At 39.7% G+C, this 72,089-nt stretch overlaps 5 protein-coding genes across 5 annotated transcripts in view; 2 read left to right on the forward strand and 3 right to left on the reverse strand.

The window, feature by feature from the left end:
- Window positions 1–2,892: 2,892 nt before the first annotated feature.
- Window positions 2,893–16,844, reverse strand: LOC140236939 (5'-AMP-activated protein kinase catalytic subunit alpha-2-like). The gene is made up of 14 exons (XM_072316880.1): window positions 16,706–16,844; window positions 13,015–13,156; window positions 12,190–12,283; window positions 11,412–11,556; window positions 11,035–11,122; window positions 10,344–10,462; window positions 9,549–9,657; window positions 8,303–8,405; window positions 7,616–7,730; window positions 6,906–6,979; window positions 5,421–5,472; window positions 4,974–5,143; window positions 3,885–4,047; window positions 2,893–3,104 (listed from the first exon to the last, which is right to left on the reverse strand). The coding sequence occupies exons 1-14, from the start codon at window positions 16,782–16,784 to the stop codon at window positions 2,953–2,955; spliced, it is 1,605 nt and encodes a 534-aa protein (XP_072172981.1). The 5' UTR covers window positions 16,785–16,844; the 3' UTR covers window positions 2,893–2,952.
- Window positions 16,845–17,382: 538 nt separating this feature from the next.
- LOC140236762 (armadillo repeat-containing protein 7-like) lies at window positions 17,383–28,603 on the forward strand. The gene is made up of 7 exons (XM_072316691.1): window positions 17,383–17,561; window positions 19,971–20,069; window positions 20,449–20,517; window positions 24,128–24,194; window positions 24,653–24,723; window positions 25,616–25,707; window positions 26,550–28,603. The coding sequence occupies exons 1-7, from the start codon at window positions 17,453–17,455 to the stop codon at window positions 26,646–26,648; spliced, it is 606 nt and encodes a 201-aa protein (XP_072172792.1). The 5' UTR covers window positions 17,383–17,452; the 3' UTR covers window positions 26,649–28,603.
- A 2,369-nt stretch (window positions 28,604–30,972) lies between these two features.
- LOC140236720 (large ribosomal subunit protein eL37A-like) lies at window positions 30,973–35,834 on the reverse strand. The gene is made up of 4 exons (XM_072316644.1): window positions 35,734–35,834; window positions 32,971–33,106; window positions 31,740–31,824; window positions 30,973–31,190 (listed from the first exon to the last, which is right to left on the reverse strand). Exons 1-4 carry the CDS (start codon window positions 35,734–35,736, stop codon window positions 31,130–31,132), a joined length of 285 nt encoding a protein of 94 aa, XP_072172745.1. The 5' UTR covers window positions 35,737–35,834; the 3' UTR covers window positions 30,973–31,129.
- Window positions 35,835–49,362: 13,528 nt separating this feature from the next.
- LOC140236763 (uncharacterized) lies at window positions 49,363–51,583 on the forward strand. Its single transcript, XM_072316693.1, has one exon. It carries the CDS (start codon window positions 49,812–49,814, stop codon window positions 50,541–50,543), a length of 732 nt encoding a protein of 243 aa, XP_072172794.1. The 5' UTR covers window positions 49,363–49,811; the 3' UTR covers window positions 50,544–51,583.
- Window positions 51,584–70,615: 19,032 nt separating this feature from the next.
- LOC140237307 (ubiquitin-like-conjugating enzyme ATG10) overlaps window positions 70,616–72,089 on the reverse strand; it is a 14,516-nt gene continuing 13,042 nt past the window's right edge. The window contains 2 exon segments of the mRNA XM_072317245.1: window positions 70,616–70,709; window positions 71,698–71,801. Of these exon segments, the coding sequence (XP_072173346.1) occupies window positions 70,616–70,709; window positions 71,698–71,801 (198 nt within the window).

Below are 72,089 nucleotides of genomic sequence, written 5' to 3' on the forward strand. Positions count from 1 at the left end.
CGGACTGATGGCTCAGTCCTAATTGGGCACAACAATCACTTTTAACTTGGGAAGAATTTTGATGTTCAATATGAACACTTTCTTCCACTACTGGAACAAAACTTCCCTGTACACAGTGTTTTGCCTGGGTATTGGCTCAGTGCTTCATTTAGGAATAAGAAAGAAAAAGAAAAAGCTGAAAGATTACATGACAAGTGACGTATGATGAAATGCACACAGCTCAGCTTCATTTTCCATGTCTTAAAAATTTACATCACATAAAATCACTGCAAAAAGCACTGCCCTGACAAGTCCCCACTGAAAATCTGGTAGCCATGAGCGGCACATGACCTTGTTATGAACATTAAGATGCATTCTTATGAATATGCATATATGGATATGCATATCTATGAATCTGAAACAAGGTTGCTTTGCTACATACATGTACATGTATGCTGTACCACTAATTTTGGGGCAGAGGTGTAGTATGGAGTCTGATGTGTCAGTTTCATACCCCATGTCCCAACAGAAAGCATTCTGAAGCATCTCTTTTCAACAATCTTGATTTGAAATATTCTGAATCTAATACCCTAATACATGAAAAACTTGGATGATTTCATATGCATAACCATCAGAACATAAAGAGAAAACATAAAACCAAAGTAAAACAACTGCATTTTGGGAACACGCTAAATTGCACAAAATGAAACAACTACACATGTAAATCAGTAAAAGGTACATTTGACTTGCATTCTTTTTTTTTTCTTCTTTTTGCATCCTATCATGGAAATTTGTGAACATAGGACTGTGATCCTTTTGACAGAATCACTTGAGTTCTAAAAGTAAAAGAGGGAACCACAAATAATAGCTTTAAATGTCATACATTTGTATCTGTTTTACGGCCTACTATGCCTGTAACATGTAAGAGAGTAACGTGGGGGGGGGGGGGGATCATAGCAACACCCAAAATGAGACCAAACATGGTTGAGCCATTAACACAGTTCTGCTTGGACCGACAAGCTCAAGTAGTGGTCAAGATATATCAGTGTACATCTTCAATTTGCATGCAACTGACCAACAATCACATTTAGAGGTATAATGCACTTCACACAAAAATACTAGCTCTTTGTATTACCACAATATGGCTATGCACTGATGCCTAATGGGTAAAAACAAATATACAAACTGTCAACAATTCTGGATAATGAACACTTCTAAAACGTAAAAACAAACACTTACCGGTTGTAGTTCATGGGTGCTATTGGAACATTAACTTTCCTACAAAATGTTTATGAAAAGGACTTCTTACCAATCAGTCAAACTAATAAAATACTGCCTAGAGTTTTAATCACCTTTACTCTTATCAGTTGTAGTTTGCTGAGGCTGAGGGTATTTCCTAACTACATGTAATTTGCAATGGCATGTACTCTCAACCTATCCCTGTTCTCAAATTCTGAATTTCAAATGCAGTTCACAGCCGATTAAACTTCCCCATCAGAGGCTGATAATTAATGGCCGTTAGGTTGTTTGAACACTACAAATACTACTCTTTTTTTCTTTCTAGTTAGAGCGGGGTGACTGATATTCGCTCTTGCTGAATTGTATATCATTGCAAGCTACATCCGCTGCATTAACAGGATACTTTAAACAAATAAATGCTCATGTGGAATAAAGACAGGGTCTTCATGTTCATATTTTACAATGTCAAAATGTATATTCCTCAATTCAGTGGTGAAAAGTTACATGTCTGTAACATCCACAATGTCCACACAAACACAGAGCATGTGGCCATTTCAGATCGGATACATTGTAGTACTTAAGTCAGTAAATACAAATATACATAATCAGTTTCCGCTCATATATAACACGACATCATTAATTCTGCAAAGGTACTTTCTTTATACATCTACACCATCGACATCATCACACAAAAATTTATATCGGCATCCCTTTATCTTGAACTATACATTTTCGTGGCAATCTATATATAGATATTTACAGGTTGTGAAAGTATTTTATCCTAGCAACATTGAGTACATTAATAAAGCATCAAAAATAGATTATAGTTTTCATTTATTTATATGTTTACCTCTTTATATTTCAATATCTATATATGTTTTTTAAATCACTGTCTTATTCTATTCATCAAATGCTTTAATACTATAAGGAAGATCCAGGGATTACACAAGTACAAACAAATGTACAGGGCTTAGTGTGTCATGGTGTGTTAAAAACACCAGCAACAAAAGCTTTATGTATGTCCTACACTGTCTCATTCTTGTAAGTGCTGTTCTTACACATTTAAGGGCCACACCACTGCTACAGTGTACACATTACACTATTAAACACTAATAATAAATGTTGGGTATGCAATAACACTGCACACTGCAACATTATCAACTTCACTCTGTCAACACTACACCGTATGTGTGTCAATACATGCCACACAAGGTTAGCCGACACCACACTTGTAACACTACACACAACTTTGGGCGGACAACACTACACAAATACATTGCCCTTGTGTGTGTTTGGGGTGCTATCAGCAATACAAGGCATTGCCCCACGAATGGTATTTTCACATGATTCTGCTCTTGAAATGCAAAATCACCGTCTGATCACACGTCTCTCCATCACAATCTTCATTCAAGTAATAGAAGATGTGAAATACCATGTAAACACTCTTCGGTGGTCACACCCCCTTCTGTTTTAAGTGCATTCCCATCACTCTAAGAGATCCTTGCACAATTGCAACACACTAGGCAGTCAAAGAGTCACTTCACTACACAGCATCTTATAGTGAGACATCGCAGTCATGTTAGTCTATTGACCCCAAGAATGCTCCATCTTTCACTGTTATCTGTCTCATCTCTTTGTTGTTGTTGTTTTTTTCTCTGTGTCTCCATCTCTCTCTCTCACTCTCTCTCTCATCCTCTCGCTCTCTCTCTCTCTCCCCCTCCCTCTCACTCGGACTCAGCGGGCCAAGGTAGCGATGAGGCTGGCGCACATCTCAAAGAACTCCATGGTGCAGTGCTGCATGCAGCGTGGTGAGCCGGGTGACTGGGGAAAGGTGGGGGTGTTCGGTGATCGCGGGGAGAGTGGCTCCTCTCCGTCTGTTCTCTCCTCTACACATGTGAATAAGAGACAAGAGAAAAATGAATACAGAAGACTCCTGTTATACCAAAGACCAACCATTTTCTTTCCTTATACTGAAATGTTGTTACAGCTGAACAGGAAAAGCATATGAAGATATATAGATGATAATTTTGGGACTTGAATTTTTACTTTGGTATAACGAAAATGTGGTTATAATCATCTTCTTTATAATAGAAGTGCACTGTACAAATACTGACACGAATAAATTCTTGTATCCAAGTTGTTTTTATTAACTGAGTGACAACTTACATCAATAAAGGGCAATTTGTCAGTCAGTAGCAATAACAACAACTCGATGTAAGAATTCAGTACTGTATACGCCAAATATATCGCAAGGTTTTTATTTTCGCGAATTTCGCGAGTCAGGTGCTATTCGCGAAATTAAAGACAAGCGAAAATATTGACTCTGATCCCGATGTGGATGTAACATACGTGTGTTCATTTTTCCGTTCAGTTCAGGACACCACGTTTGCAAATTTAACCACTCGCGAAATCGTCGGGAATTCCCGATTGGCGAAAATTTAGACTCGCGAAATATATGACATATACAGTAATTCAAATTTAATATGGAGTACCTGCTGCTATGAAGGGTAAGAACTAGCACCAGCTGTCAGGTGAAAACTTGGTCATCCTGTGAATACGATGCTTCCCTACAGTACAGTATCTCCATGTGCATTCAAACCTCTGCACCTTGTTCCCTTGAACCTCAAAATAAATCAGAGAGAAACCAACACCCTCTTTGTTCTCACCTGCACTGATGCCGCTATCCCTTGGGTTGGTCAGACTCTTGAAGTCCAGCAGGTAGCTCTTGCTGTCCACCTGGTACAGCTGCAGCCCCATCTTGATCTGGGCACCGGTCACTGGGTTGATTTTCCTCACGCGGACGTAGAATGGATTCACCACCTTCCACTCCTGCACAGGACGCATCATAAAATGGGTTACTGTAAAATTTTCACGGCATGGAAATTTTCGTGCATTTCACATGATATGTAACTGGCGCAAAATAAAAGCATGCATATATCTTTGCTTATGATACAATTTTTATGTCATAATATATCATCTCTTTGATTCCGGGGAATTAAAAACATGCAATGTTCATGCTACCCGACTGAGCATGAAAAATTAGTAATGGGCATATTTTAACTTTTACAGTAGTGTATTCTTGCAACCTGCTTGGTAAATTGTCATGTAATTGTAATTACTTCTCATTAACTGCATGTACATTTTCCTTTCAGTCATGCCATTTTCAATAACCATGTATGCAGTAAAATTGCCAGAGGCATGATTTTTCCAGGCATGCATCTGGTGTGTACTGGATGCATGATTTTTCCATGCATCAGGTAAATTACAGTCACCACACAGTTCAGCCATAATGTCATGAATTTTTGATCTATTCTATAAATCACATGACTCACAGGTTTGTTCTGTGGATCAGTAGGTATTATGTAAACACAGTAACTCTGAATTATCAAAACCCATTTGGCTACACCTCAAGGGTTTAAACAAATCAGAGGTACTACTGACCCACTTAAACCTGCGAGTCATTTTTACAATAATTTATATATTCATGAACGATGATTTCTTAAAAAACTGTGTTGCATCATCAATCTGTACTCACATCAATCTTTTGGATTGCAGGGATCCTTTTAAGATCCTTAAGGAGGGTGATATAGACAGGTGAGGTTTGAAGAAACAAACAACACTGATCCCCAGGATGGGTGCATACAGGCTATTTGTGCTAACAGTTCAAAGACAACTTCACTCTAAAGCCACCTCTCTGGTATTACATGGTTCTGAATGACAGTGGGGATCAGAAGGACAAGGAAGAAGAAACTCACAAAGTTGAGTGCCTTCATGGCCCTGAAGACCTCGCCCATGATGTCGTGGGGTCGGCTCTGGGACCGGATGCCCAGGTGCCACTTGGAACGCTTGACGGGCGTGGCCAGCACTCGCCGCTGGCTCTCTGAGCTTTGGTTGTTGAAGTTCTCCAGTGAGTTCATTGTCAGGGCTATAACAGATGGACATGTACATAGGGGTGAGAATCGTAAGAGTAAAGATTGAATTTAAAACAAAAATGCTGACTTATCATTCAGTTTAAATGTATAATTTGAATTATGAAAATTAATTTTTCATCCATGCAATCACATTACAGCAGAAAAAAAAACAAACAGTTTTTAATCAGATTTTTTTCTTCTTTTTTTCCAACAACAACAACAACAACAAAACAGTCTGCAATATGATGCATGTTATTCACATAAAAATTTTCTGCCAGACAAATCACTCACTTGTTAACCGCTCTGGATGAGCCTTGGGTTGTGCAAATCCTCCTTCCTGTGACTTCAAATGATGACACAAAGAAACTTTTGATTTATAAACCATCTACACGTAAACACATAGACGTGCACGAAGTACATTTGTATACACCATACAATTACTTCTCTGACTTATTAAAGAATTGAAATGTTCTAATCATATGACACAAGGAAAACATTCAGATATCATAACATGCACCAAGTGTGATTGTACGTTTAATCTTCAGTGTTTGCATTAATCTTCCAGAAGGCTGTTCCATTTGTACAATGTATGTCACATCACAGGGAACAATTTTCCTGGCATTGAACTGCAATTTGCTGTGCATTTTTACACCACTGCTACACAAACTAACTCTTGTGTAGCAGTTTTCTTCCATAGAAGTGTACAGGACACCATTTAAAATAGTTTCTCAGCTGAAATTGCTAATCAAATTTGAGCTGGAAAATTATTCCCTGCATCAGCATTCCCTGCATCAGCATTGCAAGACACTCACGCTCACATGTACTGTGGGTCTAGAAAGACACTGTGAGCCAGACATCTTGTCAAAACTGTGTACACACTACACTGATAAAGATTTGAATACAGCATTTGGCATGTGACATGTTTTGGCACGTTTTCAGCGCACTATCTTCATGTCAACCAAACTGCACCAAAATTTCCACATTCAAATTCATGAAATTCTTCCGTTGAGATGTTTTCATTGCCACTGATTGACAAATTGCCCTACAATTTTAGGGCTAATTGCCCTAATACTCAAGCAGGATTCGAACCTATGACCTCCTGATCTCCGGACAGGTGTCATCTCCACTACTATTAATAGTAATTATTCAAATTCATGAAATGAATTTGAATAATTATGCAGTACCCAATGCATGCTATAAGGATTCGAACCAACACTTGCGGGCAGGCGGAAGCTTGGTGGTCTAATAGAAATGACGCCTGTTCGGAGATCAGGAGGTTGTAGGTTCGAATCCTGCTTGAGTATGTACGCCCATGATTTCTTTTATCATGGCTACTACTAAAACACTGATAAATTCAGTGCTCATTTAAGTTGATGTAGGGCAATTTGTCAATCAGTCGCAATTTCCACATTGTGAATATGCCCACTTTTACAAGTAGTACCATCCAACATGATGATTCAAATACCAGTACAGTTGCTGCATTTACCTGTTGGTTTTTCATTATTTTATGTTTGATATAGTCATCCTATTCCATCATACACACAGAAAACTCTTACGTTGCATTTTCTCACCTTCTGGTTACTTTCCCTTAATCTCCGTCAAGGCATGACATGCCTCAAATCATCTCAAGCAATAAACTGTATTCATATTTCCCTCGAGTGGTCTATATACACAGATTTGACTGCGTATGGATGACATCTCTACTTCTTCACTTCATAAAAATTCTACTATCTGCTAGTCACTATATGACATCAAATAAAGTTGTCCTTATCTCACCTGCACTTCAAGGTACGATTCCCTGGGAGGTGGGCTAGAGGCTAGATAGAAATCTTTCATTTGTGACTTAGCAGCTACAGAAAGAGATACAGAGAAAGGGAGAGAGTGTGTGTATGAGTCATGGCAAAATCAAGAGGAAAGTTTATACACTTGATATGACATTTGATTACAAAGGTCTATGGGACGACTGATCAAATGTTGCTCTTTTCTGAAGGTTTTCAATATCACATAAAAAAGGTAATGCATAGAATGACGCAAATATACATCTAGTCTTACATACATTTCTTGCACAATCCTTCAGCACCTATTCTCTGGATATAACAATGAAGATTATGTTTCATATAACACTAATAATAATCGCAATTACGAGTATAGCATACTAATCATCATTCTTATCATAACTAATAATGCGTATTAAAATTTTACTTTTGACATAAACCATGTCTCTCTCTTCTCTCTACAGCTGGTCTGTTCACCACAAATACTGTATACGCCATATATTTCGAGGGTCTAAATTTCGCGAATCGAGACTTCCCAATGATTTCGTGAGTGGTTAAATTTGCGATTGTGGAGTCTTGTTCATATCAGAATCAGAGTCAATATATTTTCGCGTGTTATCAGTTTCGCGAATAACAGCTGACTCGCGAAATTTGCAAAAATAAAAACTTCGCGAAAAATTTGGTGTATACAGTACACATTTGAATGCTTACCTTCATCCATAATCCTCTTGTTGTCTATGATGAGGTAATATGCGATACGAAGCTGATCGTGAGGGTCTCCACACAGCAGAGCATTCTGAACCTCAGTCTCTTTCACGTTGAATTTCTGCGGGCAAGTGTCAAAGGTCAAATGTCACATGTTGATGGCATTTCTTCTGGTAGCAACCAAGAAAATAAACTTCTCGTGCATAGGGTTAAACTGTCATGATAACAAAATCATCACCTCATCAAAGTGGCAAAATGTGGTTTTTATTTCCATAGGTTAGAGTCCATTTAACTCAACAAGAAAATTATAATGATAATCAACTACAAAAAGCCTAGAATATTATGTCTGCTGAACAGAATGCATACATTACTGCTGCCTATCGTATACATTACAAAACAAATTAAGAAAATTTCTCAACAGTTGAACCATGCTTTCCTACTGACTCCTTTCAAACCACAAAGACTCCATTTTGCTACGCACATGTTGTTGTGTAATCTTGCAGAAAACTGTATTCTTTAATTTTTTTTTCAAGTTATCTGATAAACCACAACATATTTTCATAAATACTTTGGGGATACAAATCAGCATACCACATGTCAGATTTACTTCTCCATAATGTAGGGTTATAGACCATGATTGCAGTAAACTTTGCTTTAAAAAAATGTTAGATATTAAATTGTACGAAGGCTTACATCACAGATTTCCTTGACTGCTTCCACGTCAACGATGGAGTCGTCAAAGTCGTTCTGGGGGAACAGGTACGCGGGAAGATCCACTTTAAACCACTCGTGGTCCCTGCAACCAATATGAAGGCCCAGAGAATTTCAAGGTCAATCAAAGCTATAACTCACACTGGCAGCCTGTTTAAAACTTTCTCGCTTTGGCACTTTGAGATCGAGGTTCTGAATGGGTTAATATGATTTGACATGAGCAGTGCTGTGTGATTTCATACCATAACAAAATGTACAATGCTATAGGTAACACACAAATCAGCACCATACCTTGCATCATCATGTCACTGGACCCAAGCCAGCATGTTACTTTGACCTCTTATTTTCTAACTCTCTTTATCATTCTCCTGTTCTTCTTAAAAAGCGTGTGTCATGTTCACTATCATGATACAATGCTATGTAACCAGCATTCAGCATCTACAGCATTTATTCTATTATAATCAGTCCCTGATTGTGTGAAATTCTTGTAAAAAGGGCCCCATAGAAGACTAGAAGTGACAATAATTGTTACTGAAAATGGGCTACCCTCCGTATATTTCTTTTTCATGACCTTTATATGTACATATAAAACAACCAAACAAAGAGAATTTGCTTCCAAATATGAAAACAAGGCATCTCATGTTTTATCACAAGCCTCTGTCAGAAGGTGAATGACTTACAAACTGACATGAAGCTATTGGAGCAAAGAACTTAAATGAGAGATCACTGACACAGACATCTCCTTAAGGCTCAAACATGTTTTAGGAATGTCTGTTTTCCCCATGATATGTGCACAGATGCCATGTGATATAACTTGATATGTACACCAAATGACCAAATTTGGTAATTTACTTAGTGTTCAAGGAAAGGAAAAATAAATAACATGCAGACACTGTTATAGATAAGTTCTGTTTCAAGTGACATGTGGCAAATTTCATTAGGCTTTCACCGGCAACATATCAGATGCATTCTACATGTAACCATTGACATGTACACTGTACAACATACATCTGCCTACATTGCACAAGGCCTACAAATTCATCGTGGGCAACAGTCTATAGGACACTATAAACTCTATTGCCAACATTCTACAACACATTACCAGCAAAATTCACGACGAAACAGTAAACATGTATCACTAGCAACATTACTCAGATAAGGGTCAGTTATGTGGGAAATGCCTGTAACTTTCTGCAGTGAGGAGAAAAAAAAATTACGAGTAACCCACCTGACTTCTTTGATGGTTGCTCTCTTGAGTGGGTCTACCTGTAACATGTGTTGGATGAGACTCTTCACTTGAGACTTCTCAATGTGGTCGGGTATCACAAAATGTCCACCTGCAGCAAAAACAATCAAATGCAGCAATATACTCTGAGAAAATCTATCATAACCAGTACGGTATAGAAGAAGATATCATTCCAAATGTAGCAATATACTCTGAGAAAATCTATCACAACCAGTACAGTATAGAAGAAGATATCATTCCAAATGTATCAGAGATGCTAAGGTAACAGGTCAGTAGTAGTTAGAGTAAAGTTGGTATTGAAATAAGTTATAATAGACATGAGTATGAGTATGCTGTCTAAAATGATGTCCTGTAGGGACATACAATCAGCAGTCTTGGTCAGTATAGTTAAGATTGGGCTTACGTACAAATCTGTGAACATCGTGTTCACATGAAATTACAACTTTGCAGGCAAGGACTCAGTGCATATTACATGTCTTTAGATATTACTGTATACACTATATATTTAGCGAGTGCACTTTTTCCTGAATCGGGACTTCCCAACAATGTCGCGAGTGGTCAAACTCAGAATCACAGAGTACAGTAATAGACAGAGAAATGGATGTGTGCACATAGCATTCATGTCAAGATCAGAGTACATATTTTCACATGTTGATAAATTTGCAAATAGCACCTGGCTCGTAAAATTTGCGAAAATAAAAATCTCGCAAAATATATGGCGGTATTTAACATAGTAAATCACATTGTCTGGTATTCCAGACCTTTTGATTGTTCTACCTTTGATCTTTCTGAAGAGAGTTGGAACATGCTCATCGTCGAATGGGAGCGTCCCACAGAGCAAGGCGTACAGGATTACTCCACAGCTCCAGATATCAACCTCTGGGCCTGCATACAATCTGCAAAAAAACAACAAGCAAAACATAAATAAAGACATTGTACAGAAACAGACGGTGATCTGTGATCTGTCATGGATCAACTAACATTCATGAAACAGAAATAAACTGCTTCTCCTTGTGCAGTCAACACTCTACCATAACTTGAGACTATGACACCACCCAATATCTACAAATCCACATCTAAAAATGAACAAGATACAGGTTGTATTTAGGTCTTGCGACATACTTAATTCCAGACCTACATACATTTGGCACACACACAATTACAAGACAACAACACTGCATTGATTTGTCGTTGTTTCCTTACATAAAGGAGCTTTAACTCGTGAACAACATGACCAGTATAAAATTGATACAAACCTGTTCAAGACTTTTGAGACGGATGACTAAAATGTCTGAATGAGATATTAATTTCATCTCAAGTCTGTGGCAATATCAAAGAGTAATATTGGTACACACAAGAAACATGCCCGATTCTATATGTTGTTGCTATAGCCAAAAACAAGGCAAAACCAAAAAATTGTATTGTCATCGCTGACACCGTGGTAACCGATGAGTTTGATCTCACTCACTTGCCAGAGATGACCTCGGGAGCAGCATAGTTCGGTGACCCACAGCTGGTCCGTAAGAATTCCCCATCCGTCATCATGTTTGAGAGACCTAAAAAAAAAAAATACAAAAGATAAATACAAGAATGCTGTTCTGTATCACAATACATGTACCTTCCAAACAAATTCTTACATTACTCATTTTCCATAAAGACTGTGGAAACACTAGATAGTAAAATGCACTATTCTTGTTCATGCCCGAAAGCATGCAGAAACCAAGTACATCGATGAGAACCCCATAGCATTTTTTTTTTCAATAAACATATCAATAATTGATTTAAAACATCCATAACTATCAATCAGAGGATGATTACTCCCAAGACATCATTAGAGTATCATACCAAAGTCTGCAATCTTGACATGGAGGTTTGGGTCTAGAAGCAAGTTTTCTGGCTTGAGGTCCCGATGGACAATCATGTGACGGTGGCAGTAGTCTACTCCCGAAATGATCTGCTGGAAGAATCGTCTTGCTTCATGTTCCTTCAGCTATGGTGGGAAAAGAAAAGGGATGACATTGCATACATCTTCACATGAACATCAAAATTATGCCTTAGACTCATGAAAAAATACATACCAGGTACTTACCATTACACACTTAATATTGTGTTTAGATGTCCTCAGCATGAAAAAAAAAAGTATCACAGAATATGCAGACTATCTGCTAAAAAGACATACAGTACATGTAATTACAGTATGTGTAGCTTGTGTTTTGAAACATTATCCTGAATAATTATCAAAGCAAATGCAGCAAATCTTATAGTTAAACATAATGTCACTTATAAAGGTACATAACTGATGTTACTTGAATAAACAAAACACATACACGTGTAAACAAAACTCCTGACAAGTTAGTAAATGATGAACACATGTAGACACGCTGGCACAAAGTGGATATCATTTTGCTTCTGGCAACCAACTGGAACTCTTAATAAATCCAGACAAATCCAAACAGATCAGAGGTGCACAGTGTTTTGACAAGGTCTGTTATGTACATGTAAATGTGCTTTATGAGATAATACACTTTCAATATGCATTCTTTCTTCACTGCATAACAATTTGGGAACTGTGGATGCACCCTTGTATCAGCATGGTGTAGATGAATGAGTGATTGAAGCGTACCTTGCCATGCTTGACGATGTAATCAAAGAGTTCTCCTCCTGCCACATATTCCATCACCATGAAGATATCTGTTGGAGTACTGATGACTTGGTATCTATGGAAAAAAATTACAGTATTCATATCAATTGATGAAATAACCTTCAAATACCCTGGCCTGTTGAAAATATTTCCATACTGTCTGTGAATATGATGAGTTTATACTGTAAGCTGATACTACAGTCATGAAAAGTTCATACATGTAGTATCGTATATATGCACATATATTCATCTAGTAATTTGTGATGATAAATCAAAGAAAAATTATCTACAGAATTCAGCAAAACAAATAGTAGTGGTGTAGAAACTTTGAAATAATCATGAAGAGAATGTCCTTTTAAACCTAAGTATTCGAAGGTTCATGATGATTCTGATAACCATCTAGGGCAGTTGTTGGAGATTTTAATCCCCCTTTGTCCTATCGATGCACAATAAAAGGGGTGATGAGTCAGTGCAAATCCAATAGACCATTGTCTTCAGAGTCCTCAATTATGCTTTGAAGAGTTTGGATTCCTTACCTTTTCATTCAGCAGGTTAGGAAAATAGGGTTTGGACAACTTATGCGTCCTGTAAAAGCCGAGTTCCAAAATCTTTTAATATTGACAAAAATATCTTTATTTCATAAGGTGATAATCTATTGGTTCTGCTAAGCACTGTAACATACAGTGCTTTATCAAATATCACTGACAACCAAACTGTCCAACAATACATGGTGTGTTCTCTGATACAGTCAGAGACCAAGAATAGTAGTAAATGAATTATACTCATCTACAGCTACACTGTACTTACAGTTTGATGATATGCGGGTGTCTGAAGAGTTTCATGTTCTGGATCTCCCTCCGAATCTTGCTGACGACATCAAGATTTTTGATCTTCTGCCGGTTAAGGATCTTGATGGCAACTTTGTGTTGGGTCAGCTGGTGCTCTCCCACTGCAAAATCCCCAGAGATGCAAATGTTACATTTTCATATTTTATCATGGTTGAAAGCCCCGACATTTATCTTCATGGTTACACTTGGAAAGGTTTACAGCATTTTTGCAGACAGTTATTTTCCTCAAAGGACCTACCAGTAACGAGCTATTCAAACATATCTTGCACACATAACTGTACCGGCATACTCGATGCATTCCAGTATAAGTGGAACACTCTTTGCAGGCATTACTACAATTATGTATTTTTACTTTGTTGGGAAAGCATAGCAGTAAAACATCTGACATGCTTTCAGGCTGAGGTGTGAGTTTTCTTCAATTTTGTCTCCCACTACAAATGAAATTTGTAAGATCACAAGATTTCATCTTCGTGATAGGCTGCATTATATAGCCCTTTGAAGATTAAAGAAGAAGAAGAAGAAGAAGAACTGCTGATCTATAATTTCAACAAACATGTCAGAAAAAGGAACTAATGGGATTCAAACCTGTCATCTACTGTTTTCCGGGTTGTCAGGAAAAGCCTTTATTGCAGAGGTATCAAAATGATTAAAATATGTTCGTAAACTGGTCTATTATCAGGAAATCTGCTGTGATTAAATGAAAATGAATTAATGTTAATTCCTTACATCTTACAAACTTTCACTCCTTTGGAAATTGATGAATCTGTCAGATGAATATTTTTCCTATTCTCATTAAAGAAAAAAAAAAATGTTTCAAACAGGAGAACTGCATTGCCACATATTCATCTAAACCAATTCCTTGGACCGAGAATATTTTGGGTATCTGGATAACACATTCATATTTTATATAATACATTGTATGATCACATGCACTATTGCTTGTGAATAAAAAAATTACATTCAAATCATACCAATTTGTTACCTACGGTAGTCAGCACGCAAAAGAGACACATAACTTATACAAATTAATGTCCAATGACTTTGCTGTATTAAAGTATCAACCAAACATCATAAGCTAAGGCCGATTTCAAACTGCCACTTAAAGGACAAGTTCACCTTCATTAACATAAGGATTGAGAGAATGTAGCAATATTAGTAGAACACATCATTGAAAGTTTGAGGAAAATCGGACAATCTATTCAAAAGTTATGAATTTTTGAAGTTTTTGTGCAGTCACCGCTGGATGAGAAGACTACTGCCGTGTATGATGTCACATGCGTACAACAACATAAGGAAAATATAAAGAGAATTTCACAAAATTTCATCTTTTGAAAAAAGTACACATTCCCTTGACTCGTTACTGACATATATGTTATGGGTAATATTATTCCCATTGCCTTTAGAAAGAGGCAAGTCAAGTGCTCTTTTATTACGTGAAAAAAGTGAAAATATGTTGAATTTTCTTTACATTTTCTTTATACTGTTGTACTCATATGACATCACGAGCCTTAGCAGTCTCCTCATCCAGCGGTTCCAACACACAAATTTTTAAAATTCATGACTTTTGCATCGATTGTCCAATTTTCCTCAAACTTTCACTGATGTGCTCTACTAATATTGCTACATTCTCTCAATCCTTATGTTTATGAAGGTGAACTTGTCCTTTAATGTTCTTTGAGTTATTTGAATCCTGACTAAATAAACGAGATAAACTACATTGCAGCTGTCTGCTGGAGATTACATGACACCCGACATCATGACCTAACTTTGATAAATTACTCACAAAAAGGCCAAAATATTTAAAGGTTTTGGTAAACAGTCAATGACAGGAATATATTCCTTAGACTTGTGTCCCTGACCCCGATTACAATTCTCATGAAACACATTTTATCCCAAACCTGGAATGTAGGCCTACAGAAAGCAATATGAACCTAAGGTCAGCTGGAAAGCAAATGATCATTTCTACTACATTCCATTTAATTTAATTCATTCATCTATCTATAATATACAAGATCTAAACATTTCATATAGAAATTACACCCCACTGGCTGAAAATAAGTTGAATACAATAAAGAACATAGGACCTAAAAGGGCATGTGAAATAAACAAATGTAAAAAAAAAAAAGAAAAAAGAAAAAAAGAGGAGACTGTGCACATGGTACATGAAAACATTGAAAGTCTAAAATTCTAAGTCTTGAAGAATAACTCTTTGTGGATCTACAAATGATCTGCCTACTACTCTACGTACATAGCACCAGTCAAATGAGAAACAGAAATCATGAATAAGTTGGGAAGTAGGAAAAGAAAAAAAGAACAGGTCATGTAATGTAATGACAGGAAATCAGGAGAGGGGAATTAAAAAAAACAACAACAACTACAACAAATAAAACAAGTGCATGAATGCAAAGCTATGCAAGTAGATTGGCATGGTTGAGGAAGATTACTCAGAGTCAGAGGAAACTATTATTTCAAATTAAACTAGAAAAGCACTCTGACAACGCAGACCTCCGCCAAAACTTTCCACCGATGATCTTGCTCTTCCCAAAGAGAATTTTTCTCCTCTCTACCACTGGGGAAAAGCTCTTTGGGCTCTTCCATAGAGATCAGTGATTTCCACCCATTGCATAGGTATACATGCTGAAAAAATCGCCCGATTTCCCAATTATCAGCCTTTGTCACATGTACTATACACTGCACTGTACGTCATAAACCTTCAGCTGCACGGCGCGCGCCTCGCCCTAGCAGAAACTAGAGCACACACTTTAGTACGCGTTTGAAAACCTCAAAAATGCGCAGCTTGAACTCTCAAGTTCATTGACCCTACCTGTCAACAACAAAAATGCTTCTTAAATTCCCCCAAAATTCTCAGATCACTACCAAAATTTAATCACTGGTTACTTGTGTCATTCTGAACCTTTCCTGTAAGTTTCATCAAAATCTGTTAACTATTTTTTGAGTTGTTTTGTACACGGACAAACAAACAAAAGGTAACGAAAACATAAACTCCCCCTTGGCGGAGGTAATGAATAAATCTAGAGTCTTGTGATCCAGTAACATTATTGTTATTGAAAATATGATTTGATTATTGAGTTGTAAACAAAGGAAGGAAAACCTGAAACAATAGTGAGTGGACTTTAGAACACAAAGGCACATACTACGACTCGTACGAGATCAATCGAAGCTGTAGTAGGTATGGAGTGGGCGTGTCCATCCATTATAAAACTAACGCCTTATTGAATGGGTTAAACATTTTCTGGATTTTATGAGAGAAGAGTCAATTAAAAGACTAATTGTTGAATTGGATTTGGAGAAAGATCACCCACTGAGCGATCTTCTCCGGTCTTTCCACTTTAATACAATACTAGTCTATACAAGACTTGTATAGTGCATTAATGTCACTAGAGTCCTTGAATTATATGATATTCCAGTAGATTTGCTGAGGGTGTCTGCCTGGCATGACTGATCCTGGCAGGCGCGGCGCCAGGCGATATGGCATAGCGACATCTCAACGAACAGCTGAATCACTCCCACCACCACTACCAATACAACACACACCTCTTCTACGCGTAAACTATCATACCCACAAGCAGGCCAATGCCCGAATGAAGTGATAAGAGCTGCCTCATGAACGTCTTTTGACGGTCACTTACTTTTTACTTTTCCAAAAGTACCCATTCCAATAGTCTCTCCGATGACATAATGTCCGATTTTGACTTGAGGATTTGACATCCTGGCGTTATTTCGTAGATTAGTTTACCGATGTTTCCCAGGGTGAGCTTGGTTTCGAGGAGTGCTTTGCTCACGAGCCACAATACATTTATTACAGAGAGTAATTGAGTGCGCACCTCGCGCTAACTGTGTAAACATAAACAACTGCCAATTTTATAATGTAGGTCAAGCATAAGTATTTATTTAACAAAATTATCTAAATAAAATATATATTCATAAAAAATACTAAACTATATTTAAAATATGAATTTGTATTACCATATTGCTGAAAATTTCACTTTATTGGAATAAAATATATTCAAAATATGATCACAGTGAACATATTAAATTTGGCAAATATGTGGCCATGGCCCTGTGCGCGCGGAGCACGTGCACTTATGTTGATCAACATTTCGTACGCGCGATCTACTACATGCATTAGAATTAGCATCCACGTGATGAACAGGGAGGGGATAGCGGGGAAACACCGTTGCCAGATGACACAGGAGATCACACAAACTTCGTAGACTGCGTGCAGCAGTATCAGTTCTAATTGTGCTGTATGGCCGTTGTCATGTCAATGTTGCTTGCAAGATTGACCTTTTGTTTCAGTGTATTATCGTCTGGTTGTTAGTGGATGAGTAAACCTTTTCTAAGGATTTTCATGGTTACATAAAGTATTGGATGTCATGTTTAGTTCGAGAGAGAGATTAGACAACCGAACACCATCGGAAGGTGTAGGAAGACTGCAGTATTTGCAAGCCCTGGTAACCGAGTTTCAGCAAACTGAAAGTGAAGGTAAGCAGCGGGTAAGATGTAAATTTAAGTGATGCATGGTGCAAAGTTGAATAAAGAGTTTGACTTGTGATTCCATCAAAGATCCCACTCTGTGAAGATGTAACCATTTAATTAACCGCAGCAGCGACCCCATACGGACAAATACGTACCAGCGCCCCGCGACAGGGTTCAGTGCCCCGCGACGGGGTTACCATTTAATATGTTTAATAACATGTAAATCATAGCTTACCATAGCCCGACCAGACACTGTTACGCTATACGTACCATGTACAGCGACTGGGCTGTGTATAGTTAAGCTTACCATAGATAGCTCCACACCTACATGAAAGCTATGCCTATAAATAATACTGTCAGTGTTGTTCCGGTCAATGTCAACACTCCACAATGCTCAAAAATATTGTTAGACCTATATGTTGGCGTGGTGCAATTATCAAGTGAGGTTGAGAGGATTAATGAGGATTACCCCACCTCATGCCTCATCTCCAGGACAGGGGCCTGCTAGATTATTCTTTCCTATTGCACTGGCCCGTAGAGACGTGGCGTGGGCTTGTAAGTTGTAAAGTGGAGTTCCATGCGCATGTTGTCAAATGGGGCACAGCTCAGCTCAGGGCTGTTGTAGGTATGTAATTGCATACAAATTTCTGCAATATCCAACTAGGTACTGATAATAAATGGGTGCGTTTCAATATAATTCTGTCTTCTTCTTTTCCTCCCTCAGCTCCGTTAATGTCGGAGATTGACGAGCGTGGATCGCAGAGAGGATCACGAGTAGGCACCTTCCTGTTCGATAGGTGATATCAGGGGGCAGAGTTGGAAAGATTGATGTTCAGTCTGTTAATATGGAGTTTGAATATAAAGTGAAGGGAACATAGCAGGAATTTGTCATTGGCAGACTGTGGGAGGTTGGGGTCATATGGTAAGAGTGTGGCATAAGTAAACTGGAGCGCAGTCTGGGTGCAATTATCATTGGAAGGAGAGGGATAGTCCATCAGGCACTTTCTGTTATGTTTGATAAATTCTTGGTGGATTCCAGTGGTGTGATGGCAGGTAGCAACAAAGTGTACAATGGTCTCTACTCTCATCTTCCTCTTTGCATAGGGGGCATGTGGGGTCCACTTGCTTCTTTATTTTGAGGAGTCTCATTTGTAGTAGGTATGTGGATGTTAGGAGTTGAGCTCTAGCTGTCAGGGCCTGACGGATGATATGGGATGGAGGGTTTGAGGGGTAGAGTATCCTCGGGTTGTTATGAGTCCAGTGTGTCCAAAATGCAAGTGAGGGTTTGAAATTAATTTTTTCTGTGAGGTCCTTTTGTGTTGCTGTAGAGATGATATTTCTTATGAGGTGCTTCCATTAGGGGTATGGCATGAAATGGTTCATGAGGTCACTGAGCTTGGGAAGGTTGTATTTTGACAGAGTGGTTTTCAGAGTAGAGATGAATGGGGTGTTGCGGCTTACTGCATGGAGAAAGGTATGCCGCTCAAACCTTGTGTGGTCTAGGTTGAGGGTTTGGCCAAGCAGTAGGAGTTTTTCATGATCAATTCATCGTGAGATTGGGTGTAGGCCGATGAGGAGATAAATACTTTCGTCTGCAGCTGACAGGGGTAGACCAATGATCCACTTGAAGAGGTGTGTTTGCGCCTGGTCGAGTTTGGTAATCATGCTTTTTGTTAGGTGGTATATGGTCACTCCATAAAGCATGCGGGGGCGACAGAAAGTATTCCATAAGTGTGCGGATAGTGTGGGGATAAGGCCTAGAGTATGGGCTCCGACTCCAGAGAGGGCATAGAAGGTTTTGAGCCCTTTTGCGATGATGGTGTCTGTTGGGTCAAGCCGGGTTCCAGATTTCATGATCCCAAGATCGTAGGAGGACCTCGTAGGAGGTCTCCTGTTCGATGAAAGCACCACTCATTGTCATGTCATTCTTTAATTCTTCCAGTCATCCGAATGATGCAGCCTCCTGTTGGGTCACACATGCTCTAAGCAAAGAGGCATGTTTTTTACTAGCACCGTCACTTTTATTGTACATTAGTGACATTTAAAATCATCTTGTTCACCATGTCACCCTCTGACGCTCGACACTTCTACCATCCCGGGATAGTTTCAAGGAACTGCTGAAAGGAATTACTACTTCAAGGTTCAAGGTTCAAGTAAAAGATTTCCAATTTTGTGATGGATCTAGAATGGGAAATAGAATTTTATTGAAGCAAGAGATTAAGCCAAGGAGTGAAGGTTGAGGTGTGAGTTTTCTTCGGTTTGTCTCCCGCTCTACTGTAGGTCCTTTTTCCCCGAATTGTTTTAAAAATCATTGATCAGCAGTTGCGACCTTGCAGATTTCATTTGTAGAATGTTATTGTTTTCATCATAAGTGCTTCCAATGTGCAGTGGTTTAAATGTCTGTTCACTTTTCAGAATGCAGGGAGCAGGTCTTGGCCAACCTTTCTAACTTTGCGTATGATCCGATCAACTATGACTACTTGCGACAGCTGAATGTCATCGATCTATTCCTTGGTAAGTTGCACTTTGTAAGGTATTTGTACAGCATAAGTGCTTATACAGCTGTATCTCGTTAACATTGTCACTGAAAATTACATTGTTGTTGGACATAATTTGCACAGTACTCCACAGGCATTTGAAAAATGTTGATCAGCATTGCGACATTTATCTTTGTGGTGGTACTGTTTTATTTTGAATTAAAACAATGTGATAAAATCCCAAATTTCTTTGAATGACCTGATATGCTTAAAAAAATGAATAAAATAAAAATATGACGGTGCCAGCTTTGCCCTATTTTGAAGGGAACATTGATAATATCTGTTACATTATGTGTAATTTTGCATTCTACTTATGAAATGTATATATATATATATATATTTATTTTTTTTTCCAGACACATTGACAGAGCCCAATGAGAGACTGGTAGAGTTTGGTATCGGAGGACTCTGCAACCTTGCTTTAGGTGAGCACTTCTTTCGATTTCCCGGATTTTGTTGATTTTATCTTCTTCTTCTTTTTTTTCTCTCTCTCTCTTTTAATTGCATCCCCAAAGTTAGCAAGCTGTGTGCAGGCAGGATAGGGAACCTGGATGATGTGTTTGTATGACATCAAGAGACACAATTTAGCCAAGCCAAACTAAAGTAGAATAGAAATTCTGCCTGACAAAAATGATTCACATATTACGTGCAGTGCTTTGTTTAAATTTTGTAGTCGGGTAGAATGGAACTGTTGGAGTCCTACTGTGCAATGCCTGAATTATCAAAAGCAGGTTCTGCTACTTTCTAGTCTGCAGCCAACATATGGGGATGTGTTTTAGAATGATGTTTCATCCAGTATTGAAGCCATAGTTCACTTTGGAGATACAGTGAAACCCCGTTATAACGAGGTCCGTGGGACCGGCGAAATTACCTCGTTATAACCGGTACCTCGTTACAACCGTACGCATCAAAAACAAAGAAAAACAAAAGCACGACATCATATACCCATCAACGAAACTTAAGAACATCCTTTGCGTTGTTATTACACAATTATGGATCATTATTATTGAGAGAATAAAGGAAAATTATTTGTGAATTAGACGAAGAAATAGGGGCTGAAATGAGTTAATTCTTTATTGTAATTCTTGTTTGTTAAGTTTTTTCTAAACACCAGCGCAAATAGAGTAACATACAGGCGTTGTTTACCCTAACTTGCGAGGTATTTTTACGCTGTTGGTGCTCAGCGGGAATGCGATGATTTCATGAGTGATTTCGGCTGTAATCTTGTATAATGTATGATCGTTGCGCCCGAATGGATTAAAAATGCGTTCTTTATTTTCTTCCGAAAAATCTCTTCGGGTTTTGTACAACCGTTCTTGAAAAATATGCGACAGGATTGAATGTGGAAGGTTGTCATCTTTTTACGCAAATCTGTACCTTGTAGACCATTCTGAAAGAAAGAAAAATCTTCATTGTGAAATGCAGTGTTAAAATTGTGATAATGAACAAACCCAGATCTAGTCAAACTAATGAATGCGTTTGTTTCTTTTTCTGATTTAGGTTAACATGCGTCATTCAATACCATACAGGCGTTGTTTACCGTAACTTGAGAGGTATTTTACACTGTTGGTGCCCAGCAGGAATTCGATAATTTCATGAATCATTTCGGCTGTAATTTTATACAATGTATGATCGTTGCGCCCGAAGGGATTAAACATGCGTTCTTTATTTTCTTCCGAAAATCTCTTCGCGTTTTGTACATCCGTTCTTGAACTGTTGAATGCGTTTGTTTCTTTTTCCGAACACCGATTAAGTAAGTTAACATGCGTTATCCAACTACTTTTACGCTACTGTCATCCGGCGAGATGGAGATGATTTTATCAATTATTTCGGCTTTAATCATACACACTCATATAATTTAGATTATCATTTGTTAAATGATAATGAACAAATCCAGATCTATTCAAACTAATAGATGCGTTTGTTTCTTTTTCTGAACACCGATTAGGTTAACATGCGTTATTTAACTATTTTTACGCTACTGTCACCCGGCGGGATCGCGATGATTTCACTAATCATTTCTGCTTTAATCATGCACACTCATATTTAAATTATCATTTATTAAATGATAATGAAAAAATCCAGGGCCCCGTTGCTAGAAACTTTGCGTTTAAACTCAACTTGCAACTGATTGTCACTGGCCAATCAAAATCATTGTTGCATGCATGTCTTCTTAATAGGGCAGACCCTGAGCCAATCAGAATGGTCAGTGACAATCAGTTGCAAGTTGCGTTTAAACGCAAAGTTTCTAGCAACGGGGCCCAGATCTATTCAAAGTAATAAATGCGTTTGTTTCTTTTTCTGAACACCGACTAAGTAAGTAAACATGCGTTATTCAACTATTTCAACGCTACTGTCACCCGGCGGGATCGCGATGATTTCATTAATTCGGCTTTAATCATCCAAACTCATAATTACAGGCAAAAGAACTGGAAGTCGGGACTAGAATTGGAAAGGATATGATGATGAGTTTCACACGCATTCCAATAATTGTCCATTTTTGGCCACAAGCGTCGCTACATGAAAAGTTTTTGAATGCGTTATCTATTTTTTTTTTATCGTTGCGCTGTGGTCTGACCTAATATCACGCACGCGTTTCTCACGAAAAAGAAAATCGAATGATTATGTTTAATGATTGAGTAGGAACATCGGAAGGCATTCCTGTGTCTTATTGCGTGATTTAGAAGAAAACACGGAAGGAACGGTTCTCTGCAAAACGGGAAAAGACGTGGATAGCGTGAATTCGGTTTTCAATGTTTCGTTTGTCGCGTGTTTGAAAGCGGCAATTTAGTCAAGAAAAGGAACCTCGTTATATCCGATCAAATTGCTTATGTTTTTCTTTATCATGATTTACCGAAATTGTCCTCGTTATAACCGGAATCTCGTTATAACCGAACTCGTTATAACCGATTCTTTCTGCCATAGATTTACACGCAAAGGAAAACGGGACCGACGCGATCACCTCGTTATAAGCGGTTCCTCATTATAACCGAACTCGTTATAACGGGGTTTCACTGTATCAAGGATCTTTTTAGAAGTTGATTTATGACAGTGTCTGTCTTGTGGTATCTAATGGAAGTTCCTCACAATATGAAGGAGCAAACAAAAGTTATGAAGAACTGAATCTTAAAGGGATCGTATAGTTTTGGTTGAGACCTAATTTCAGGTTTCTAACATTTTTTGGTGAGATAATGACAAACCTTTTATGAAATATGAAAGAGCATATAATTCCATGAGGAATTCAACGTTTATTTGATGAAAATTGGTTTTCAAATGGCTGAGATATCCAAAACAGAGCGATTCTAATAAAGTGTGGGACCCACATTTTATTACGATCGCTTTGTTTTACTTTGTTTTTGGATGTGTCAGTCATTCCAAACCCGATTTTCATCAAATAAACCTTGAATTCCTCTTAAAATGGTATACTCTGTACTATTTCATAAGTGGTTTCTTGGTATCTTGCAAAAAGTTAAAACCCCAATTCTCATCTCCACCAATACTGTATCATCCCTTTAACTCTGTTACCCACATATAAATTGGTTGAAATGAAAGTCACTTAAAAAAAAAAATGTAACTTCCACCAAGGGTTTACAGTAGACTTACAATGACATGAAGAATAGGTATTTCAAATTTAAAAGGATGCAATTTTCCCATTTATTTCATGTTGTGATAACAGCATTTTGAGCAGTTCCTACAGGCCATCTAGTACACAATGTAAGTAAATGTTACTATTGCTATTGCTAAAGTGGACTTCCTTTTAGTGTAGATTGTGGAAAATATCATGCAGTATGCACATTGTGATACCAGCACAAAATCATGAACATTCAAATACTGTTTTTTCTATACTTTTTTCCATTTGTCATCATGTAATTAAACAAGTAAAACTCATTGTACATGACAAAATATGGAAAATTAATAACCCAATCAAAGAAACGTTTTTACAGTTTATATTATCTGCAGTTTTTATATTATTTGTTTTCTGCATGGATCTATGATATCATATGCCAAAAATTTACCATGCCCTCTTTCCTGTAGATAAGGAGAACAAGGCTTTGATACTGCAGAATGATGGGGTGTCACTGGTGAAAGATTGCCTGTCTAGGTAAGATTATGAAATGAAGCCGTTACGGTAAGACATGACTTACATATACAATGATGTTGGCGACACCTGTACTGTGATTGCTACTGAGTTTGATATTCACATTATTGTATACATTATGTTGTTTCATAAAGATATTGGTTTGACTGAAATCATGAAGTTCTAAGGAAACAATATCTTATTGGGGGAACATTTCAAAGTGGCTGCATAATGTTCAGAACCAAATGAAGACACACACATACAGGAAATATATCCAATTCCAAGTTAAGGCCTAACTGAAGATATGTCTTGCTATAGATAATTTTGTTATTTGGATGTAGTGGTTGTATTTTCCTGATGAGATCAACATGAGGAATCATTACTATGCACATGATTGCATTCAAAATATTTTCAAGGACATTGAGATGATTCACTTGTGTAGCACCCAATGGCACTGTTTTCTATCCAACGTGTTCTTGCAGCCCAAATGAAGAGACGGTACTATCTGCCATTACTACACTGATGTATCTTACTACACCAGCCTCCAAATCAGGTAATGTACACATAGGTGATTTTAAGAGCAGTAAACAACAAATGTGTGTTTAGAGCAGTAAACAACAAATGTGTGTTTTGTCTCATTGACTTGTTTGCATGGAGTAACACAGTGTGTTCAATATGGCTGCAGTAACAATACTGTTGTCCCTGTTAGCCACTATAGTATTGAAGTGCTGATAGCCAAAATGAAAGCATATTTGCTGCCTCCCAGGTACCAGGTTAGAATTCTAATTTGCTTTTCAGGAGGGCTGCTTTTTTAGTGAAATGTTATTAAATCTGCCAGGTAACATGGGAGAAGTTACAAAGTTATGTGATTTTATTTAGATTCTTACTGGCATGCACCATGGAAGCCAGCAGTTTAAGATTCTGGTGTGGATCCCTCCCCCCCCCCCCCCCCTAAAAAGAAGAAGAAAGCATGCCTATTGTATGTCCGTGTGTGTGTGTGTGTGTGGGGTGGGGGGGGGGTGAGGGTGGGGGGTGGGGGTGGTACATTATAAATGGCAACACATGACATGTAGAGTTGAATAAAGTCACACACACACACACGCACACACACACACACACAAGATATATCCTTTTGGCATACCTCTTCACAAGATTTCCCAACTCAACAATGAATGAATGTAAATATTTCCAAAGAGTTTCAAAATAATGTCTCTGACATGCAAGAGAAAAATCAGTGATACTTCCAGTGATGTTCAAGTACTGTAATATTGGATATTTTTGTGTGAGTAATTTTTCACACTCAGCTGGGTGAGATGAATTTTGCATGTTTTTAATTCTGCATAACCAAAACGTTCCATAGTGGTACATATAACAGGGAAAAAAAAAATTGCCGACTGAATAATGTTTTGCCTACCTCTTCATTCCCCCATCTACCATATCTGCAGAAATCACAGCACCCTCTATAGTCGAGTGCATGCACAGATTTGCTGGATCGTCGAACAAGCGATTGAGCAACTTGGCTGAAGTGTTTCTTCAGGTATGACATTCAATCACCTTTGACATTTTGTGGGCATTGTTTGACAGTTAGAGTATTTATTCCACAGCTTGCTTCATTCACCAAACTGCAAACAAAACCCTCTGTGAAAATATGCATTGATTGTGCTACATGTATCAGTACAGGGTTCTTGAAGTAGGCATACCAGGGGGTAATTGCGCAGGATCCCAGTGCATTTTGTAATAGCAGAAAACAAAAGTTATTTCAGCATTTAAATATTCATTTTACATTTTTAGCATTTACACGGCAGATATTTGAAAAAACCAAAGCCCAAGTATGGATGTGGATTGAGTGAAAGCAGCAATATAACACTGTACCTCCATTCCACAAAGGGCAAGACCTCTGAAAGCGCAGCGAAAGATAATAATCACTAGGAGATCTCTTATGGTCTTTCAGTGAACTTTCAATAATCGTCAAGGTCCTTCATGATTATTGAGTGATCCTAGAGTGAACTTCATGGTGTCCATGGTCTCAAAAATTTTGTGAAACATTTCAAAATACATGTAGTCTTTCAGTCACGAGATATCCAAAAACAAAGTGGTCTTATTAAAAGATGGGTCCCACATTTTATTAGGACCACTTTGTTTTACTTTCTTTTTGGACATCTCAGCCATTTTTGAACCGATTTTCATCAAATAAATTTGTAATTCTTCTGAGAATTCTGTGCTCTGTTAAATATTCCTTGTAAGTGGTTTCTCATTATCTCGCTAAAAATCTAAAACCTAAATCCCCACCTCAACCAAAGCTGTACCATCTCTTTAAACTAGCTAGGTTGAAGACATGTATCTCTTTAAATCCTTTCTCACTTTGATTTGTACTTGCAGGATTACTGCACCCCAGAGCAGCGCTCCAGAGCTCAGTCAGAGCCCTCAGGGGAAGTCGTCGGGATTCCTCTACCCCCAAGTCCACCTGACGCAAGGTGACATCTCATCTGAAACCATGTGCCTTTGTGGATGAAATTCCTAACTATGCAAGTTTGGAAGAAGATGGAATGATGGCCTGAAGTTTTTTGAACAGAAAAACCATTTGACCTCATCACCCTGGCTTTGTTGGCTATGATTGACAAAAGTTTACAATGTCAGTGAAAAGAACAATGGGTCACCTGCCACAAGCAGTATGATGCCGATTCTGCCTCTAAAGAAGATGGATCCCTGATCTAGAGGGGCAGCGAAGATTACAACCAGTGGCGGATCCAGAGGGGGCCGCAACTGGCGCACGCCCCCCATTATTTTTCGTCAAAAACAAAAATAAAAAGAAAAAACTGAAATGAAACCTGGAAGTGGCACCAGAAATATTAGTTGCGCCCCCCATTTACAGAATTCCTGGATCCGCCCCTGACAACAGTTCTCACAAACATCAGTTTTTGTTACTGTATTTGCAGAATATGCAGTGATCATGGGTGCAACTCAATGTCTTCCACATTGATGGTTAAAGGAAACCCAAACCCGAAGAGAAATGTGGATTGAGTGAAAGCAGCAAGATTAGTAGAACACATCAGTGAATGTTTGAGGAAAATCAGACAATTGATGCAAATGTTATGAATTTTTAAAGTTTTGGTGTTGGAACGCTGGATAAGGAGACTACTTGAGGTTATGACGTACGTGTGGACATTAATATAAAGAAAATATAAAGGGAATTCCACAAAAATTCACTTTTCTAGCATGATGAAAGAGCACTTGACTATAACTGCTTTCAGAAAGCAGGGGGAATAATTGCTACCCTTAACATGTCAGTATCAAGTTGATGGAATGTATAATTTTCATGCAAGTTGAATTTTTGTGGAATTCCCTTTGTATACTAGTATATATTTGCATATTCATAGGGACCGTTCAAGAACTGTTTCCTGAAAAATTAGCGAAAACTTCAAAATGTCATAACTTCCTTATTTTTAACTCGCTTTCGATCAAAATTTTACTGTTGAACTCGTAATATTTTACTTTTTCAAAAACTTCAATTTGGACAGGATTTCCCCTTTGTAATAAGGGATGCTTGGGATTGGAGAAGTTCCTGACAGAATTATATGGGCAGTTTTTCTAGTTATCTTCAAGAGATCACACTGCAGTTTGCCTTTTGTGAGCAATGTCACATTCAGGAAGTGTATACACTGTACTGTCAAATTCAATGCTCATCACCTTATCAGTTGTCCAGTTTTATTTAAAAATGATGGTTTAGGATTCGGTTACAGTTCGCTTTTCCAAAGGTTCATTTCTTACTAAAGTTCATTACTCCGAAGGCTCCTTATTCCGAAGTTTTGACATTCCCTGGATTCCGGTTTATTCATTTGAAGCTTTGCTTTTCTGAAGAGTCGTTATTCTGAAAGTTCATAATTTAGATATAAATATGTTGTTCGTTTTCCGAAAGTTCGTTGATTGGAAAATGAAATGAGGCTCGTCATTCCGAAGGTTTGTAAATCAAAAAATGAGAAAGATTCACTATTCCGAAGGTTCATTATTCCGAAGGTTTTTTAATCTGAAAATGAAACAAGGTTTGTTATTCCGAAGAAGTTTTGTTTATAAAAAAAATGAGGAAGGTTAGTTTTTTGAAGGTTCAGTTATCTCAAGACGATAAAGAAATTTCGTTATAACCGTGTTATAACGAAATCTCGTAATAGCCGTGTTTGTTGTAATGGTAGTGCACTGTATAATGAAATCTGTGTCATCTTGTCATGAATTAATTTGTGTATTGTTTTTATACAACACCTATTTAGAGTGTAGCTATCCGATTGGTCGATTGCCCATCACGTGACATTTAGGGAAATGTTCTATTGCACGCTCTGGCTGTCTCAGCTGTGCAATTTTGGTTCGACCAAAATGTTCTATTGCACGCGCTCTGATGTCACAATAAACAAACATGTGCCACGCGCACTCAACAATTACAAGCGCGCTTACAAGCGCATACTTTTGTCACTCATTTTTGTAAACAACTTCATTTTGCATTGTACGTACAATTTTAACGTACGTACACATGCAGTGATATACAGTGACTGCGACCGCGAGGCTACTCATTCGTCTTTCAAGGAAAATGGTTGCCATTTCTGTGCTAAATTCAAGAATCTGTGAGTACCATATCTGTTGATGTTCGAGGTGTTGTATAAAACAAATAGTGTATGGTCTTCACTCGTGCAATGGAACCAGATTTCGCACTCGGTGAAAGATGAGGCACACTATTCAACTCGGCTTTGCCTCGTTGAATAGAGCGCCTCTATCTTTCACCTCGTGCGAAATCTTGTACCATTGCACTCGTGACCATTCAGTATTTGTATTATATTTATGAAAAAGAAAAATGACAAAAACAAAAAAAGTGTGTGTGTGTTTTACTTGAAGATATTCTTTACGAGTCTAATTTGTTCACAATTTCAAGAAAACTTGTGAGGAATCGACTCATTCACCACTTCAATGCTATGCCACTGAACCCACCTAACTTGTAGATGTTATAGAAGATACATGTGTAGTAGTCTCCGCTTGAAATCAGGTAGTGTCTGGCAGAACATTTCTTACCAGATTAAGTGGAGTATGTGATTAACCGAACAGCATGTTAATTCATTCACAACACAGAATCCACATACTAATCACACACCTCTCAACCCGAGACACACAGCACGGTATGTCACTTATGGCAACAGCTCATCTACAGGTACAGTTACACAACAGCATTAGTTTGTGTTTGCAATGTAATTTTGCAAACAATCTCCATGCAGCCCCCCCCCCCCCAAGTCCTCGTCAAACGACATGCGTGCTTCACAGCGTGAACTTTGACAAACACTGAATGTCACTTGGTGCCAATTCAACCCATCACAAATCTTGTCACAAATATGCCATTTACTATATCATATAGTATACAAATAATGAATGTTTATGAGTGCAATGGACAGAATATTTTATGAGGTGAAAGATGGAATGATCCATTCAACGAGGTGCAGCCAAGTTTAATGGACCAAACATTTCATCTTTCACCGAATAAAATATTCTGTCCATTGCACGAATGAAAAACATTTATTATTTGTTTTATATGACAGATAAAATAGATCCTTGTCATTTGATGTTTTATTAATTTGGAAACGAGAGAATCTGAGATCGTGAGAGTGCTCACTGAGCACTTTATGCTAGCGCGCTGTCGCATACACACACTACAAACGCAAGCGTTTTACATGCGTTGTTATGTGCTGGGCTCTCGGCAAGCGTGCAATGGAGCAAATCGAATGGATCCAAAATTGCACGGTAAATGGAGCCACAATTGCATGGATGATGACATCATAGTGAAATGGGCCGAAATGATCAAATGTCAAACAACCAATCAAATGACAAGGATCTCTTCAGGCGTTATATAATATACACTGTTCTCACTCTTACAACACAAGTCCAGGGCCCCATTTCATAAAAGATGTTAGGATGACAACTCTTGCTGGAATGACAACTTTCCACAGCAAATGGCCAATCAGGAAGCTGTATTCTTGTCGTTACCATGACAATAGTCATTCCAGCAAAGAGTTGTCATCAAATAAACTCTTTATGAAATGGGGCCCAGATCCCCCCACTCAGGTGGTCAACCATAAACATATGCTTCTTCCAGATTCTGAGAGAGATCCCCTTTTCAGATGGGAGTGAGTTAGGATTTGGACCCCCATCACTGGCTTTTGGAAGGGAAGAATGCTAGCATATGTTCAAGCACCATGTCCCATGTATGGCATATGTGGCGAAATGTCCTGCAAAAAAAAGGCCAACCCGACATCTTTTGCAGCAAAAACGCGCACAGTAAGCACATTCTGGAGAAAAGGGGCAAACACCACGAAGCCATACTACAGTGGACTCCCACTACAACAAAGTCCTCAGGACCAGTAGTTTTCATTTGTTATATTGAAATTTCGTTATAACTGAAGAAATAAACAATAAAAATACGCAGAGCGGATAATGATACAGCCTTAGTTTTTACTTCATTGTAACCGGAATTTCGATATAGCCATGTTCGTTGTAACGCGAGTGCACTGTATCTCTTTTTCAGAATTTTTCAGGGGTTGACATTAACCACTGGACCTTACTTTAGTTACATGCTTGTTCAGGGTTGAAAACTATAAAAAAAATTGCAAAAGACCCCCTAATTTAATTATTTTTTTGGTGGATTTTTTCCCCTGAATTGATCACCTAAAAACTCCCTTTCCCCAAACCATGCATGCGATACCGATGACCAGGTGAGTGAGGGGCCAAAGTACCAGACTTCATCTAAAGACACTAGAGGAAGCTGACAATCATGTACTTTTTTTGAGGATTTATTCCACTCTTCTGACAAAAAGTCTCATCACGAGTTTGTGGTTGATGTATGTTGCTGCTGCTGCTGCCACCAAATGAATGAGCCAGTAATTGTGATAAAAATGGTTGTGTGGTTGTTGACATCAGTACACAGTTGTCATCTACGATGAGGCCGCTCCTCGTGGCCTTGGCTTGGCAATCGTGCCTTCACGGAACCCATTCCTGCAGAGGTGCACAGAGACAATGTTGCAGACATTAGTAAATACACAATTTCAATCACAATAGAGCAACTAACCAAAAGATTAAAATAAATAAATTTAGTATTTGCCCAACCCATCAGAGTATAAAGGATGATGATTATCAATATATAAAAATCGATATCAATATGAAACAGGCTTAGATGTGATAAGAAAACTTTGATGCTTTAATCTAATTATTACGCAACTCAAAAGTTGCATATTTCCAGTCAAGTTTCACACTCTTTTGAATCAGGCTGTTATGGCATAATTGGTCCAAAAACAAAACAAAAAAAGACTTTTTGCTCTTCTACCAGTCCACAGCAACATAAATCATGCTGCAATACAGACTGGACATCCCTTATCTATCAATACAGATAACCTAGACAAATGTCAGTAAACATCAATAAGAAGTAAAATTATATGGGTATAATATGGTCATTAAAATGCCATCTGGGGCTTGGCTGTTTTTCTAGCAACATACGTTTTTGTAGTTACTGAGTAAACAGTAAGTGTACACCTGTCCACTACTTACTTGAAGCGTCGGTTGACGGCACGGAGGTGCCTGATTCGGCCAGTTCCAGTGGTCTTTCTCCTTTTGGCCTTCATGCTCCAGTTGTCTGTCATCAAACAAAACCACAAATTACAAGTGTAAAAGATTTTATTGTTGTTTTTTAAACAGTTTGAACACATGAAATACAGGCCTCTCCCGTTATGACCAAGTAATCAGAACACATGCAGTTTTCTTTGCGAACAAATGAAATTTATAATGAAAACACGCAAACCTTGCTTATATTGCATCTTGTTTACCGGTAATAAATTGTACACTTGTCATGTGAGGAAAGGCAACGTTAAATGCATTGGCTTCTCAATCATTCTATTCAAATTTTACAGGCGAGAGAGAGGGCATGTTGTTTGTATTTTCATATTTAGAGAGCGCAAGATGGGTGCATTACTGGAAAGTACAGTCAAAATTTCGAAGGCAAGTGAATCATGACATCATTTCATGTTCACTTGCTTTTCAATCTCAGATGCTACCCTATACTGATGCATGTATGCTGCACCACTCAACTTGTCTTTCCCCCTGTTTTCTTCAGGTTCAGATTACACACTGTATGCACAGCATGTGCAACAGACACACACACACACACACACACACTATCCATGGTACAATATAAACTCGTATTACATGACATAACACAAGTTCTTCTTGGAAACAGTTGTGTGACACTGACAGTGGATAGACCACGCTGATATGAAAGATGTTTACCCATGCAGAGACACTCAGTAAATGTTTGTTCTACCACGTAACTTTGTAAGCAATCTGCATTTCATTCAATTGAAGCACATTTCTTGTGTTTTACTTCATCAATGGCACTCAAAATTACTCGATTGCAACAAGAATTTCACTACAACTATGTTGGTTTTGTATGAATTTTGCACCATACAGTAGATTGTAACAGCTGATATCAAAGGAAAGTTAATGTTAATGTACATGTGGATTGGGTGAATGCAGCATTATCAGTAGAACACATCAGTGACAGTTTGAAGAAAATCAGATGATCCATTAAAAAGTTGAGTTTTTCCATTTCAGGAAATATTTTAAGTCTCCATTGCTTTTTCTCTCTCTTACACATTAAAGCACAAAAATGTGTTGCATTTAGAGACAGTTCTGTTGTTTAGCTTCTCTACTGTGATGGTATTATAGTACTTTGTAAATCAGAATGCTAAATGAACTCCTGAGATAATTCTCTTCCTATACTCACACTTCCTAATGGTCTTGGCTGGGAACCCACAACTGGCACACACTCCCTTCTGGATATGGAAGCTGCGACGCCCACACCTTCGGCAGAAGGTGTGGGTCTTATTCTTGCGCTTACCAAAACTCGAAGTACCCTTCGTCTGTCAACAAGAGCAAGAAATTGGAATGCATGATGAGAACGAAGTCAAGTACTAAATTTATCTGTCAGCACTACAGTGCTGATTGGTGTGATTTGTTATTCTATCCATCTGGAGTACCTGCAGAACAATTCATCTAAATATCATACCCCACAAGCATCCTGCACGAGCACGGCGGTCATGTCGAGAAATCATAGATTTTTAGTGGGTAGACCCATGTCCAATGTTCTTTTTTTTTTTTTTTTTTTACATAGATCCATCTAAATCTTGTTTTGTTTTGTTCTGTTTTTACATAGATCCATCTAAATCTTGTTTTGTTTTGTTTTGTTTTGTTTTGTTTTGTTTGTTTGTTTGTTTTTTTATATCAACAAAATAAAGCAAGCATTCTATGAAATTCAAAAATAGATCTAGACTCTCAGTCTAACTAGTAACTGTTACTAATGCAATTTTGGTGGACTGGTTAGTTAGGCCCGATAGCCCGAAGGATATCGAGGCAAAATCGTGAAACAGGCCCCATCGCAGTGCGCGTGCATCCAGGCATTTAATAGCAAGCAAGGTTAGGTTAGGGTTGTATCCAAAGATAGTAGATAACAAGATACGAAGGCGCACAATAAAAATGGACACAAATGGCTACCCTACATGACGATACAAAAGAGAGCTAAGTACAAACTCAGTACACCTAGGAACATCATTCATTTCCAAAGGTAGTGGTATCTTTATTATCTTAAAAAGATTAAAAAATTATAGTTGTAGCTTTTTTTCGATTAATGGGATTATTTTGAAGAACAAGATTTTAGAGTAATAAGGATTATTTCGTGGAGGTAAAAATTTGGCAACAACATGATCTCACAATCAAAACGCTTGATAAACAACGACATCTTCAAAGACAGCGCGTCTCAGGCAAAGACACACATCACCTGAGACGCGCTGTCCCTGAAGCCGCTGCTGCTGTTTATCAAGCGTCGAGGCAGCGCGTCTCAGGTGACGTGCGTAATATGCTTGAGGACCGCGCGCTGTCCATTTGTTTTGTACAGGATTAGTGCGCACTTTCCTGTCTTATTAGTTAAGCGTCTTTGGTTGTATCTAAGGTCAAAATTAGTTGAGGGACATAAGGAAGTCTTTCCAAGAATAAGAGGGGAAAAAGAAAAGAAAGCACGATGTCAACAGGGAGGGAGAAAGGACGAAAGATGCTACAAATGTATGCTGTGGATATCGGCCAAGCCACTGTATCAATCACACATAAATGCCGTTTGGTGGGGCCGCATTCATGTGTTAAATAGACCACAGACCCAACACTGTGATCTAACGATGTTAGAAAGATGTTCACTGTGGAAGAAAGCCCCACCACCGTGCTTATGTTCCGTCGCGTTGAACGCTGCACGGTGGGGCCGGCTGCTTTCACGAGTAGCTAATTTACAAACAGGCATGCCGCTGTAGACTATTTCAAGTGTATTCCAACGAACAGGCAGTGGTGGGGCCTACTTCATGGGCATTATCGCGAAATAGGTCCCCACTCCATTCACCGCCATTCGTCATAGTCGCTAGCCGGGGACTTCTTTCAACCTCCACAGACTTTTGTTTGCACATAGTGGAGACGCACACGCAGAACGAGAGGGGACCGATAGGCGATATCACGGCGCTAGTGCACTTTCGCACCCGTTTGTCAAACGACCTCCAAACAACCACAAACTCACCCTGATTTTTCAGTAACCTAAAATACTTCCATCTGAGTCTCCAAAGTCCACTTTTAGCGTTTACAAGTGTCGGAAAATCGTTGGAAAATCTTGATCGCTATCGCTGGAATTGCTGCTCGGGGCACAAGCACAATGACGAATTGGTCTGAATGTAGCGACACAGCGGCTTTTTCTATGGTGTCGTTGAAAAGCTGAAATTTGTTTTTTCCTTGTAATCGGCCAAGGTGGAAATGGTATTTTCTTTTTAAAGACACCACAGAAGAACTTGCCGTGGTCACTGTGAGATAGCGACATTCAGATCAATCGCAGTGCTCGCTGCTGTGCTGCCGTGTGTTTTGTACATCATGCTGCGCTGTCTGCTCCTGTGCAACGCATTTATCGCTGAGCGAGTAGCTGCGATCGAGATTATTCCAAGAAGTAGATAAATGACAAAATGGTGAAAATTCCATTTCTAACGTTACTGGACTTTAATCTCGCTCAGATGCAAGAAGGTTACTGAATAACTAAGGTGAGTTTGTGCATGTTTGGAGGTCATTTGACAAACAGGTGCGAAAGTACACTAGCGCCGATATCACGATTTGGCCACTTCATGAGTATACCGATATAGATATCGAGATCGAGTCTCAACAACTTTTTGAGAACCATCATCATTTGATCATTGCCAGTGCGGCGTGAGCGGAGAACACATCTTGTGTGCACGGACTGTGGTGGGGCTCAACCGGAGGGTTTCCGTATCATATCTGTGTTAGGCTACGACTACGCTGTACATAGATTTATAATGCTTTTTTGTGTTTTTTACTGGAACCGCACGATAAAAATTTAAGTTGATATCCATCTCACGTATGTTTTTATTGATAATGATACATAAGAGATACGTGAATTTTGTTTAGAAGGTGAGGATTATGAAGATTGCTTTCGATGATTTGTGAAGCTCACCATTTTGGTTAGGCAGCAGATTGGTAAAGGGCGAACTACAGCTGGCGCTCTACCTTCAGACTGAGCCCTCTCTCGCTCAGGGCTCTCGACTGACCATGAAAAGTTTCTGGTCTGTTTTCAATTCAATTCAGTTCAGTTCAATGTTTTATTTCATTTTTCGACAAGAACGTATAAACATCACTTTTATACTTTTTTTTGCGGGGGGGGGGGGGGGGTAACAGAAATGAAATGGGCCGCTGATGAGCCGCTGATACTGTAATCTGATTACAGTATTTTATATTCTGTTCCCATCGTGGTTCAGGGGTCTATTTTCGTAAAAGTCTTATGAGAGACTTTTCGCTCAGAAGACAAACATTCATGAAATTGATTTTACGTTTCTTTGAAAATCGTTCATAACTACATAGTATTATGAGCGACTTTGGCAATTCTGATGTAAAGACTTGTCTTCTACTGTATTGTGGCTTCATGAAACATACCCCTGATCGATGGTAGCAGCAGCAGCCCTGCAGCAGAACCTGCATCCCTTGAATAAACCTGATTTATTAAAAAAAAAAAAAAACCAAAAAACAAGTGTTGTTTTGTAGACAGTCATCTTTTCGATTGAGCAAAAGAGAGTCATTCATTTTCTTGTTTCCACAAGGTCACCATCCCGCATGCTTTACGAAAGTACTACAATGTATATCTCAACATTTCCTTCTTACAGATTATTAGTGTATGGATACGGAACTTGAATTTTGAAATTCACATGAAAATTACACACACACACACACACACACACACACACACACACACACACACACACACACACAAAGGTTCGTGTGAATTCACTGGGTTGCTTGAAAAATACACTTAATTACATCCTCTCATAAAACACAAAACAAAACAAAACGATGATAAACAATCATCACAGACAGTATCAAACAGTATGTAGAGGAGTCGCATTAGCAAGCCCAATTTAGGCTTGATCCTACAGCTTCCAGAAGTAGGAGCAAATTTTCTTATTAGATTTTAATCCATGCATAAGACAGCGCGTACAAGACATCATGCATAATATTTTGTTCTGCCCCCCCCCCCCCCACACACACACACAACAGTTAGTGTAGCAATGTAATACCTTTGAGAACTACATAGGGTCATGTATAACTTTATTGGTTTCCGTCTGCTGCACCATGTATAGTAAAAACGGCATTCCTTCCCGATGTTTATATCAAATTCAATAGTTTATTTATTTCCATCATCAAAAAAGGAAAAGAGAACATGATTTAAAGCGGTACAAGTTGTCGATTTGTCTTTCATTCGTCTGATAAGGGCAGTTTTTTCAAATAATACAATAATAATCATAAAGTAAAATATGCACGAATAATATCATAAAAAAGAAACAAAGTAAATAATCATAACGATAGAAAACGGTGTTCCACTAAAAGCCAAGTTTGCAAGACGTGGAACACTGGAAACATAACAACGACAGCACCAATTTGTTATACCTCTTTATATTCATATTAAATTCTTCTATAATATTGTACATTTGCTCATTGATATAATGATGCTGATACTATAAACAATACTTACTATGATTTTAGAATGCAAACATAAACTATAAACATAGCACATTGATTTTATGACACAGACACTATTTTGCCGTGTATGCCAGGAAAATTGACTAAAAAGGAAGATTATACACGCGGCCACACAAAACAATAACGACAACCGCAATAATAACAACCCCCCCCCCCCCCGAAATAACAGAAATGAAGAAAAATGTACACACACAGTTACTGGACAACGAAGATCAAGGAAAGAGGAGCAGGGAAGAATGGAGAAAGAAAAGGAAAAGGAAAGGAATGGGAAAGGTCTGTGGACACGCTGCAAAATCTCAAGGACAAGTGAAACATGGCGGATTTTTTCATAAACGGAAAGCAAATATTTTTAAAGTTTATATTTGGATGTAATTAACTTAACAGATTGTTTTAAATCATTATCTAAGCTATTCTAAAATCTGGGTCCAGTATAAACAAATGTATTTTGAGTGTGTACAGTTCTCACTAAGGGAAGATGAAATTCTTTGGATTGTCTCGTGGGATAGTTATGTACGTGGATGTTACGGTGAAATAAAGAGTGAAATATTTTGGGTAGGTGGTTGCAGTTGTAATTAAACATAAATTGACCAAGTTGAAATACAACTCTTTTATTTTCAGGATTTCATGTTCAGGGAACAACTTATCAGATGTGCTCGGATATGAAGGTTAAAAATAATATTCTGAGCGCCATCTTTTGCAAAAGAAAAAGTTTGTCTAGCAATGTCGAATATTGGATTATATTCCCCAAGCAAGAATTCCATAATTTACATACGTTAATACCAAACTTGAATAAAGCGTCATCAAAGCAGAAGAAGGGAGGTAATATTTCAATCTATTCATCATACATACGTTACGTGCGATTACATTACAAATATTATTTATATGACACTTCCATGATAACTTGTTATCAACACAAACACCTAAAAATTTATAGACGAAACCTCTTCTAGGGGAGTAGTGTCAAATACAACATTACCTGGAAGTCTATCTAAGGAATTACTGAAAAACATATACTTTGTCTTTTCAAAATTCATGCAGTGACAATCTATTTGCATATATCCATTGTGCGACATTATTTGATTCATAATTCACTGTTGTATACTAATTAAAATATTAGGATCAGGGTGTGAATAAAAAAGATTGGAATCATCAGCAAATGATATAAGAGAGAGTTTATCTGAAGATCTAAAAAAGAAAATCATTAATGTAAACTATGAATAACAGTGGGCCTAACAAACTTCCTTGTGGAACGCCACATTCGATTTTCTTCATAGAAGAATCAAAACCGTTCACATGTACATATTGAAATTTGCTAGATAAATATCTCGCGTGAACCATTGCAAGGCTTTTCGACGAATGCCATAATGGGATAAGTATATCGTGATTAATCATAATAAATCAAAAGCCTTGAAAAAGTCAAGGAAAATGCCTATTGTATGCGAAAAATATCAGTTACTTAAGGATTCATCAAATATCAACATGAACACACACACACACACACACTTTTTTTTTTTTTTTTTCAATGACATTTTATTGATTTCATTCAAATCATTCATAAATCAACCCATTCTTGGTGTACCATGAACATAAAACGGTACAAATGCCATTCAAAACACAAATCCGTTTAACAAACTTATACTGCCAATCATCCCTCTTCAAACATAACAACTCGATTATAAATCAATCCTACTGACCATTTCTTCACGAGAAAGTATTGACATGTACACAAAATATTCTTTGACGACACTGAATCATGTTACTCACACTCACAAGAGTATATACATAAAAAAGCAACAAAATACGTTATACAAAACTAGAATGAAATCATTTCATTGAAAATCAAATCCCCATCTCCACCAACCCCGATTCACTAAAACCTACCCCACACCCACACCCACAACCACCAAACACATACACCCACAACCACCACACACATAGGCCTACACACCAAACACCAACACACATACACACTAAACACCAACACACACACATACACCCCACACACAAACACACCCGAAGCGATACCACCTTCCTTCCTCATGAAAACGACTTCCAAATGTTGATTGATACGTAAAACATACAAGCGTGTAATGGACCGTATGCAGAAAAGCATCGTCCGCCCGCACTCAAATACCGCTCCAAATTCACATTCAAATTCATCAAACAAAACTCATCAAACTCCTAACTGCTGATAAAATCCTATAACCTTTATGCCAACAAAAACTTACCCCTCCCCGCACGCGGCCAATAACACATTATAATGCCTTCACCACTGATAACTACACTGTACTAAAAAAGAAAAACAAAACAAAACAATACTTAAGCTCTTGTTTCAGAAACATTTTCCCATTTCAGCAAATGTAATCCCAACTTATTTCTTTTTAAAGCCGAAAACTTATTATTCTTTTACAAATTTCCTCAAAGGTAGGAATTTTTCCCTCCGACCTAGATCTAAAAATAATATATTTCAAAATGAAAATTATTGTATTATAAAATTTTACTTTTGGATCCCTTCCCATAACACCAAAATGAACACCTCTCCACTCTATATTTCGAAGATCTGCCATCTCAAACCTATCTATCACTTTCTGCCACAAATTCTTAACATACACACAATCCCAAAATAAATGTTTATAATTATGTTTCTACCGATTGCTCACAAAAAGAACACCGGTTATTTGCGACAAAACCAAACTCCAAAAGATTTTCCTTTGTATAAACAACTCCATGTAATAATTTATACTCCATGTAATAATTTATACACACACACACACACACACACACACACACACACACACACACACACACCAGTTTTTGGTCGACACAATATTTCTTTTGATATTTTGACCTTTACTTGTGTTCTACTCACATCAAATGAAATATTGCTTCTTTATAATAAGTACAAGTCATCTTTTATGTGTATTTAGGTTAGCCTTTGCTGGCTAAACTACACGTGTCTCATGATCATTGTTTTCACTATGAGTGTTATTTGCCATGTTTTACTTTCAGAATTATTCCTTTCTTGCAATCTCATTTAAATAAATCACAATTTAATTAACAAAAACGCATAGCAAGTGCTTTCTTTTAAAGGACTAACCATTAGTTATTATAATTTATTTTAGTCTATGCAAGTTTCTAGGGTAGAGATTGATATATCATGTTTTCGTATTATAGTCTTCTCAAGTCAAACTCTCTCTCTCTCCCTCTCTCCCGATAGATAACTATTTACTGATGCTTCTTGACTTATCAATCTATAGAGGGATATTGGTGTTCAGTAATTTGAACTTTTGGAATTCTCTTTATAGCTCACTCTCAGCAAAATACACTGATACAATGCGATCGCTGCAGCTTCGTATATATATATATATATATTTTTTTTTTTCGGTCATACTTAAAATCATATGAACATAACCCGAATAAGCACAACTGAAATGAGCTTGGAGGAAAATACGACGCTGTCAACTGATGTTTTATAATGTTGACGTGATGACGCAATTGGGATTGCATGATATATGTTACATAAATGGGATAATGTTCTTCAAGTTTGAATGACAAAGTCTCGATCTTCAATCCGTTAAGGTCAAGTGTATTGATGTGATGGCGTAAGTCTGTTTTGTTGTTGTTGTTGTTCATGTTGTTGTTGTTGTTTTTTGATATCGTGAATGATGTATAGGCCCACATATAAAGAAGTGTTTTACTGTTAAAGGAATTCTTCAGAACCAATATAAACCTCAAAGATGGTATATGGTTATAACCGGAGAAATTGAGTCAAAAGAGGCCTGGGCTTTCAATCCTAGCAGAATCTTTGTCAGAGGCAAAATGACAAACAGGCAGGGAAAGCAATCATATATAAGGACCTCACACAATAAGAACAGTCAGGGACAGGCTAGGGACACAGAACGAAGAAACAAAAGGAGAGTGTATAAGAGGTCATGGGCAAGGAGCCAAACAGATAAGGGGAGGGGGATTAGAGCAGGATGGTGGACAGACAAAAGGCAGAGGAGGGTCAGCAATGATCCTGAGGACCAAGGGGGCATCCATTGGAGGAAAAGGATGAATAGGGAGGCAACATCAAACAAGATAAGGAACAACAGAGGGATAAAGAAAGGAAAAGAGTGAAATAGCAACAGCCAGGGGAAGAGGGGGGGGGGGTGGCTGAGCAACAGCGAGCCCTGATAAGGTGTACCAAGAGGAGGCAACAAAATGAAAGTCAGAGTCAACCAACAAATGCAACTTAGTAATCAAATATATATCAAAGCATGTGTACATCATCGCTCGTCAATTGATTCATGCAGCTGTTTCTGTCAAAAGTGGCACAAAAGCATTTTAAACATGCTTTCCTGCATTGATCTTATCATCACCGCCGACAGCCAGCCTGGATAAAAACAAGACGACGCTTTGAGAAATCTAAAAACTACATGCGCAGAAGATGGTAATTCTCTTAAATCAAGAAAAATGCATTTTATGTGCAGTTGTAGTGTACATTGAGAAATTATCGCTCAAGTAATTTCATTTGCGAAATGCGCGTTACAAGAGAAAGCAATTATTTCGGCGGGTTAGTTGTGATTTGTAATCTAATTATCCCCATTTTTCGCACATTGTTCCAGAGTAAACATGGACAGTAACCGTATCGATGACATGTATACGTCCTATCATTAAGCCAGCATGCTTGTCCACAAGACAGTGTCCACTTCAGTAATTTTCAATTTTGTGACAGAAAACTGTCATGTTTTCGGGTTTGCTGCTCCCTTTCATCGGTATTTATTCAAAGCCAGTTGAGTCTGAAAAGGCACCTCATGAGCAAGATAAGACCGCAATGAGGGAAATTGTTCTTTTGTCAGTGACTATGCACGATTGCACAATCGTCATTATCCAAGCATCTGAATGCACTCATTAGGCGTTTTCACATCAGCCCGATAAAAATTCAAGCTCGAGAAATTTTTCGCGATTGCGAGTTAGCGCGCTATTTCATTTCTTATTCACATCAGCCCGAAGAGAATCAGCCCGAATTTTTGTCGAGCTAATTCGACAGCTGAGTATGTGCAAACAGCATCAGTAATGTGTGTGCCCTCTCAAAAATACCTCATGATTTGTGTGCAGTTTTCCTCGATCGATCGGGTCACACACGCTAGGCATGATGGGATGCATCGCGCTAATTTCTCGAGTCGTTTTCACATTATCAAATAGCGCGCTACTATCCCGCTATTTCAGAAATTTCCCGAGTTGCACTCGAGAAATTTTCTCGATCAGAGCGATAAAGATAGCGCGCTAATTTGTGTTCACATTATCAAATAGCGCGCTATTTCGCTATCGGGAAAATTTCCCAAGTCAGAAAATAGCGCGCTATTTCGAAACATCGGGCTGATATGAAAACGCCTATTAAGATGCACTTAATCGGGTGGCGGCGGTGATGATGGGAACAATAGGCGTTTTCACATCAGCCCGATGTTTTGAAATAGCGCACTATTTTCTGACTTGAGAAATTTTCCCGATAGCGAAATAGCGCGCTATTTGATAATGTGAACACAAATTAACGCGCTAATTGTATCGCTCTGTATAGGCGTTTTCACATCAGCCCGATGTTTCGAAATAGCGCGCTATTTTCTGACTTGGGAAATTTTCCCGATAGCGAAATAGCGCGCTATTTGACAATGTGAACACAAATTAACGCGCTAATTGTATCGCTCTGATTGAGAAAATTTCTCGAGTCCAACTCGGGAAATTTCTGAAATAACGGGATAGTAGCGCGCTATTTGATAATGTGAAAACGACTCGAGAAATTAGCGCGATGCATCCCATTATGCCTAGCGTGTGTGACCCTATCGATCGAGGCAAACTGCACACAAATCATGAGGAATTTTTGAGAGGGCACACACATTACTTATGCTGTTTGCACATACTCAGCTGTCGAATTATCTCGAAAAAATTCGGTCTAAGTCTCTTCGAGCTGATGTGAATAAGAAATGAAATAGCGCGCTAGTTCGCAATCGCGAAAATATTTCGAGCTTGGATTTTTATCGGGCTGATGTGAAAACGCCTACTGAAAGACCTTCGTTTCTAGTCCAGGTGTGTAGTAGGTCCATGGTTTTGTAAAGTGAATTTTTATTATGTACCTTTGTCTGGGTCTTATGTTAATTGACTTTGGTAAGGTGTGTGTAAGTATCGACTGCAGGGAACAAGAAATTGAGAAACATTTTAGTTGGCACGTCGCATATACATCGATACGGGTTCCAGTCATTCATAATCCACAAGGCTTCACTCGACGTCGGCAAGCGGGACTGTCATTAAGGCTGGGGCGAATGGCGGTACGGCCGGGGAACGTCGCTAGCTGAGGGCCAAATCTACTGACGATCTGCGGGGTCTACCAAGCATTAACGCCATCGCTGCGCCAATTGCTGAGGGGGGACCCGAAACCGGAACCTGGAGATAAAAAAAGCTAAAAGTTACGTGTTCATTTATATTTTTGTGAATCTCTTGTTTGAATATTTGTTTATACCAACTTCCAACGTTGTAAACACAATAAAAACTCGATTATTGAATGTTGATTTAACTCTACTTGATCCGCTTCGAAGTTAATGTTTCTGAGTCAAGTAGCAGAATAAATAACAACAACAAAGGTCACTCATGTGACAGCCTTTATTGATCTTTTGGGCTTCAAATATTGTAGAGATCATATGTTTATTTTTGCAACTTAATTCATGTTTTGTGTTAAATTTGTCTTTTGTTCTTATTGTTATATGGAAGAGCACTTACGCATAAATGACAACTTGTTCATTTTTGTAATTTTTACTTTTGTGCATTGGAAGAGAACAAAACCCCTGGGGAGGTTGTCTCACCTCCCTGAAAAAGCTAAGGTGTTCACTCATGCATAAAATTTGCCTTTTTATTGACTTACCAAGTGTTCATATGGTACAAAATACATTAACATCTAGCAAAACATTCTATGAGAAATATTAACTTGAAAAAGTGTTTACTTACTTTTCTTTTTTTTTTGCCGAGTGTATATGTTATATACATATATATATATATATATATGAAGAGTTTGTTTGCAAAAACCGATAAGTCCATATTTGCCAAATGGAGATCTTTGCGATTAAAGGTCAAGAAAAATAAAGAGAATAATAAGAACATTTTTGCTTCTTTTGACCTTAACTTAAAAAAATATACCTTTATATGTAGTGACCAATATATCATTTAAAAGGTATTATTTTGTACTTTATGACAGAGATCGTACTTCAAAATCTTCAAAAATGGACTTATCGGTTTTTGCAAACAAACCCTTCATATATATATATATATATACATATATATACATATATATACATATGTATACATATGTATACATATATATACATATATATATTTATAGGTATATAATTATGTTCAGTGTATTAACACACACACACACACACACACACACACACACAGGAAAAAGTTTCTGATAATCTTATAATGCCTATGTTTCTCAAATGAAGCAGTTTTGTTTGCCATCATACATAGCAATATAATCTTATATGGATAAATTCTTTATTTACATAGCAAATTGTAGATATTGTGCACAAGACATGCAGACAGAAAGACTACACAATGCACTAACACACAAGCGGCTCTTTTGGCAATGCAGATAAATGGCTTATCCTATGCCTACAGATAGTGAAACAGACACATGGGTATGAATACCTGATTCTCAGTATGCATACCAACTCGTACATAGACACACACACACACACACACACACACACACACACACACACACTCACACAGTTGTTATCAGCAAAACAGGATTTGACAAAGTAGCTTTTCATTCTTCACATTTAATTAAGTATGGCATACATACATTTGGTTCAAATGAGTAGGCACTCAATTCAATTTATTAACATATAAGGAATGCATTTAATACACAAATGATATCATTTCTGAAAAAAAAACACACCCTCACATACATTGTATTTCACAGTTATTGTTAAAGGATGCCACTCACAGCAATTTCTAGTTACATGAAGGTGAGCAAGATGAGGACATCCATTAATGATGCTACTCATTCAGTAAAGATGACAATTTCCCTGTCATCAGTACCAATTACTATACAAACTAAAAGAGATGATACATGTATACTAGAATGCCATTGTTTCCAAACATACTGGCATTCATGAATTTTGCAAATTGACTGATACTTGTGAAATCAATAATGCGGCAAAACATTGCCTCCCCTACACAATGCAGTGTTTATTATTTCCCACTTGGCAAACTGTTAATGTTTCTCTAGGAAAAAAACAAATAAATGCAAATAATGGGAAAGTGAACAGAAATGTCTATAATGTAAATGAAAAATTGAGCAAAGAAAAATTGTCATCTCTAGAAAAGAGATAACACTCTTTTCTCATTCTCTCTCAGTGGTTCTCAATTGTGGAATCAGTTGCTCAGAAAAATATCTTACATTTCCTGATTAGCAAAATATGCTTCCGAAATATGTGACGCACTGAGATACTTGTGGCAGACGAAGCCATACAAGATGCGAGTCCCGAGTTTCAAGGATTTTATTTGTTTGATTAGGACTTTTTTCCTTCTCAGATACTCATTTGTAACAACATACAAAATCTACTGTGGATATATGATGTTTCTCTCTGCTCAACTGATATAAGAAGCAAACGTGGACGAATCCTTATTCAGTAAAAGGGCGCAAGGACATTTGAAACAAGATATTTTGTGTGATGTGTATTCAAAAACAAGGATGTTTTTCCTGTGGACACTCTGGACAGACAAACACCCACTCGAAGCCATTTGGAATACAAGAAAAAGAAAAACCTAACTCAGCAAATGCCTTAACATCTATTCTGTTAGTTGAATATTGCATGAAAACCAGAACATCTCTGTAATTCACAAATTAATTCACGAATTAGAATTTCGTTGGTTTGGGAGGAAATTTGTTAATCTTTACTTCACATTACATTTCACTTTGATATCCTTTGGTATTTTTTTTCCCCCCTTCAAACATACACAATTCTGTGCACATGCATATATACTGGAAAGAAAAGGTTCATCATTAATCCCAAAAGGGGGAAGGGGATGGGAGAATCTGCCCCCTCTGCATTTTCAGCATTATTTAGCCATGTTTCTCGGTTTGGTTTTCATTTTCTTTGCGCTGAGATTCAGGCAGTCTTGCGCTCACACCATTTTGAAAGATATTTGGACGTACCGAAACGACATGGCATTATGAAATGCTTAGCCTCTAACTGTGGCCCCTTGCTGCAGTCCTGTGTAAATAGGGCCTTTTCGATTTGCACGTTCACTAGTGGACTGCGACGTATGCGGTCATGTTTTGAAGCAGGGTTGACGAGGCACGCAGACGTACATTTTTATCATTTCGATTTCACACGACGACGACGTACTCAGCTCAGTGGTGTCATCTCCATGGTAATTGCAAGATTACAATCATGGCGAATCTTCACAGACTTTTGGAGGAAATTACCTGCGCATATATCAGCGGTGTTTTGGACGATGATGAATTCATGTTGTTGTGTGATGCAAATCGGCCTACAAATGTAGACTTTAACTACAAGGAGTATGACAACTTCTCTTTAGAGGACTATAACGACGATGAATGCAGGGCATATTTCAGGTAAGAATACGCTAAGTTTCCGTAGCGTAGGCCTCCACTTATGATATCAGTGCCAGAGCTTTCCGGCATGGCGGGCGTCAATTTCCGCTGTTTGCTAGCCTCAGCTACTCCGGGCCAGGACTGGGTCGGGAGCAGTATTAAGTTGCACTACAGTTACAGTTTTCCCTTTTTTTCAAATTCTTTAAAGAATCAAGTCGACTCAGACTGTGTCTATTGTTCTTTACCTCCTAGTCCCGAGTCGGCTTCAGTAGTTTTTATTGATGTTGACTTTAAAGTAATAATCTGTCTGTTCATTCAGAGGTTTGTTTGCTTTTTTTTAACATAATTTTTTTTTTCACATTAATTTTTTTTTTTTTCAGGCCAGTGAAGCTAGCTCAGCATAACAACCGCTGACAACTAGAGACTGAAGCTTTCTTCCATCTCATGCAATTGCATTACTGATTTATCATTAAATTGTTCTTAATAGAGTAGCATTTATTTAGGCGTATTCAGCATCAGGTCTATTCACAATCATTTTCTTTGTTTTGTATGTGTACATGTAGGTTCAGGAAGCAGGAATTACAAAGGCTGAAGGCTTGTCTAGCCATTCCAGATGTAATTCGCTGTAAGAATGGTTCGAGAGTTGACGGCATGGAGGGCCTCTGTATTTTGCTGGCATGTTATGCTTACCCATGCAGGTATTTATTTATTTATTTCTATCTTCTGTCAGGGACTAGCCCATTCACCAATGATTGAATCATGATAGTGGTCTTCCATGGGGCCCTGAATACATGAAGATGCATAACGTATTTACAGCCTAACTGAAAAGAAAGATGAAAATTATAAAATGCAAGAGACCCGCGGGTCTAGCGCTCACCTGAGTATCGCAAGTTCACCTTTCACGCAGTCACTAATCTAAATTATTCACAGCTTTACTAAAATTTGTTTGATTTTGTTTGTTTGATTCATTTTCCATCTGAGAAGATGGCTGGATAGCCCATATTCAGCTACGTTAAGCTGGTCTTCCATGGGGTCCAGTTGGGTGTGAGGTGGGACCACTTCACCGGGTTAAACACCCTGCTCTTTGCGATGAATGAATGAAGCGGGATCTTTTACGTGCATGAGTTGTTACTCTCTCTTACACGGGACCTCCATTTTATGTCCTATCCGAGGGACAGAGTGTTTTGCCTCTTGCTAGAGGGGACGGTATGCTCACACACAACGTTGCTCAGTCCAGACTCGGGTTCGAACCCGGGCCGCGTGATCGTGAGGCAGACGTGCTACCGACTGAGCCAACTCACCGCCCTTAAATTAATTTGACCAGGCATTCTCAAGTAGAACATGAAAATGTACAATAAGGGCCAAAATTTTTAAAGATTCCTTAATTTGGGGGCATTGGGGCCCCCTGGGGCCCACTGGGTGGGGCATGGTGCCCACTTTGATAAATTGAGATCCTGACCCCCTAGGGATGCTACCTGCCAAGTTTGACGAAAATCCATCATGAGGTTTTCAGGAAGAAGATGAAAATGTACAATTCAGGCCCCCATTTGGACCTTCCCAACCCCCCCCCCCCCTGCCCCCAAGAGGGGCACCCCTGGATCTGCTATGAACAAACTTGAAACTACAGTCATTAATGTACTCACTCATAGTATTATCTTAGCTTATCTTAGAGAAGATTTTTAAAGATTCCTTCATTTTGGGGGGTTTGGGCCCCCTGGGGCCCACTGGGTGGGGCATGGTGCCCACTTTGATAAATTGAGATCCTGACCCCCTAGGGATGCTACCTGCCAAGTTTGACAAAAATCTATCATGAGGTTTTCAGGAAGAAGATGAAAATGTACAATTCAGGCCCCCATTTGGACCTTCCCAACCCCCCCCCCCCCCTGCCCCCAAGAGGGGCACCCCTGGATCTGCCATGAACAAACTTGAAACTACAGTCATTAATGTACTCACTCATAGTATTATCTTAGCTTATCTTAGAGAAGATTTTTAAAGATTCCTTCATTTTTTTTTTTTGGGGGGGGGGGGGTTTGGGCCCCCCTGGGGGCCCCCTGGGTGGGGCATGGTGCCCATTTTAACAAAATGAGATCCTAACCCCCTAGGGATGCTACCTGCCAAGTTTGGTGAAAATGGGTCATGGGGTTCTCAACAAGAAGATGAAAATGTACAATTTAGGCCCCATTAGGACCCCTCCCCACCCCCCTCCCCTGGGTCCCAAGGGGGGCACCCCTGATTCTGCCATGAACAAACTTGAAACTATAGTCATCAACGGACGCCGGACGAAGGGCGATCGCAATAGCTCACTTGAGCCTTTGGCTCAGGTGAGCTAAAAACAAGGCAATAATAGATGTGGCATGAAAAAATACTTGTTTGCAATGTGATCAAACATGTACAGAATACAATTGTAGTTTTACTGTAACGTCAATAAGAAAACACGAAGTAAAATTTATGTATGTACAAAAATCTTGCTTATACAAAACATGCACGTAGTGTAATAACTGAGACAAAAATTACAACTTAAACATCCTCTTAAATGAATTGACAGAGGAAGCTGATCTCATCAAATTATCAAGCTTATTCCATTCAAATAGAAGACAGAATTAGGCTACACTTACAACAATCAGTGTGAAATCTAGGCACACATAAACAGCCACATTCTCTTTGTCTGGTGTGAGGCTCATGTTATGTACATCATTAGGATTGATTGAGCCTACCTGAAGGTATGAAGGAGCTAGGTTGTGAACACATTTACATGTATATATCATCATAACGCGAATTAGCTCAAACCATTTGTCTCGTGTCATCTATTTAAGACTAGTGAACAAATCAGTCGACAGTGTGTCGTATGTTTTGTTCAATATTATTCTTGCTGCCCTTTCTGAATTTTTTGCAGGTATGGTGATATGGTACAGATGTTTGCACATAATGTGCCGCAGCTCTGCCTGATCACCAACTATATGATTGATCACATCTACAACTTTCGCCACCTGGTGCAGACTCTTGACCAGCCTTGGTTGTCCCCAGAAAACCTACGCCAGTATGCTGATGCTGTGAAAGAAAAAGGGGCAGCACTACCAAATTGTTGGGGCTTTGTAGATGGGACCGTGCGTCCCATATGCCGCCCCAATGTGAACCAGCGTGTGGCCTACAACGGTCACAAGAGAGTGCATGCGCTTAAACTTCAGTCGGTGGTAGCACCCAACGGCCTTATTGCCAACCTTTTCGGTCCAATTGAGGGGAGACGCCACGACAGCTACATGCTGAGGGAGTCGGGACTCCTTGCAGGGTTGGAACGTCATTCTTACGACCCTGAAGGAAATGTGTTGAGCATCTATGGGGACCCTGCCTACCCACTTCGACGACACCTCCAGAGCCCCTTCAAGGGAAATGTCACTGAAGATCAGGCAGCCTACAACCACACCATGAGCAAAGTTCGGGTCAGTGTGGAATGGGTATTTGGTGACATCATAAACATGTTTAAATTTGTTGACTTCGAAAAAAATCAGAAGATCGGTCTGTCAGCTTATGGGAAATGGTACATTGTTAGCGGCCTGACTGCTGACGAGAGTATCATTGCTAAATGCGCTTTTAATAGCAGCATGTGGCCATGGTTAGAGGATTCTATAAAATGCTGAAGCTATGCCCTGTGAAAAGACTAGTCACATCATACAATATGTTTATGTGAAATATAAACCTGGTTTGCACTCGTAACACATTCATAAGTTCATCAGCAAATTAGAGGTCAATGCGGGATCACATAAAGGTCAACGGTTATGGAATGGCAAGTATTTCCTTATGGTTATGAATAAGATTCACACTATTAATCATCCATGCCTATGTCCAATATGGTCACTCTCAGCATGATTTGTTGGTGTGCGATTGCTGAATGTGAGTATACAATGTATATATCTTTTGTTCTTTTGCCTTGACAAAAAAAAAATAGAGGCTGGTGCATGGACCTTCACACAACCACTATAGATGCTGATCAAGCAGTTAATTCCTCGCTTTTCTTCTCCATTTTCAAATTAGAATTATACCTTATTCATAATGCAATCACTTGCTATGGCACACACTCCCTAAACAGATAACACTTTATATTGTATGAATATTACCAAAATGTACATTTCATTTGTATATAGAACTGATGCTTGCTAAATGGATGCTGATACATGTAAAAAATACATCATATTCATTTTGAAATCATGCATTCATTTCAGCTGATATTTGACATGATGGTAATTTTTGGTCAATGTGCCCTGATACTAATATTTGTACCTCCATAAATTAATTAACAGCCTGGACATGTTTCATTTTGTGCATTTTTAAACTTATTGTTGCTGGTATGTATAATGTATATACCATCCTTCTCTTGTCTTCCAAAACAGGTAAAAGCTTATCGACTGCGAATGTATCCAAAACAATTAGAGATGCCACAGATGGCCCGGAGGCAAATGTCAGCTCCGCTACACATCAGCATCCACAACCGGAGGATTTGCACAAGCAGACTCACTTTCGGTCTGGTTCTACAAAGAGGAGCGCAAAAATGTTAAAGGATAGAGTAGCGGCCTACCAAGAAATAGTGAAACTGGATGTAGAAAGGGATGCAGCTGTAAAGAGAAAAGATGCAGAACAGAAGTGTCTCACCAGGACGGAGAATGTGACCCAGTCTGAATCTTCAAAAATAAAAAAGTGCGAAAAAGAGCTGAATGTATCCAGAGTACTGAGATTCCAGGAAAAGAGAAGACCAAAAAATGTTACAAAGAGCAATCAAGCTGCTGAGCAAGTGAAAGAAAGAGAGAACATATAATAGGTTGGTTCTTTTACAAGTCCCAAGTCCATTGGGAAAGCTGTTCAGAGAGTCAGGTTGGTTCTGCCTGGAAGTACAAGGAGAAGATGAGCAGTAGAGTCAAAGCTGGCAATTTCTGAAAGACTCTTTAGAAAGAAGCCCAGACCTCAAAATCGTGATACACACAATGAGGTTCATGATGCAGTAATTGTGTTCTATCACGGAGATGATATTTCTCTTCGCAATGTCCCGGGATAAAAGATTACATCACAGTCCCATCTGGAGAGAAAAAGCAGAAAGTACTAAAAAGACACTTAACCATGACAGCAAACACGGCTTGCAAGTGTTTCAAGGAAGAAAATCCCCATACAGCAATAAAAAAAAAAAAAAAAAAAAAATTGCTGAGCTACGCCCTGCACATGTGCTGACTAGAGGCAAACGCCCAGAAACATGTGTTGCTTATAACGTTACTATGAGAACGTCAACCTTCACCTAAAAGCACTGCAGTCAAAGGGGTACACATTTTCCAAAGGAGAGTGGAGGTCTCGTAGAAAATTCTGTCCGTGACTCTTCTAGCTCAGAATGCATGACTGCGAATTGTGCATCTTGTGGGAATATGAATGTTGCGAGGGGTAAAATAACTGACAAATTCCTTGCAAACCCAGCTGATGATGCAATCTCTGCTCAAGATGGGAATCCCACCAGGGAAGAATGACACAAATCGAGAAGAGTGGCACTGTAGCAGAGCTTGTAAAAGAAATGACACATGATCTCACAAGATTTCTTCATGTTTTCATCAAGTGGCAACTGAGCAAGGGCTGTGAAAGCATCCAAAATCATGTGAAAGCTAAATACAGTGTATATAATTAATCATTGTTGTCTGCACTCTTTCATTGCAATCATCACCAGCAGATTCTTCTGATGACTCTAAACTGCTTGCCACCATCCAGTTAGGATTCAGAGGATGAACAAGAAATGTACACCACTGCACAGAAAAGAAATTCATCATATTTGAGAGCCACTTGGATCAGCTGCTTTACGCCTTGAAGTGTGGGAAGTGTACATATGGCCACATTACAAAATTGGTGAAATCAATAGTGAGAACATAGCTCACACTCAATGTATTTGTGTGTGTAGCAATATGATCACATGATGGCACAGCCAAGCATTAGCAGTCAACCTGTCGGAAACATTCTCACGTGTGCTGCCATACTTTTCACTGGCAAGACGTACGAAGATATGCAATCAGTGACGGACATAATGAACCTCTAGTTCCTGTCTGACACAACTTACTATGACATTTGCGACAAACTTCTCCTGCCAAGAATGAATGCATTTTACCATACAGATATCAGCCATGTCCAGGCAGAAGTCTTTGGGGCTGAGGTCACTGTGTGTGGTGATGGCAGGTGTGATTCAATGGGGTTCAGTGCAAAGTACTGTACTTACACCTGCCTTCACCATGACACCCACAAGTTACTTGGCATGGCTTTGGTCCATTGTCAAGGAAGCAACAAGTTCAGTAGCCATGGAAAATGCTGGCTTTAAACGCACTCTTAACAGCCTTCTTGCGGCACAGCTGCCAATAACTGTGGTTGCTACTGATCATCACCCAAGCATCAAAAAGATCAAGAGAGAACAATACCCCAATATCAGTCATCAATTCGATGTGTGGCACCTAACCATGAGTCTAACCAAAACAATGACAGCTAAGGCAAAACAAAAAGAACGCCAAGAGCTGGGACCTTGGATAAAGGCAATCACAAACCATGTGTGGTGGGCAGCGCAAAACTGTAAGGGAGATGACCTGATGCTGATAGAGATGATTCAGTCACTCACTCACCATGTGTGTAATGTGCACACATGGAACTCGGGGAAATGTTTCCATCAGTGTGCCCATGAGGATCTTCCTCCAGACAAGGTTTCTGACAAGAAGTGGATTACACCTGAAGTAAGGCGCATGAAGCCTTGCAAGAGGATTTGTTCAACAAGTGTCTTATGGATGACTTCAAACTACTCACAAAGGCTTGCCACAAAGGAGCTCTAGAGGTATACAATTCCCTCTATCTACAAAACTGTTCCCAAGTGCAAGCACTTCGAATACCACTGTTGCCACCCTCTTTGCCATTGCTAATCACCACACACACAAAGGCTTCCAACACATCGGTTTTCAGATGACAATGAATCTGATCCATCATCGTCTTCATCCCAGTCATCACAATCATCACCAGCACATCCTTCTGATGACTCAGACTTTGCACCACCTGATGATGAATCACCCAGTTCAGATTCAGAGGGTGAACCAGGAAATGCACATCACTGCACAGAAAAGAAATACATAATATTTGAGAGCCACCTGGATCAGCTACTTTACGGCTTGAAGTGTAACAAGTGCATGGATGGCCACATTGCGGAATTGGCAAATTCAGTTGTGGGGACAATGCTTGCTGTAAAGGTGATTTGTGTATGTGGCAATATAGTAACATGATGGGCAGCACAGCCAAGCATTGACAGTCAGCCTGTTGGGAATATCCTCACATGTGCTGCCATTCTCTTTACTGGGAAGACATCTGAAGACCTACGTTCAGCGACTGACATAATGAACCTGCAGTTTTTGTCCGACACAACTTACTATGACATTCATGACAACCTTCTCCTGCCGAGAATAAATGCATTTTACGATGCAGGTATTAGCAATGTCTGGGCAGAAGTCCCTGGTGCGGAGTTCACTGTGTGTGGTGATGGCAGGTGTGATTCATCTTGGTGCAGTCCAAAGTACTGTACTTACACCTGCTTTCACCAGAACACCCACAAGATACTTGGCATGGCTTTGGTCCATGTCAAGGAAGCAACAAGCTCAGTAGCCATGGAAAATGTTGGCTTTAAACGCAGCCTTCTTGCTGATGTTGCTGATGTTACTGATGTTGCTACTGATCGTCACCCGGGCATCAAAAAGACCATGAGAGAGGAAAACCCCAGTATCAACCATCAATTCGATGTATGGCACTTGACCAAGAAACTGACCAAAACGCTGATGGCAAAGGCAAAGCAAAAAGACTGCCAAGAGCTGGGACCTTGGATAAAGGCCATTACCAACCATGTGTGGTGGGCAGCGCATAACTGCAATGGAGAAGACTTGATGCTGATAGAGATGATTCACTCACTCACTCACCATGTGTGTAATGTGCACACAAGGAACTCGGGGGAATGTTTCCATCAGTGTACCCATGGGGATCTTCCTCCAGACGAGGTTTCTTCCAAGAAGTGGATTACACCTGGAAGTAAGGCGCATGAAGCCTTGCAAGCGTCTTGTGAATGACATCAAACTACTCACAGAGGCTTGCCACACAGGAGCTCTAGAGGTATACCATTCCCTCTTTTTACAATACTGTCCCAAGCGCAAGCACTTCGAATACCACTGTTGCCACCCTCTTCGCCATTGCTAATCACCACACAAAGGCTTCCAACACATCAGTCTTCAGATGAAAATGAATCTGATCTATCATCGTCTTCATCCTAGTCTTCTTCATCCCAGTCATCACAATCATCACCGAGGCTTGCAGATGCTGGGTTGACTGCAAAACCGAGTAAGTGTCATGTGGGTTTCAAGACTCTCTACTTCCTAGGGCATGAAGTAGGTGGAGGCGTGCTGAAGCCTCTCCTTGAGAAAGTAGAGCAAATCCTACGGGCAGAAGCGCCGCAAACAAAGTGGGAGGTATGCGCATTCCTAGGACTAACTGGGTATTACCGCAAGTTCATACCCAACTTTGCAGCTTTCGCCGCGCCGCTGTCGTACTTGACAAAGAAAGACAGAGCCAACCACGTGGACTGGGGACCCCTGGAAGAGCAGGCATTCAACATGCTGAAGTCCCGCCTGACTTCATCCTCCATACTCCATCTTCTAGATCCTGAATCCCTGTTCATGCTGGCAATCGACGCGTTTGACATAGGTATCGACGTAGTACTGATGCAGCGCATAGAGGGAGAGAAATTCCCTATAGCATACATCAGCCGCAAGCTTTCAGACACAGAGCGGTGATATGCCGTCATAGAGCGAGAGTGCCTCCCAATTGCATGGGCAGTCAAGAAGTTTGATGTGTACCTATATGGAAGAGAGTTTGAGCTTGAGGTGGATCATTGTCCCCTCATGTACATTGCCAAGGCTAAGTTGCAAAATAACAGTCTTGCACTGGGCGTTTGCTCTCCAATCTTACCGCTACCACGCGACCGCTGTCAAGGGAACAGATAATGTTGGGGCAGACTTCCTCAGCCGATGTCCAGAGTAAGAGGGGCATGTTTACCCATAACAAGGGAGATTATCCAATGATATTTGTCATGTGTATGTACGGACAAATTAGATTAATACAGGGAAAATACTATTGTAGATAGAAGTACCAGTATAATCAGTATAATAAATACTATTGGTTGTGTAACGAGCCAACCTCGTTACAGTCCTCTACTAGTAGTTTTATTCATACCTTCTTTGTTTGTATTTCTTTCATCAGTAACGAAGCAGCGCCTTATTCTATTTCTTCACCTATTCTCTCACTCTATATCCTTCCGCCTGTTGTTATGTCTACTTTCTTCTCTTCACTCTCCACCTCTTCTCTTCTCTCACTGCTTCAAAATGTAAGATGAATTGTAAAGTCGCTAGAAGTATATGCTTTGGATGTGAATTGTCATAGAAGTCATTAGAGTTACTTTAGTCACGACAAGCATATAACTCATAGCATAACTGATCCGAGCATAGAAATTTGAAATTTAGTCATTGGTCGGTATTCCAATATCGAAGTTTAGGACACTAATGACCTACAGTTGACCTATCCTTAGCTGAATTTGTTTTGCTTGGATACGTGTTATAAGTATAGAAACGGTTAATGCACATTGCATTCAGCAACTTTATACATTCTATAAGGCACTGAAGAATGTAGGGAATACCCGTTTGTTATGAAATGACGGCCAGGAATATTTTAATAATTGAAGGATTTAGTATGTGTAGCGAATATTTGAGCGGTAACTTACCCCATGTTGACAGAAGTATTAAGGAATATGGAGTTTGAATACGATATCTTGTCCTGTACGAAGAATCCAAACACTGCCGATAGATGCGCGTACCGCGTAGTGTTCATTCAGGATTACAGACCGTTCCTCGTTCATTATCTTTAATATTTTGGTCGTTCATTTTAATTCATTTCTAAAATTCCCTAAATTCTCAATCTTTCAGAAAAATAAGGTGGAAATATTAATACATGAAGAATACTTTGGTGATAAGATATGAATTTTATTACTCCTCGGAAGCTAACTTACAAAATGATATAAGTTTGCATGCGAGCTTTGGCTTCGCATCGCTGTTATGACGTAGCCACGTCAGCGTGTGATTTGGATCCTTCGTGTGTGAAAATTATTACTATTTTGTTGATTCTGGTCAATACTAGAGGAATTTGGTTCGTTATATGTATCTGGTCATTTGGTAAATATCTCATAATTTATTGTAACACGGAACCCATATTATGGAAAGTGATATTTGTCGAGATAATAAGATATTTGCGACGTCTAACTAGCACAAAATCTACGGAGTGTACAAGTTCAGCGCTTAGCGCATACCGTAGCTACAATGTACCTCCGCGTAGTGATTCCCTTGACGTCCGCATAAAGCTTATATAAGCAGTAAAATTTTTCAGTTCGGGAGGAGACTCCCGGAGTCCGCTCCAGGTAACGAGCTACTCTCTGCTCACTCCTCAACACACTACTTTCTTTCTCCCTCCCCCTCCCCCTATGTAGAGGAGACTCTTGGAATTCTACTCCAAGTATCGAGCATCTGCTCACTCCTCTACATATCAACTACAACCCCCCCCCCCCCATGTCCCCATGTAAAATTTCAACTTATGTTTTGGGATCTTTTGGTAAATTCAAATTCTATTAGAGTGTAGAGACATGCTTGGTATTAGTTTCAGGAAATGTTACTGTTAGGAATTCTGGCGAGTCATTAACCAAGTCGGAACAAAGGAACTTAGGCACATGTACAAATCAATATACAGGATTCTATATTAGAAGTGGTTTGTATAGGCATGTATGAGTAACTTGTAGTTTTAATTACTTCAGGCGTTTAGTCTCATATACATGAGTATGTAACAGTGGCGATCTAGTTGGAACTTAATTGTAAAAGGAATATTAAACTTTGATTTTTGTTTTTGTTGAACCTGAAATCTGAGTATTACAACCTTGTGTCTTTCTTTGTTTCTGTGTACGACTCACTTGACTTAGTTTCTATTTTCACACACCACACAACCCATACACAACATACACATCTACTTCACACACACACACACATACACACACACACAAACTGCACATATATTCCTCCCCTTGTATATTCCATCTTCCCTCCACGGTCATATACTTTGACCAAGAACTCATCCCCACCGAGAGACTATTAGTTTCCGAAAGGTCGATTACACTCTGTATATGTTTTTACCGCTCGGACATTTGGGCTTAACATCTCGCCCACGGAGTTGATCAATCTTTCCGGAAAAACACAACATCTCCACCGCTAATACATCTCGGTCCTATTATATTATTCTGTGGTAGTGGCGACAGTGCGCCCTCGACGAACAACAAACAACAAACAACTAAGAAGGGCGCCACACAACACACACAACAAGACAATCAAGCCATCTAAAGCCCGCCACACAAATTTTTGGTGTCAGGAGTGGGATAATTTGGAAATAAATCCAACATGGAGGGCCAAGGGGATGAAATAACAGAACAATTATCACAGTGTCCCAAATTAGAAATTGAGTCTTGTGAGTCTTCTTCCGACACAGAAACCACACAAGCGTCTAGGAAAACGACTAAATCTAAATCAAAGAGACATGGCATGCAAACTCGAATTCTCTCTAGGCTGATGAACTTGATGGAACAAATGATGAAATTGACCAAACGTACGAACAAACGTAGTAGGCGTAGACGTGCTGGTTCAAGCTCTTCTACTGAAGAACTACTAGTAACTGATGCATCTTCATTAGATAGTGAAGTAGTGCTGAACTTTGACAAGGACCAACACACACAACAATCAATTGATAACTTGAGTGCTACCACACATCAGCCAATGGCTGAGACTGTAGAATAAGTTACAAGCACTCACACTGTCCAACCAACCAGCATTACAGACCACACAACTAACAATGAACCGCGAACAGAACTTGGTCTCTCTACTCGCCCACACATTATGCCTGATAAATATGATGGTAGCGCGGACTGGGCAGACTATGAATCACACTTTGAATCTTGCCGAACAATTAACAACTGGACTGACGAAGAAGCTGTCAAATACTTGTCTGCTAGTCTTCGGGGACCTGCTCTTAGGTTACTGAATGAACGTAGAGAAACTAGATGGACATACTATGACTTGAAATCCAAACTGTCAATGAGATTCTCGTCCTCCAAACAAGCTGAAAGTTACTTGCTTGAACTTCGTGCTCGTAAGAGACGAGCAAACGAATCATTCCAAGAGCTTGAATGAGCTATTAGGGAACTTACTACAAAGGCTTATCCCGACTTTGACTCAGACGGAATTGACCGTCTAGCTAAGATCCACTTCACTAATGCTATCGAGAATCCGGAGAACGAACGGGGATTTTCCACGCAAAACCTAAGACTTTGGACAACATGATCGAGGCAGCCATAACAACCGAGACATTTCTCTTGACCGAGTCTCAGCGTTCGTGGAAAAAGACCACGCATAACAGAGCATTAGATGCCGAACAAACATGTCAAAAAGACTTGCAGAGAACAATCGATCAAGCGGTAGAAAAAGCGGTTAGACACGCAGTGTCTCAGCACAACGGTGACAGAAATGATAGACTTAATCAGAACCAACAGGCTAGAAACGTTGTGTGCTACTACTGTAACAAACCAGGTCACATTGAGAGGAATTGTTTCAAGAAACGGTCTGATTTGAGACAGCAAGTGCAGACTAACTACCGACCTGGACACGATCACATGGGAAACTCTGAACAAATTCGTCAGTCAAACCAATTTGGGCCGCCCACGAGGGCCACGGCGCGGCCAGTAACAAAGTAGATTCGGCCCACCAACCAAAACAAAGTGACAATGAAACCCCGAAAACTGACTCTTCCCCTAATACCGCAAATTGTGATGGTTTGTTTGTTAGAGTATGTATTCATGACAGGGAATACAAATTTCTTGTAGACACTGGAGCCTCGGACTCCTACATATCCAGACAGGTGTATGAGAATATCGAATTGAATGACAGGCCAATGCTGCAGAAACCAAACAGAAATGCTAAGTTAGCAGATAACTCTCCTCTTCCCCTCGATGGTGTAGTGACACTCGAATTGAAGATAGGCCCTACTTGTGGAATTTCTAGATTGCTAGTCGCCGACATTAACAATGATGGTATTTTGGGTCTTGACAACTTGTGTAGAATGGGAGCTAAGTTAGACTTTAGCACTTTTGAGCTCTCGACTAAATGGGGAAGCATTGAATGTGAAAGAGAGTGTGATGGATTGCTTTTCTGTCGTATTAGTACAACAGAGACTGTTACCGTCCCAGCGGGACATGAGGTTCTTATCAAGGGAACTGTCAGAGAGAAACTTAAGCCAAATAAGTTTGGAATTGTAGAAGTAGGCGATGCGCAGAACCATCTAACAAAGTCAGGATTGATCGTAGCGCGTACTTTGGTCAGAACGGGGAATGAAAATGTCCCAATGAGAATTTTCAACCCGTCATCTTCAAACAAAGTGATCAAGAAAGGTACATACTTAGGCACGATAACGGTAGTTGACGAAAGTGACATTGAAACCACTCCTGATTCTGAAGTAGCAAACTCTGAGGAAGTACCAGAACACTTGCGAGATCTATTAGACAGAAGCACTGAAGAACTTCCTCACCAGTATCACCAGGATGTAGCAAATCTGCTAACTGAATTTCAAGATGTTTTCTCGCAAGGAGACAATGATATTGGCAGAACCAATCTTGTCAAACACAGCATTGACACGGGAAGACAGCAACCCATTAGACAAAGACCTAGGAAGCATCCACTCGGTCAAAGGACTGAGATCAAACGACAAGTATCAGAACTTTTAGACAAAGGGCTAATAGAAACAACAGATAGTCCCTGGTCGTCAAACATAGTTCTTGTACGTAAGAAAGACGGAACGCAAAGATTTTGCGTGGACTATCGGCAACTCAATGCTGCCACTATCAAAGATGCTTATCCGTTACCACGCATTGACGAAACACTTGATGCCTTATCAGGCGCTTCTTGGCTTTCAACGTTAGACTTAGCCAGCGGCTATTGGCAGGTAGGGCTTGATGATGATGCGAAACAGAAATCAGCTTTCTTAGCCGATGGTGGGCTATATGCTTGGAACATCATGCCTTTTGGATTATGTAATGCCCCTGCCACTTTTGAACGACTAATGGACAAAGTCTTAAGAGGGCTCCACTGGGAAACACTCTTAGTGTACTTAGATGATGTAATCGTTTTCGGTAGTTCAGTACCAGAGGAACTCGAGAGACTGAAACAAGTATTTCACAGATTGAGGCAAGCAAACTTGAAACTGAAACCAAAGAAGTGTCACTTGTTCAAAACTAAGGTGTCTTATCTTGGCCACGAAGTATCGAACTTAGGAATATCGACTCAGACAGAGAAAACCGAGGTAATCAAAAACTGGCCAACACCAACAAACGTCAAAGAAGTCAGAAGCTTTCTTGGACTAGCCTCGTATTACAGACGCTTTGTTAAGGACTTCGCCTCTATTGCGAAACCTCTTCACCAGTTAACCGAAAAGAAACGTGCCGGGCGATTCGAATGGAGTCCCGCTTGTCAGAATGCATTCGATGAACTGAAGAATAGACTAACCACTACTCCCATCCTTGCATACCCTACTTTAGAAGGAGAATTGATCCTTGACACTGACGCGAGTAAAGATGGTATCGGTGGGGTACTTTCTGTAGTCTTGGATGGACAAGAATGGGTTATCGCTTACGGAAGCAAAGTCCTGAGTAAAGCCGAACGGAACTACTGCGTCACGCGTAGGGAATTACTAGCAGTAGTCACTTACTTGAAGCATTTCAAACAGTACCTTTACGGTAGACATGTCAAAGTGAGAACTGACCACGGAGCCTTGCGATGGCTCACCAACTTCAAACAACCCGAGGGCCAACTAGCCCGATGGCTTGAGGTTATATCGGAGTATGATATTGAGATAGTTCATAGGGCTGGTCGTAGCCATGCCAATGCAGATGCACTTTCGAGATGACCTTGTACACAATGTGGTAGAGAAACTGAATGTGAACTTGAAACTAACGAACTAAACTTCGGTCGAATTTGTGTTATTCAGTTGTCGGATGATGGTAGTGCAGTTGAGATAAGGAAGGCTCAACTAGATGATCCAAGTCTAAGGCCAGTCATAGAGGCTTTAGAACGCGGAATTAAGCCGACAAAGGAGGAAATGTCTCCTCTCTCGTTTAGGACCAAAGTGTTGTTAGGTCACTGGGGACAGTTGCATATGTGTAGTGGAGTTCTTTTCCGGAAATGGGAATCGGAAGATAGTAGGACTACTAGAGATGGACTAGTTTTGCCGAAATCTATGGTACATGAAGTTTTACAGAAACTTCACTCCGGAACTTTTGGTGGACATCTCGGGGTCTACCAAAACGCTAAAGAACGCTCAGCTTCGTTATTATTGGGTCGGGATGAAAGCAGATGTTAGATCTTTCATTCGACAATGTACCGCATGTAGTAGGCGGAAAACTTATGGGAAGAAGCGAAGAGCACCGTTGCAACAGAGACAATCTGGCAGTCCGATGGAGCGGATTGCATTAGATATCTTAGGGCCCCTTCCGTTGACCTATGATGGCAATAGGTATATTTTGGTGGTAGCAGATTACTACACTAAGTTTGTTGAGGCCTATGACATTCCTGATGAACAAGCGCACACGGTTGCGCAGAAGTTAGTTGAGGAATTTGTATGCCGGTATGGTGTACCGAAAGAAATTCATACAGATCAAGGTCGTAACTTCGAGTCGAATTTGTTTCAAGAAGTCTGTAGGCTCATAGGTGCAAAGAAAACACGAACTACTCCGTACAATCCAAAGTCAGACGGAATGATAGAACGTTTCAATACGACACTGTTAGGAATGCTAGCCACGATGATCGACCCTCTTGAACACCAGCAAGACTGGGATCGTTACATCCCATTTGCCACCGCTGCCTATAGAGGCACTGTTCATGAGACAATCCAAGAAACCCCGAATATGATGATGTTTGGCCGCGAGGTTACCCAACCCATAGATCTGGTAGCACAACACTCTGCCCCTGAATTACGCACAGATTACGCTGCCGAACTTAGAGACCGTATGGAAGACATCCATACACGGGTGACCAAACATGCCAAAAAGACATGACACGACAGAAGAGAAATTATGACAGGCAAACTTCAGATGAAACTTTCAAAGTCGGACAACTAGTGTGGCTTTGTAACGACTTTCGTAGGAAGGGTGCAAGTCCCAAACTAACTAACAGATGGGAAGGCCCATTCAGAGTCATCACTCGAATCTCTGACGTGACTTACCGAATTCAACTCACTCCCAGAAGCAAACCAAAGATAGTACATTTCGACCGTCTCAAACCCTACACGGGGGAAGAACTAGCCCCATGGCAAGAGACGCCATCAGATACAGACTTGATTGAAGGGGTTACTTCAGATCATTCAAGTGATGTTGACAATGTAGAAATTCTGAGTAACTTACCTCCCGAACGTACAGACTTGACATCCTTCCAAACGCAACAAGCCAGACGCTACCCTATTAGAAATAGAAAACCACCGGATTATTTCTACTAGGCAAATCTTATTCTCTTCCTATTTCTCCCCCTCAGCAAAATGCCGTTCACCTGCAGGTTCTGTACTTACAAAAGTTGCCGAAAGGACAAAATGACAGAACACGAAGAACGGCGACATGCTACTCTCAAGTTTCGACGGGATCGAAGTCGATCTCCTATCCACACGACCCCCGATTTCACCAGGCGGCACCCAACTCGTCCCGCTCTCCCCTTATACCACCAACCCCGTGAACTCCCCACCATTCCCTTCCCACCGCCAAAGATCTCGCCCATTAAGGACCTCCCGAAGACCCCCTCGCCCAGTCCCACCCCTGATCCTGTACCTATGCACCTGGAGGCCGACTTGCCTGCCGAGGTGGCAATGGAGCCACTTCCGTCATCTCCAGCCCTGTCCCCTTCCCCGGAGGCTGACTTACCTGCCAAAGTGGCAAAGGAGCCACTTCCGTCGTCTCCAGCCCCGTCCCTAGCTTCCCCGGAGGTTGACTTCAGCCCCAAGGACCCTGAGCCAGCCCCTGAGGATGACGTCCTTAGCTTGGGTGGAGAGGAGTGGGAGGAGCTCCATTTCGAACATCAGGGAACCCAGACTGTCGATCCAGAGGACCATATTTCCCGTTTAATGAACCAGTGCCGGCTCTCCCTGGAGAGGGGAGAAAGTAGGCGACCGGCGGGGAATACGGAGCGGCAGTCGTTTTCCCATGTTCTCTCAAACGGAGAAACAGTCAACAGAGTGATCGAAACTCTGCACCTCCCCGGCGGAGGGTTTCATACTCGGTTTCAATATAAGGTTTTCCGGAATTTTTTTTTAAATTTGTCTATTTTGGCGGTTTTCTTTTCCCTCCATGTTTCTCGCCGGATCCCTTTTTCTCTCTGCATCCTGCCGCGCCTGTGGATCTCTGCACGTCCAGTCTTCTTATTATGCGATGTATTTATCTCTGAATGATGCATGGATCTTTCTACCGTATCTATCTGTCTTCACCTTTTATCTTTCCTATTCATCTTCACCTTTTATCTTTCCTATTCACTCTTGTCACTTTCCTCTTTTCTCTCTCTCACCCTCTCTCTGTTTTTCTTGTATCATTCAGTGCATGTTCATATTCCCATCTGATGTGTATATATTGAATATATCTCTGAAGGATAGATGTTTCTACCATATCTTTCTCTCTCCTTCTTTCCTTTTTCTCTCTTCTCCTCTGTCTGACTCTGTTTTCTTCTATCCTTCAGTGCATGTGAATCATATTTGTAACGCCACTGAAATTGATGTTTGGTGTTTTTAAATGTTTAAGATTATTTAAACATTTCTTCGAGGAAACGAAAACTTGTTTTCCAAAAAAGTATCATCGGAATGTGGTGAATAGAATGGCTAATTTGGTAAGTATTAGCCGTTGCTTCCTGAAGTAAATATCTTGACGCACATTTTCACTTGAAGTTTATGGATTACGGATATTTGGTATTGACTGTTTTGGAGTGTGCGTAGTTTTTGGTCTTTGATGTGACTCGAGGAGTTTTTGTTTGGATGGGTGTATATAGGGCCCACACTCACATATTCAGGAAGCAAAGGCTGATATCTGCTAAATGCCGGTGTTTTATAGATCAACGTTGAAAACTTTGATGATTTAGCTATGATGTATTTTATATTTTGGAAATAAATGAAGTGGCCTATTACCCTTCCGTAAATTGTCTCCTCGAAGAAATACTTTATAAGTATGATATTGGCTTATGTAAAGTTCAGATAGATTTTAAACTTAAAAATGCGAGGACGCATTTCAGAGGGAGGAGGGCTGTGTAACGAGCCAACCTCGTTACAGTCCTCTACTAGTAATTTTATTCATACCTTCTTTGTATTTCTTTCATCAGTAACGAAGCAGCGCCTTATTCTATTTCTTCACCTATTCTCTCACTCTATATCCTTCCGCCTGTTGCTATGTCTATTTTCTTCTCTTCACTCTCCACCTCTTCTCTTCTCTCACTGCTTCAAAATGTAAGATGAATTGTAAAGTCGCTAGAAGTTTATGCTTTGGCTGTGAATTGTCATAGAAGTCATTAGAGTTACTTTAGTCACGACAAACATATAACTCATAGCATAACTGATCCGAGAATAGAAATCTGAAATTTAGTCATTGGTCGGTATTCCAATATCGAAGTTTAGGACACTAATGACCTACAGTTGACCTATCCTTAGCTGAATTTGTTTTGCTTGGATACGTGTTATAAGTATAGAAACGGTTAATGCACATTGCATTCAGCAACTTTATACATTCTATAAGGCACTGAAGAATGTAGGGAATACCCATTTGTTATGAAATGACGGCCAGGAATATTTTAATAATTGAAGGATTTAGTATGTGTAGCGAATATTTGAGCGGTAACTTACCCCATGTTGACAGAAATATGAAGGAATATGGAGTTTGAATACGATATCTTGTCCTGTACGAAGAATCCACACACTGCCGATAGATGCGCGTACCGCGTAGTGTTCATTCAGGATTACAGACCGTCCCTCGTTCATTATCTTTAATATTTTGGTCGTTCATTTTAATTCATTTCTAAAATTCCCTAAATTCTCAATCTTTCAGAAAAATAAGGTGGAAATATTAATACATGAAGAATACTTTGGTGATAAGATATGAATTTTATTACTCCTCGGAAGATAACTTGCAAAATGATATAAGTTTGCATGCGAGCTTTGGCTTCGCATCACTGTTATGACGTAGCCACGTCAGCGTGTGATTTGGATCCTTCGTGTGTGAAAATTATTACTATTTTGTTGATTCTGGTCAATACTAGAGGAATTTGGTTCGTTATATGTATCTGGTCATTTGGTAAATAACTCATAATTTATTGTAACACGGAACCCATATTATGGAAAGTGATATTTGTCGAGATAATAAGATATCTGCGACGTCTAACTAGCACAAAATCTACGGAGTGTACAAGTTCAGCGCTTAGCGCATACCGTAGCTACCTCCGCGTAGTGATTCCCTTGACGTCCGCATAAAGCTTATATAAGCAGTAAAATTTTTCAATTCGGGAGGAGACTCCCGGAGTCCGCTCCAGGTAACGAGCTACTCTCTGCTCACTCCTCAACACACTACTTTCTTTCTCCCTCCCCCTCCCCCATGTAGAGGAGACTCCCGAGTCCGCTCCAGGTAACGAGCTACTCTCTGCTCACTCCTCAACACACTACTTTCTTTCTCCCTCCCCCTCCCCCTATTTAGAGGAGACTCTTGGAATTCTACTCCAAGTATCAAGCATCTGGTCACTCCTCTACATATCAACTACAACCCCCCCCCATGTCCCCATGTAAAATTTCAACTTATGTTTTGGGATCTTTTGGTAAATTCAAATTCTATTAGAGTGTAGAGACATGCTTGGTATTAGTTTCAGGAAATGTTACTTTTAGGAATTCTGGCGAGTCATTAACCAAGTCGGAACAAAGGAACTTAGGCACATGTACAAATCAATATACAGGATTCTATATTAGAAGTGGTTTGTATAGGCATGTATGAGTAACTTGTAGTTTTAATTACTTCAGGCGATTAGTCTCATATATATGAGTATGTAACAGTGGCGATCTAGTTGGAACTTAATTGTAAAAGGAATATTAAACTTTGATTTTTGTTTTTGTTGAACCTGAAATCTGAGTATTACAACCTTGTGTCTTTCTTTGTTTCTGTGTACGACTCACTTGACTTAGTTTCTATTTTCACACACCACACAACCCATACACAACATACACATCTACTTCACACACACACACATACACACACACACAAACTGCACATATATTCCTCCCCTTGTATATTCCATCTTCCCTCCACGGTCATATACTTTGACCAAGAACTCATCCCCACCGAGAGACTATTAGTTTCCGAAAGGTCGATTACACTCTGTATATGTTTTTACCGCTCGGACATTTGGGCTTAACATCTCGCCCACGGAGTTGATCAATCTTTCCGGAAAAACACAACATCTCCACCGCTAATACATCTCGGTCCTATTATATTATTCTGTGGTAGTGGCGACAGTGCGCCCTCGACGAACAACAAACAACAAACAACTAAGAAGGGCGCCACACAACACACACAACAAGACAATCAAGCCATCTAAAGCCCGCCACAGTTGTTATATTGTACGAATACAGTGTGATTGCCTACTTATTTTGAGGCACAGTTGCTGCACAAGTTGAAAGAGTTGATTGAATGAATGGTCTGCTAACAATCTGCTTCATTTTGAGGAAGTCAACCTTTGACTATACAGAAAAGATCCCAGTCGCAGGGAGGACTTTCGTTCCCCATATTCAGAGGAAAGTCCCCTGTGACACACACCATTGCACAGAAAAGTAATACATAATATTTGAGAGCCACCTGGATCAGCTACTTTATGGCTTGAAGTGTAACAAGTGTATGGATGGCCACATTGCGGAATTGGCAAAATCAGTTGTGGGGACAATGCTTGCTGTAATGGTGTTTTGTGTATGTGGCAATATGGTTACATGATGGACAGCACAGCCAAGCATTGGAGGTCAGCCTGTTGGGAATATCCTCACATGTGCTGCCATACTCTTCACTGGGAAGACATATGAAGACCTACATTCAGTGATTGACATAATGAACCTGCAGTTTTGTCCGACACAACTTCCTATCATATTCTGGACAACCTTCTCCTGACAACAACAAATGCATTTTACAATGCAGATATTAGCAATGTCCGGACAGAAGTCTCTGAAAAACTCCTTCATTGCTATTCTGAGAATTTTGTCCTACCCAACTGGTCATCACATCCTGTGGTCAGTCTACACTCTACCTCCCCAGTACCCTAACCTCTCCCATAAACATTTCTTAATAACCTGTCTCCCCATTGTCTACAGTTTTAATCAAATTAGAGTCACGTTATTCGCCTTTCGTTATTGTCGGGTTCGTTGATGATGACATTTAAACTCTAAACTACCATTCGTCTACCAAAATGCTGCCAGTAAGGGACATCCCTATAATTACATGGATTATGCCCTCAAAATATTTGTAACATTGTGGTTTCTATTGGGTTTGTTCGATGATCAGAACCTGTGAATAAAAAGAACATCCGTAACCAACACTGCGAGTCGCGGCTCCATTTGTTGCTCATTACATGTTTTTACCTTAACATGTGTAATCTTACAAGGTAGCTTAAAATTTATGACGCAAAGATGAGAACGTTATGTCTATCAAAATATTGATGTCATGAAGAATTAAGACAAGAAGATAAACCCTTCATATGGATGAAAAAATGGTAAGGTCATTCTTGGCTGTGGATTGTCAATGAAGAATTCACCAATCAAGATTTCTAGGACAATTTTGAAGTCAACAGGTCCACATTTTATTTCTTATGTGATGAGCTGATTTCAATAATCAACCGTAGAAATACACGATGGCTGATGTGCACATCAGCTGAGAAAAAGAGTTGCAGTAACCTTGTACAGGCTCTCAACAAAATGTGAATACAGAACGATTGGACATCTGTTTGGCATTGCAAGATGCACAGTTTGCATCATTGTCAATGAAACATGCCCTGCCATAGTAAGTCAACTAATGGATAGGTATATTTGCTTCCCATTAGGAGATGGGTTAGAAGAGATGATACACAGTTTCCATGACCTTGGTTTCCCTCAAGGTGCCGGTGCTGTCGATGGTCTAAACATCCCAGTCATCGGCCCTGTAGAATATCGTGCCAATTACTATAACAGAAAGGGCTGGTATGAAGAGGAGGAACTGAAAATGATATAAAATGTTTCACCTTCGCAAGGTGGATGAAAGTAAAAGGATACATTACTTGACTGTATCACAGAATATAAGCTGAAGCTGTGGATTTAAAGTGTGAGCGGGAAATGCTCTGCGGGATTGCGAGAAGTGGAGATGGTTCTACTTGAAAGTCACACGCTCATTCCCCCGCTAGACAGCAATCACATGACCCCTGCAGAAGGTCATGTGACCAGTCAATCCCAGCTCTGAAAGTAAGCCGTGGGCTGGGTACCGTTTACTCATAGCTGGGGCTGGCCTGAGACCACCTCCAGAGGTGGCCAGAAGTGGAGCAAGCCTGAGGTTGGTCCAAGTTTTGTCTGACCATTTACACATACGAGAAAGCCGACCTGAGGCTGGCCTCATGTTGGCTTTGTCATACATGTGTATGTGTAATAGGGGTCCTATTCTCTAAGGACTTTGAGACACATCTTGCCAATATGGATCTGATGCTTTCAAGACATCATAAAGCCAGTCTAAAGGTGGAGCCAAGAAAAAGTCACTTATTCCAACAGAAAGAACAGTATCTGGGATATGTGATTTTTATAAACACAAAAGTTTGTTATGCAATGTTCAGCATTCTTGCCTCATTGACTCTGCTACTACAACACAAGCACGTGTTGGCAGAAGAGCAGAGCAGGTATTATGATGATTACATGACAAATAAGTTTCCTAACCCCTTGGGATAACATAATCAGCACACAAAAAAACCCCAAAACATCTGCATGTCCGTCATGTGGATTCTGACTACCTTAAGTTGGTAATCATGATAACTTTGTGTAGATATCTGTTTTTACTTTTCTGCTGTTCTAACTGATTATACGACAATCTAAAATTCAAGAATGGGATGTTTAGAAGACGGGCAGAAGACGGGCAGAAGACGAGGCCAACCATCATGAAGCTAGTGAACTGCAACAAGTGCGCTGACCTCAAAGGAACACGTATCTACATCCACGAAGATCTGACGTTGACGAGACAACAATTCATTGGTTAGGTGCAAAAGCATGTGAATATTAAACCGATATACGACACTTTTGAATGGCCTCAGCATCTTTGGCCACTTCGGTCACTCTGATAATTTGACCACACGAAGCCAGGATGCGTCTCTGTGTCACTGTGGCAGCCTCTGCACCCAACTCCTCATAACACGTCTGGAGAGAAGCAACGAGGGGACTTGGGCCCACTCTGCCGGTCACTCTGCTTGCAGGGCTGCCTCCCCTTGCAGCGGTCACTCGCTGTGGGTGCTGCGTCCGAGACTGGTTGGAAGAGGAGGGTCACCTTTCATCTTCCCTGGCACAGCTGGGAAAACTGCAGGGGTAGGTGTAGTCCAACCACCGGTCCAACGGAACTCAGCCACGTCACGACGTAGTTGCCACTGGAATGACACAGACAAAATATGAATGTAATTTACAGCACTCGCCTGTGTCCCTATAATCGAATTCCTACAGAGAGACATTGTGATTTAGAGAGATATTGTGAGTTACAGACTTTGTGTACAGAATAATTGTATCTGTAGTTAATTATGGTACTACAAACTCCTTGGGGGAGATACTTTGAGTGTCAGGCCTTGTGCGGAGCTGTTGCCTGTCCAAGGCGGCAAGCAGCTTTCTGATTTATCTACCATGGGCAATATTTGATCATGCGGAGAAGCCAAGGGCCCCAGATTGAGCCCTAAATGTCTGCATACTAATATCAACCAATCACAGATTTTGGTTTCAGTGTCGGGCAAATTGTCAAATGAGAGCAAAAGAAACTAAAGATGAAACACAAAATCAATGAACTAAGACCTTGTGTGGTAATACATCTGAGGCATACCTATATGGACATCTCTCATAATATATCAGGTAAAGTGCACTCCTGTTATAAAGAACATAGTTCATGTATAAAAAGATTTCAGGTACAACATGAAAAATTCAGGGCCCAAAATCATCAGCTACATGTCTTTATACACTTTATTTGTTTGGATGTACTGAAATTTTTATATAATGAAAGAAAACTGCCAGTCCGGAGGACTACCTTATAATGGGGGTTGCCTGTAATTTATGGCCAAAATCAGTGACCTGACCTATAGATCCTCATCATTTCACCTGAATATCAGATTTTCATCTTTCCTATCAAATCCACATTACTTCTGGACATTCTACACTGAAGTTTGATTGGAATTGTACATTTTCTGCCACAGTCTCCTTTGAGGGCCGAGGCACGTAAAAAGAGGCATCATGTGGCAAAACAAAGGTAACATCCATGAAAAAAACAAAAAAAACAAACAAACAAACAAAAACAGTAGGGCAGGATTTGTAGCAAAATCCTACCACAATGAGTGGAGTTAACTGCAGACAGTGGAGGGAGAGCTCGCTTCCCACCTAGGCTCTTACCTAACGCTGCCGGGAGACAAGACTGCCCCCATCAGGTCTGTGGTGTGGCACGGATGGAGCTGGAAAAATGGCCTCCCCAGATAGGGGTGCTCCTAACCAACACAAACATTAAGAGAAATAACAAGCAAATAAATCTACTTATAATAACTGGACAATGTTCTAGTAATAACTTAAATTACATAAAAATGCGATCTTCCAATTATAAACTTGGAACTGGCAGCTCATTTGCACATATCAATTTTGATTGAACTACCAAATCATATATCTTATTAGATGAAAAATGAGCAAAGAAAATGGGATTCCATTGGGATTCGAACCCGAGACCTCCAGATTGCTAGCCCGGTGCTCTTCCGACTGAGCTAGAAAGCCTTAGCACAGTG

Source organism: Diadema setosum, chromosome 13, assembly GCF_964275005.1.
Source record: "Diadema setosum chromosome 13, eeDiaSeto1, whole genome shotgun sequence".
Lineage (NCBI taxonomy): Eukaryota > Metazoa > Echinodermata > Echinoidea > Diadematoida > Diadematidae > Diadema > Diadema setosum.

Excerpts from the sequence above, each read along its gene's own strand:
- LOC140236939 (XM_072316880.1), bottom strand. The coding sequence starts at position 16,784 with ATGTCAAATCCTCAAGTCAAAATCGGACATTATGTCATCGGAGAGACT. Across the intron at positions 5,144-5,420 it reads TCATCCAGAGCGGTTAACAA|CCCTGACAATGAACTCACTG; the intron begins GTGAGTGATTTG and ends CATCTGTTATAG. Across the intron at positions 4,048-4,973 it reads CCATGAAGGCACTCAACTTT|GAGTGGAAGGTGGTGAATCC; the intron begins GTGAGTTTCTTC and ends CGTCCTGTGCAG.
- LOC140236762 (XM_072316691.1), top strand. The coding sequence starts at position 17,453 with ATGTTTAGTTCGAGAGAGAGATTAGACAACCGAACACCATCGGAAGGT. Across the intron at positions 17,562-19,970 it reads TCAGCAAACTGAAAGTGAAG|AATGCAGGGAGCAGGTCTTG; the intron begins GTAAGCAGCGGG and ends TTCACTTTTCAG. Across the intron at positions 24,195-24,652 it reads GTGAAAGATTGCCTGTCTAG|CCCAAATGAAGAGACGGTAC; the intron begins GTAAGATTATGA and ends GTGTTCTTGCAG.
- LOC140236720 (XM_072316644.1), bottom strand. Across the intron at positions 31,825-32,970 it reads AGCCAAGACCATTAGGAAGT|ACAACTGGAGCATGAAGGCC; the intron begins GTGAGTATAGGA and ends GTTTGATGACAG. Across the intron at positions 31,191-31,739 it reads GCCGTCAACCGACGCTTCAA|GAATGGGTTCCGTGAAGGCA; the intron begins GTAAGTAGTGGA and ends GCACCTCTGCAG.
- LOC140236763 (XM_072316693.1), top strand. The coding sequence starts at position 49,812 with ATGGTACAGATGTTTGCACATAATGTGCCGCAGCTCTGCCTGATCACC.